The 70,901-nt window shown below is 49.8% G+C and overlaps 3 protein-coding genes and 1 pseudogene across 3 annotated transcripts; 2 read left to right on the forward strand and 2 right to left on the reverse strand.

Annotated features, from left to right (window-relative positions):
• The first annotated feature begins 933 nt into the window (after positions 1-933).
• Positions 934-48,013, forward strand: LOC149335535 (calcium-activated chloride channel regulator 3A-1-like). Its single transcript, XM_089553959.1, has 10 exons — positions 934-1,109; positions 9,798-10,095; positions 12,002-12,108; positions 13,644-13,817; positions 14,764-14,891; positions 33,162-33,276; positions 38,422-38,640; positions 42,254-42,530; positions 43,172-43,345; positions 47,982-48,013. The coding sequence occupies exons 1-10, from the start codon at positions 963-965 to the stop codon at positions 48,011-48,013; spliced, it is 1,671 nt and encodes a 556-aa protein (XP_089410085.1). The 5' UTR covers positions 934-962.
• LOC149335536 (uncharacterized) lies at positions 6,302-9,080 on the reverse strand (annotated as a pseudogene).
• Positions 30,394-31,561, reverse strand: LOC149335537 (uncharacterized). The gene is made up of 2 exons (XM_089553599.1): positions 31,193-31,561; positions 30,394-31,029 (listed from the first exon to the last, which is right to left on the reverse strand). Exons 1-2 carry the CDS (start codon positions 31,391-31,393, stop codon positions 30,394-30,396), a joined length of 837 nt encoding a protein of 278 aa, XP_089409725.1. The 5' UTR covers positions 31,394-31,561.
• A 1,685-nt stretch (positions 48,014-49,698) lies between the features above and the next one.
• On the forward strand, positions 49,699-55,970 carry LOC149335538 (uncharacterized). Its single transcript, XM_089553960.1, has 2 exons — positions 49,699-50,039; positions 55,384-55,970. The coding sequence occupies exons 1-2, from the start codon at positions 49,787-49,789 to the stop codon at positions 55,968-55,970; spliced, it is 840 nt and encodes a 279-aa protein (XP_089410086.1). The 5' UTR covers positions 49,699-49,786.
• Positions 55,971-70,901: the final 14,931 nt, after the last annotated feature.

Genomic DNA, 70,901 nt, shown 5'->3' on the forward strand with positions numbered 1-70,901 from the left:
ACTATAACGCATAGCTCATCCGTATCGCTCCTTGAATGCCGAAGCTGTGTATTTCACTCTGCAATAGTGTATGACTAGTCGGACACCAGCCGTTTCTGTACGGACCCAAGCCCGGCTCGGGTCCGCAGTTAAGCCCAAGCCCGGCCCGGGCCCGCAACTTCAGGCCCGAGCCCGGCCCATGCCCGGCAAAACAAATCATATCCCGGCCCGGGCTTTCGGGCCAGACCGAGCCCGTGCAGTGCACTAACTTGACTTGCATTCCTTTTTTTTTAACAACTTCTGAGCGTCTTTCAGTCCCCGTTTGTGCCTTTGACCAATCCACCGCCATGAGTATGCTCAATTATCCTCTTGAGGACCACAACAACAGAATCCGTGCTTTCACACCGATTTGAATCTAGGAAATATTTTCTGTTAGACAGTCTTTTATCTAAACGGCGGGAGCCTATAATTTAAAGTCTGTTCATCCGACGGCTTCTGTTGCGAAAGCAATTTGCCTTCTCTTCTGCAGAGTAAGGCGCCGGTAAGGGAATTTTGTGGCCCAATCAGTCATACTTAGTTCGTACAGAAAGAGCAGTTCTACGAAGGTAATCCTCAGTGATCGCTAAATGCGTGAATTGTGAGAGTGGAAAGAATACACCCCGCTCGGGGCCTTCAGACTTTCGTCAGTGAAAAGTTTCATTCTTAGCTTCGTTGCAAGTGTTGTCTTCGAAGCGATGAGCAGCACCAGACGAAAGGCACCTCCTGTTCTTCCCTAGAGTGCACCACTGCTGGTACCGAGCGCAGAAAGGCCATCATTTTGCCCACTTGTCTAGAATAAAAGCTAAATTTCAGGACACTCTCTGTCTCTCCATTCTCAAATCATTGCTACAGAGTTTGAACACAACAGCTGTGGTTGTTACGCCTTTAAATATATCTTTTTAATACTTCCCAGGTGCACTGAGGGCGACGTGAAAGTGGGCGGGATGTTCGGTTTTACGCACGTTCTGCTGCTTCTGCTAACCACAGCGGCGTCAGTCTACATCGACAACGCAGATGGAGGCTACAAGGAGCTTTGGGTATCAATCAGCGACAATGTTCCTCCGGACGAGTCCATCATTGACAACATCAAGGTAAGCAGCTTTTCCTCCCCCTTTCCCCCCGCGGCACTTCGGAACGTTTTTTCACGGCGCATTGTTTTTAGCATGGGTTTAAAGACCGATTAGAATAAGTGTCACGTTAACCAAGGCTCTCCAGTGCCGGAAACGCATGAAATTTGGACACGTGAGCAGTATACGAAATGTGCCCAGGCCGTTCTCATCCACACAGCGGTGACGCTTGCCTGTAAAGAGTCTTAAAGTTTGCCAGCCGCTGCCAGGCTCTGAAGTGGCCTCAAAAGATTGTCCTTGCCTGAAAAAGGAACGGGAGATGAACGAATGAGACGAGACGGTTCCACACACACAGGTGCCGCTGCTAAGGTCCGACGACGTTGTCACCCTCGTCCGAGGTCTTCTAGGAGAGCTGTGGCTGTTGGGAAGGATGGTCCCTGAGTTCTGCAACTTGTCCTCGACCTCAGCATACCACCATAAAGAACGGGACCCATATGACGGGCAATGCAAAGACGGTGGTCGTAGACGGGCCTTCGCCATCTCTGCTCAAGCTACACAGACCACCAGTGACCAAGCAGGTATTCCGCCCCCCAAAATCCGGAGCCAATCGCTAAGAAGCACAAGGACCAACTCCTCTACAAGGGTGGAACCGGCAAGTCACATGGCTATCGCTCCCGAAGTGGTGCCCACCCTCTGTGATGGAGAAATGGGCCTCTTCGATTTACCGCGCTCGGGCTGCCCACTGGCTGCAACAAAGTTGACCTCTGACAGGAAAACGCATCATGGTCACAAGGGCTGGCGGCCACCGGAAACAGACAGCCGGCAATCACGGCGCCAAACAAGAAGCGGATCACGGAGGCCAGATGCTCCCTGTGCCTCTGCGTTCGGCTCTCTCTCATTGCTGCGTACGCGTACGGCAGAAATAGGCTGCTTGGGATTGAAAACAACGAACTGAAGTTATTCAGGGCAGCGCTGACTGCAGAACAAATAGCTGGTCATGCTAGCACCAGTATACATCGGCGACGACGATGCGAGCGTGTGCTTTCGGTGCGCAGTGTGCTGTGTAAAATTCGAGAAATCCTCAAAAGCATGTGATGAGCAATCGCAATCTTACGTGTTTCAGTCGACCCCTCATCGGAGGGAAAAACTGCCCGTGCGTTGCTTATCAAACGACCCGACGTATCGTATCTCTAATGCCACAGCTTTACCCCAGAGAACTGGCACTGGAATAAAAGGCGCTACAATCAAGTCCCGTGTGTCGGCTCTCACGTCCGGAGTGTGCTTGCATCATCAGTGCTGGGAGATTCCTTTTATCTCCTTACTGAACCAAATGCGAAGAGGTGCATGCCTAAAGTACAGCTGCGGGTAAAAAAAATTAGCACAGATCACTGGCGATCAGATTTCGTATATCTCACCAAGCGGCGCTGCGGTACGCAGACCTGCCTAACGGGCCGTTTCCATATTTGCAGCCTAGGGGGGGGGGGGGGGGGGGGGGGACGGCAGGAAGAAAGCTTTATCAAGCGTGCACCGCCCGAGCGTTGAAGTGCCGGCCCTACGTGACTGTGCTTGCGGCATTTATTTTAGCTCGGTTATCATGAGCAAAGATGGCTTCTTTTTATTACTGTTTTTTTATGTGCGCGATGGTTTGTCAAAAGGAACTAGCGTTAACAATAGACGATAACGCTGGTTTTAGCCAGTAATTTTGCTGTCCGTGGCAGTCCGCTGAACCCCCTAATACTGTAGAATGGGAATGGCCCGGCACTCTCGTTATCAGCCTCTTCGCCACCCGCGGCGCCACGCATTGTCATTCCGGCGCTCTGGCGTTCCGTCATGTGTGCTAATCTTTTTTACCCGCGGCTGTACCTCTCAGATATTTTAAGCATGTGTAGATCAAGCGAAGATAAAGCTGTACAACTGTTGGCGACGACAGAATGGACGCTCGCCTCGATCGGCTGCCGTAAGTAACCGTGTGGACACATATATGCCCGCAGAGATGCCCCGGGCAATGTGCTTGTGAGTGCTTTTAATAAAAGACATGTTTCAGTCAAGCGTTTCTTAAAGCATACCCACCTCTGCACTGCAGTGAAAACCATACCGCCCTCAAATATAACACCTCGCAAAACACGTTCAGAACATGCCTGTATGCGCGTGTCTGAGCGCGTACTCGGTCCTGGAATCCGCGGCTTCTTTCGTGAAGGGCCTCAAACAGCATCGCAATATCAGCCGGGTGCACGAAATTAAAAGGCGAAATATTATGTGAATCAAAAGCATGCGATCGTAATATGAAGCGAGCATTTGTGCTTGCGAGGTGGTCGATCGATGTACGATCGCGCATCCGCACGCAAAACATATCAATAAACAGCGATAAATACCGCAAAATGCGTCATTCCAGGCGACACAGACGGTATGCATCATGACCTAGTCCAAACTATTAAAAATTAGGATTCCGCAAAACATTTCATGAAGAACCGCGGTCCTTCTAGCTCATATAAAAATGGCCGTGCTAGCTTCCCGCTGCCATACCACCCGTCTGTAGCCTGCTAGTTGACCGAGCTCTGCCAGCTCAAAATCGTCCTGGCGAGTCTGGCTGCCGGCTGGCAGCCCGCGGGCAGCCAGAGGAGGATAACCGAAGAAGCCCAGTCACAGCTCACCCAGTGTGCTAAGCCTCCTATTGGTCGGACACTAGCCGAGGTAGCCGTGCAAGTTCTACACGTGCAAGTAATTGCAAAGCTGACGACTCTCGTGAATGCCATCGTGTACTGCTTTCCAGCTTTGGCACACCAGCTGCACAAAATGCCTTCAAGTGTTTGATATGTTAGTCCAGTCCATGGCACCTCCAGCCTCATCGTTCCGAGGAGTGCGGATACATCTCTCTGTCATCTACATTATCAACCGCAACGGCAAGCAGCCTTCCTGCACGGAGGAACATCTGCGCTGCGTCTTAAGCGAAGAAGGACGGTCGATGTACCCTGCTCAGGTCACAGCGCTCGCCAGCTATTATGGTTGGTGCGCCGGCTACAGCTGGCTTCTGATTTTAAGCGCGCTTGTCACTGCTTCATGTGCTTGCTGCGGACTCTTTTCTCTACTTCCTGTTATCCTTTTACGCCGCCTTCATCCCTTTCCTTCTATGTAGGGTAGCCAACAGTAACAGCGCTCTGGTTAATATCCCTGCCCTCCCTCTATCACTTTTGTCTATCTCTCTCTGTTTTAGAGATGCGTCCTATAGCGAATCCCGTGTATAATTTCAAGCGCGCTTTTTTGTAGACTAAGCGCTGCATTATCCAAATGGTTTCTTTGGGCACGTTTCAGTTGATCTTGGTTTGCTGTTTTTAAGCGAGAAGCTTCACTACGCTAGTCAACACCGCGCTTCGCGTGAGCCGGCGTATGCCGTAGCACTAGTGACGTCACGCAGGGCGCAGGCTACTGCGCATGTGCGCCGCCGCTTCTCCTCCTCGCCACCGTATGACCTCTCGCCACAGCCGCGCGCACTTGAAATGAGGGGTATATAAGGCCCGCTTGCCCATAGAACAAGCGCACGCTGCCGCGCGCTGTGAGTCATCGTTTGACGTTCGTCGCAAGCGCGTGTTTATCGCGGAACCCGGCAAATAACCGCTTGCCAGAGAATAGGCGTGCGCATTCAACATGGAAGAAGAGCATGACACTACCGACACAGAACAGAAGTGATCATAAAGCATAGCTATAAGCTAAACTGTTGTATCGCCGGCTGGCACACGCAGAGCAGCAGCCAGCCAAGCAAGCACGACGCCAGTAGCCGAACGAAGACCTTTTTAATAGATTAGTTGCGTCATTATATACACAGCTAGGGTAGCCCGTGGCGCCCTCCAGGATAGGTTAACATAACTATAACATCCCCCCTTCTAAAAAATGAGCCGAGGTGGCGGCTCATATGACTACTTCACATTGTCAACAATCACATTTCATAGTGCGCCAACCACGAGGGTTGCCTTCGCTCTCGCGTTGATCGTCGCAAAGTTACGGGTGGTTCCGTACTCGCTGGTGATGCTTGAGCTGCGCAGCTTTCTGTTGACGGTGCTGTTGTCGAATGAGGCCCAAGGAAGTTCCGGGTAGCGCCGAACTGAAAACTTTCGACGGCAGCGGGCAGATGCTCCCTAGCGTACGGCACTAAACGCTCTCGGTTCCACCTGCGACCATCTTCCAGTTCGTAGCTGTCTTAGTGCCCCTGCTTAACAACCGTCAAGGGCTGGGAATACCTAAGAGCACCTTTGGGAATGTGCCCTGGCAACTTGACCCGTACTCGTTGGCCTGACTGAAGCGCCGCGTGCTTGCCAGCTCGTCGCCTATCCGAGTATTGTTTGCTTGCCTGCTGATGTTCGGCCACTCTGTGACGCAACTCTTGAAACTCAATGTCTGGCCTCTGGAAGAAATGGGCACCTGGAGCTCCGACAACATCCAGCTTAGTTCTTGGGTGACGCCCATGCAAAAGCAGGGCAGGTTTTTCTCCTGTCGTCGCGTGTGGTGTGCACCGGTATACTCCAAGGTACTATGTGATGGCATCCTTTAAGGGCCGCTTTTCCTGCAAACACACCTGGACGTAATCCTTAAGCACGCGGTTAAACCGTTCGATCTGTCCATTCGCTTGTGGATGATAGACAGCGGAAAAAGCATGCTTTATACCTCTCTCTTGCAGGAATTCTTTAAACTAGGTTGATGTGAACTGAGGCCCATGATCGGACACAAGTTCTTCGGGGTAGTCTTCCCTGCTGAAAACACTGCGTAGAAATGATGCAACGTTTGAAGACATGACGTTAGCCGTGAAACACACTCCGGGCCATTTCCTAAAGTAGTCGATTAGTGTGATGGCAAACCGGTTATCTGTGGGTGCATACGCAAATGGGCCAACTATGTCAATGCCCAATTTCTGCCATGGACATGAAGGGAACTCTACCGGCTGTAATGGGGGCACTACTAGTCGCGCCGATTTGTCCACGGATTGGCAGACAGCGCAAGACTGAATCAGATGTTCCACCTGTCTGTCCCTTCCTGGCCACCAGTACTTCTCACGTAGCCGTTGTTTAGTCCGTGAAATACCTGGCTGCGACTCATAAGCTGCTGACAGGAGGCGCCCAGTTAGCGATGCAGGCACAACAAACAGCTCGCAACGAAGAAGAATCCCTCCAGCGACAGACAATTCGTCTCGGATACGCTGAAAGAGGTGTGCCCCTGATGGTAGATCCTTACTTGGCGGCCATGACGAGGTAGTCCACTGCATGACGTCCTGCAGCATTCGATCCTGCGAAGTTTCAGCCACGAAATCTTCATGGCTTATGCATGACGAAACAACGCACACTGCGTCATCAGGCCCTTCCGGTTCCATGTGCGCCCCTAGTGCAGATTGGGGCATTCGTGACAGCGCATCCGCCGCAACGTTTTCACTGCCCTTCTGAAATTCTATTGTGCAGTTGTAATCGAGTGGCCGAGCATGCCATCTTGCAATTCTGAAGGGTCTGCGACCCCATCCTTTTGTTGTCAGCAGAGTTACCAGGGCCTGGTGATCCGTGCGCAGAATAAACGAACGGCCCCACAGGTACACACGCCAATGTTCGCAGGCCCATACACACGCTAAAGCATCAAGCTCGCCAGTGGAATACTTCTTTTCCGTATCTGTCAATCTCCTGAAAGCGAAAGCAACAGAAACCACTTCGTGACCACGCCGCTGCTGCAGTACTGCTTCGAGGCCAATTCCGGGCGCATCAGTTGTAACGATGGTCTCAAGGGCAGGATCAAAGAGCTGCAAGCATCTGTCAGACAAAAAACGACGCATTTCATCAAAACAAGTTTGGCACTTCGAATCCCATTGGAACTCAATCTTTTCGCAGAAACTCACGAAGAGGTTCGACCATCTCGGCGTATCGCGGAATGAACTTCGCGTAATAGCCCGTCATTCCAAGAAAGGAACGTAACGTCGCCTTCTCCGTCGGCGCAGGCGCGTTCTGAATGGCTTCAATGTTGCTCTGCGATGGTCGCACGCCCTTATCACTCACGAGGTGACCAAGGAATGGAAGTTCGCTCACACTGAAAATGCACTTTTGATTTAACTTCAGCCCGTTGTCACTGATGCGATGCAAAACTTGCCTAAGGTTCACTTTATGTTCTTCGAGTGAGCTGCCAAAAACGATAATGTCATCAATGCAGCAGAAGGTATTCCTGCAAGATTGTGAAATCGCAGTCATCATTTTTTGAAATGCTGCCGGTGCTGAAGCAAGGCCGAAACATACACGTCGGAATCTGTACAATCCATGGTCCGTGATAAAGGCTGCTAAATCTCGGCTTTCTGGGCTCAGTGGAACTTGGTGGTACGCTGCAGCCAAATCCAATCTCGAAAAGTATTTTGCACCATGCAGCTTATTCAGGAGCTCTTCTGTGTGTGGTAACGGGAACTTGTCGACGACAATTGCCTTGTTGGGCTCACGTAAATCCACGCATAAGCGTATTGACCCGTCCTTTTTCCGCACAATGACAGGCTGACAGGCGGCGATACCCATTCAGAGTTGTCAATTTTTTCAATGATACCCTCACGTTCAAGACGATTTAGTTCCTCTGACACCTAGTCTCTTACTCCTAACGGCAATCGCCGCAATTTCGCAACGACTGGAGTTGTGCCTTCACGAACTCGCACCTTGTGAATGAAGTTCTTAGCCAGCCCTAGCTTCCTATCGAACAAGTGTGCAAAGTCCGCCTGCAATTCACTGGGAATGCCCTGAGGCGCATACGAAGGTTTCATGCAGTTTACGCACCTGCCATCGATTTGCAGATGCAGGGCGACGATGGCGTTCAACCCCAGGATGTCCGTTCCAACTGGCACGACACGGAAGAGCACGTTTGCTTGGCGACCGCGCAATACAACGGAAGCGACGAAACATCCCCTCACAACAATGCGATTGCGTGAAAAATCGAAGAGTGTGGCTGTAGATGGTTGCAACGACGTCGGAAGCTTCAGTCTCTCGTATGTAGTTGCGGACAAAATTCAGACCGCGGAGCCGGTGTCCACTAGCAATGAAATAGTGACAGCGTGCACTTGCACGTCTACCTGTATTCCTGTTGTACGCCTTCGCCCCAGGTGAAGAACTGTCATAACTCCAATGTCATCTTCGGCAGTAACCCCTCGAATGGGCATGAATTGCCTTGGCTCTTCCAGACTTCTGCACATACGTTCGAAATGACCCAGCCTACCACATTTGTTGCACGTCCTTGTTCTGGCTTTGCACGTTGAAGAACTTGCTATGTGCCGCGGGGAGCTGCACCGGAAACAACCCCCTAAAATTGGTGGTCGGCTGGCCTAGCGCTGCTCTAGAGACTGCAGAACGCTCTGGTCGCCCGGTTGGTGTTGCATGACGCTCTATTACGTGAACATCCGGACGTGGAGCGAGTTGCAGCGAATGCTGCTCTGTCGTTTCCCATTGCTCTGGCAATGTCGAGCGCACGCTGCAACGTCAGAGCAGAACCTTCTAGCAGCAGTCGCTCCCGTAGCTGGCGGTGGCCCGTCTTTTCAACAAGCTGGTCCGGAATGAGTTCTTCCACTTGCGTACCAAAGTCACATGTAACAGAAAGCTCTCGAAAAGCTGTGACGAATGCATCCACGGATTCACCTGGCAGCTCAGCACGCTGGCGGAACCTTTGTCGCCCAACAATGGCATTAGTCGTGGCAACAAAATATTCTTCGAGCTTTACCGTGGCGATGTCAAATTCATCCTGTTTGGTCGTTGTCTTATCGGCCGCATCTCTGTCTTGCTGTTTTCCTGCTGAAGCTGACGACTGTTCTTCTGGCAATGCGTAGAAAATGCGCTGACCTTCCACGCCCAAGCAGTGCACCTAGAGTGCTTTCCTACAATCAGTAGGGTGGGCGTTGTTCCCCGAGGCGAGGAAATAATTTTCAAACATCCTTCGCCACTGCTTCCATGGAATGGCTGGCCTTCCCGGCGCTGGCAGGAATTCCGGTGGCTGAAGCAGGTTCATCTTGTAGCTTATTCGCGTCCACTTCTATTTACCTCGTCGTCATCTGTTGTATCACCGGCTGGCACACGCAGAGCAGCAGCCAGCCAAGCAAGCACGACACCAATAGCCGATCGAAGACCTTTTTAATAGATAAGTTGCATCATTATATACACAACTAGGGTTGCCCGTGGCGCTCTCCAGGATAGGTTAACATAACTATAACATAAACCATAAGCATCACCGCAGCTTTTCGCTTCGAGATATCCAGGCTTAACCTGAGCTAAACACCCAGCCAATTTTTTGTAGCCTGCCGCGATGCGTTTATTCTCTTTTTGAAAAATAATAATAATACGATAGAATTAGGGGTCCCGTTCACGAGAACAGCAAGCGTCCGTCCGTCTATATCACGGTAGCAGATGGGCGAGCCTGTCAACTTGTGCTCAGTCCATCTGTTTTCCTCCTTCCGATGACAATCTCCCAGCGTGTTGTCGCCTCGCTCAAGAATACTGTTCGAAGTAATGTGCATACCAAGCCAGGCAACTGAGGAGCAACAAAAGCGCCAGATGGATAAAAAACGAGCAAAATAAAGATAAGGAATATGTAGAGGTAAGGTACATGCCACGCGACTATAAAGGGAAATACTCTAGGTGCGTGACTGATTAGCAACCACGTGAAGTTTAAGATTTAATATATTGCGACACGATGAGTACATATTGTGAGCATGTTGAAAATGCACAGCGGCTGTTCCTCTCCTCAACCGAGTTCCTCCACAAGGCCACCAGTGGGCGTCTGTACTTCAAACACGTCACCATCGAGATTCCCAAGACGTGGCAGAAGAGAAATGGCACCCGGACACTTTCGTCGAGTGCCTTCTACAGGAGCGACGTGCGCGTCGACATGCCCACGGAGGAGAACGACGACAAGCCATTCACACATCAGGGGAAGCCGTGCGGCCATCCGGGAGACTTCATCCAGCTCACTCCCGGATTCCTGGCCACAATCAACAACTCCACGGCCAAGAGATGGCTTAACCCAGGTACTTGATTTAGTTTTCGACACAATATTTGCGCTTTTAGGTCTCGTACGACGATGGCCGTTCTTGCCAATGAAGATGAGCGGAGGCGCGTATGTTCGCGTAGCAACATACAGTTCTTGTGAAGAGGAGAAGCGTAACGAAGGAAGGGTAAAAACGATGCTGCCATGGTGGTAGAGAGAAGGGGGGCAGAGACAAAGGAGGAAAAACAAAAAGTAAGAGCACTTTAAGCTGCTGTGGATGTTTCGAGGAGACATTAAGTTTAGGTGGGTAGGATGGCTACACCAGGGCGCTTAAGAATAGTGGAACACCTCCGTAAATGGGAAAGCAGAGTGCCAGTTTGCGCGTGCAGAACACTTGCCCCCAGAGCACTAACTAATCGAGAGTCCTCCTATTTCCTCTGGTGACAGGTGGCGGGTCACCGGTGCGTTCCTCGTACCACGCACGTGTATGTGGGCAGTCAGGACAGGGTGGGAAGCCACAGTCGGGATGCAGCCGTTATGCCGCCGAAATGAGTGTTACACTGTTACGAGGAATTCGCTCGCAAACGCGCCGGAATCATCTGCCTGTGCTGTGCTGAGCATAGAGTGTAGCACAAAACCAGAGAATCGATGCGCGCAGCAAAGTGACCAAATGTTTAAGGTGCATGGTTTACGGGGGTTTAACGTCCTAAAGCGACTCCGGCTATAAGGGACGCCATAGGGAAAGGCTCCGAAAATTTGGACCACCAGGAGTTTGTTATCCTGCGCTCACATCGCACAGCGCACGGGCGTCTAGAATATTGCCTCCATCGAAAATCGACCACCGCGCCGGGGATCGGTCCCATCTCTTTCGGGTCAGCGGCCTAGCGCCATAACCAGTGAGCCAACGCGGCGTCTCAAAGTGACGAAAGGAAGAGTGAAGCAGCCGAGAGGATGAGATTGCGCCGCGTCACTCAATCTGAGGCACATCGGAAAGTAGCTGTACAGCACAAGGGTCCTGCAGTGCGCGGAGTGACCCAAGGTAATATATTTAGAATAATTCTAGACCATGTGTGCAGTCAGTGTGGGCAGAACAGCCTTGCAACCATAAGATTTCTTCGTTGTTCCGTCGCATAATCCGGCAGGAAGCGAGAAATTTTTTCATGAAGCGAAAATTGGCGCTGGAGTGAAAGTTAGTTTAAAAAATTGGCACACGCGTAGCTTGGTTCAGCCTGGTAGGTTGCGAAAGCAAACGAAGCCTTGGTCGAAACACGTTATATATATGTAATCTTCTCTCAGAGAGAGGAACGGAAGGAGAGAGAGAGAGAGCAGCAGCGCCGTGGTTACCCTGGGTCCGCGCCGACGAGCCGAGCTGGTCTCCAGTTTTCCCCACTCGATGTGACGTCACTACGGGGGTCGTCTAAAGGTCAAACGTGGTTACCGCCGGGGCCACGCTGACGGCTCAAACCCTAGCGTAGTATTGCTTTCGCAATAAAAATTAGTGTTTATATGGCGACCTGCGTAACCAGAGCTGATAACTGGCCGTGGTAATGGACGGCGCCACGGATGCCTGCGTAGGCAGCATGCCCATTCCGTATTGGCGGCAATTCTCGCGGGCATGCGCAGTGATGTCGGCTCGCTCACGGCGCTTGCCGCGTTCATCGAGTGGCATCAGGCCTGCGCGTGCGCCTCTCTGGCTGCGCGGCAGAACTTCCTTCGCGCCGCCGCTGGCTTTTACCACCACGAGAACACGACGAAGCTACGTTGACACGTGAGCAGCTCCCGTGGCAGAGCAGCACGTAGTCAATAGACAGAGAGGTTGAACTGGAAGTTTGTCCAGTGTTGTTAGCTTAGGTTCGGGTCTGTTTTCTCCTCCGTTCTGGTGCCAAGTTCCAAACTGCATTTTATGCTTAAAAGTATGATTAAGGAAGACACTAACTCATTCGCAGCGTACGTGTTCGTGCACGAGTGGGCCCACTTTAGGTACGGCGTGTTCGACGAGTACGGCAGCCGCAACGACAGCAGGCACCCCCTCACTTACTGCCACAACGGAACGGTGAGCCACACGGGAAATATTGGATGGGGTAAACAACGAGGGGAGGGGTTTGCGGTTTTTTGGCAGACAGTTGTAAAAAAAAAAGCTGATTACAAACAGATATTTAGCGTAGCTAGAAAGACAACTATACATAGAATGAGGCTCTGTCGTGAACCAAGGGTTGCAATTGAATTACCAACGCTCCGTGACCATTTCGGTCATTTAATTCCTGAAATGGGGCTAAAATTCAGAGCACCTAGCGGACAGGAGATCTCGAATTTTCTCCGCGGCTTCGCGTAGGATGTTCACAGAGGGCACAGATCCCGAGCATATGTCAGTGTTCTCTTTTGTGGAGGAGCGAGCAAATACCTAAAGGTTGTATCTTGTTTTCTGTGTTTTATTGGCGCCAGAGACTCCTTGAATAATACAAACCCAACGAGACATGCTTTCTTTAAAAATGTTCGCGTTTGAAACAACTATAGTGAATTTCAGGCTCCACCTAAACGTTTTCTAGTGAAGGCTTAAACCTTGATAACATCAGCTGCATGTAACCGGTCGCAATGCGACCTAGGTTGCACGCTCTATGCGATAGTTGATGTGGGCCTGCCGATCTCCTCGGCAGTCACAATCGTCGTTCCATGTATTGGATTGCGACCCAGAGACAAATTTAAACGGCATACCTAAAGCGCAAATATGGACGCAGACATGCCCGGTAACAAGGACAATAGAGCTGGGTAGTGTTTCTATGGCATATACAAAAACACCAGTCCTTGATAAACGGACGAAGAGCCCAGCGGGACCTCCAAGAGCTCCGGCACGTCATCGTTCGAGGCTGGCGCGCAAGGACCGAGTATTTGTGCGTCAACAGCGCCCCTGAATGACTTAGTTTGAACGCTTCCAATATCTTTTACCAGCAACGGGAACGAAAAGTGCATTTGGCCAGTTTCCTGCTAGTTTTTATCAACAGGCGAAACCTGGAGAAAAGCCTTGCGAATATGAAGCAGCGCATAGTGCCTTGAAAGAGAACGTTCAAATTTTTCCTCTGCCACTACTCTATTCTTTAGATATGAAAAATAGCATTTCTAATCCCTCCTAATTTTCTCACCAGCAGATGCACTTGGTGTATTCAGGCTGGTGCAGATGATAATGGTGATTGTAGAGAAAATGGGTAACGCGAAGTTTGGTCCCTGGGAACGACCAGAATACAGTTCACGAATGTTTTGTCGCCATCACGAACGAGATCTGTCGTTTCTGGAAGTCAATCAACCTATTAAAATTTATATGGCTCAATTAACAAAGAAGACCTATCACCTGTTAGGATTGATTAGGATTTAAGAGAGATAAACACATGAAAAAGTCAAATCAGCTTTGTTCTTTCTTTGAGCAGGGACCTCTTTTAGCCAAATAAGTAGCTGCTGAGCCGTTCATTACTTAGCCACGGCTAAAAAATAGAAGAGGAAGAAAGGCAGAGCAATTTTTTATTTGTGTTGCATTGTTGACCTATCAGATGCGCTCACCACTTCGTAAGTGTGCGGGCGAATTAATTGTTTTCTCAGGCACGGCTGAACGCCTGCTCGGACAGAATCGTCTTTATCCCGACAACGGCAGAAGGAGAAAGGTGCTCCATCGACAAAAAGTGCCGCTTTCTCGACGACTGCGTGGTGACCATCCGCCAGCCGAAACCTGACCCTGTGGAGTCTTCCATCATGTTCTTGCCCTACGTCGCCAATGTAAGAAATTGTCGCTTACTTTGCCGGCGAAGTGCGGCATCACCCGCTTTGTTTGAAGGGGCCGTTTACGAAAGCTGGTTAGTGTCTGAAGCAGAACAAGGAAGGGGGCGGCGGCTAAGAGGCCTACCATGTGATCACGATATCAACATATAAGGATAGCACCAGGCGATAGGTCTGGCCTCTTTCTTGCATCTTGTCGTGATTGAACTGCAGTTTGTGCCAGGGAAGCTACATTTAAGGTAGTTCGCAGAAATGTCGCCCGAATTCAGATATTGATTAAGCCCGTGGGGTCAAAATCCTTCATCAGTCATAAAGTTCGCCTATTCTCTAGACTGAAGGGGCTTCACCACTCTGCTGCATTCCCTCTGGCACAAATGAAGAGATTTCACCATAAAAAATAAAAGCGCTGTAGATGAGTACAAAAAAATATCGATGTCACCAGACGGCAACTGACGCCAGCAGAACGAAAATGGCGCAACTTTCGATAAATGAGCCTAGATCTGCTAATGATATCTCATTGCCAACGCATAATGGATTAGGTGTCCTTGCAAATTTTTGTATCCACTGCGTCCCAGTGATAGAAAGGACTGTTTCTATTTTTGAGGGAGTCAAACTTTCCTGACAGATTGTGACTTTCCTGCACAATCCTGCCTGACGCCATGGCTGCTCACCCCACATTCCTTTTTCTTCTTGCGCTTTTACATGCCGTTCTCTCTCTATAGGACAGTGCAGGTTAGCCAATGAGAGCACCCTCCTTCACAACCTGCCTACTTTCTTGCATCGCTTTCACTGTATCTCAGTGATTATCGCGCCCTGCTGTGAGACATGAGCTTCGCTTCCACTGCCTGAGATCTCGGGCTCATAATGGCTTTACCTCCTCGTCGTCTTCTTCTTTGAAACATCACCTGTACCCTGATGTGCATAGACCAAATTTCCTCCGTTACAGGTCAGCCATTTCTGTGACAGCATCGACGGGCCCCGCCCCCACTTCCCGTTCGCCCCAAACAAGCAGAACTACCTCTGCAATCAACGGTCCACTTGGGATGTCATCAGCAAACACGAGGACTTCAAGAAGTGAGTGTGGTGGCCCTATCCGCTGCCGGTCAGAAGTAATATCACTGGGGCTTGTAACAGTAGTAATTATATTCACGACTATATTCAAGATTCCCTCAGTGATTCTGAAAAAGCCATTATGGGTCTGCATAAGCCTTGTTCACTTCTGTGCAGCTATAGCAGAAGCTAACGACGCTAGTTTCAGAGTATAGAAACGTGGTCACATTTGCACCAACCTCAGTATTAATGGCCACGCAGCGTTTCCTTCGAGTCCTGTTATTACCCATAAAAAAAGATAACTTATTTATCATGGATATATATTTTTTATCAACAAGAAAACTGATCCACGTATAAAAACGTTTTCAAACACATGATGCAGAGCCATAAAAATTCAACCACGTTTCAATTATATTAAAAAATCAGTTATGCTTAAATCACAACATCAACTAAACAAGAAAAAAAAAACGAGTTTCCACATAAAATCTTCCGCCATAATATCGCATGCCTTCCTTAGAGACCGAGTGTACTGACGTTGCGGGTTATTAGTTTTATTATCTAAAAATGTTGTTCAGTTTCTGACTGTCTTCGACGCAATGACTGGATTATTTTTTCTCTGTGGCACTTAGTAGTTTCTGTTGAGAAATGCGCACATGCTGTGGTCTAAAAAAAAGAAACAACTGGAGCGACAGACAAAGCAGCCTGAAAACCTTGTACGTAAAGTACGGTTATTTCTAAAGCACTGCGTGCGTCCTGCATGGTGATTCGGGAAAGAAAGAAGTGAGGGAAGACATATACGGACGCGTGACCGAAACAGCGCAAGTTCACATCGTGTTGAGAATCAGCAAGTATGCTTATGCACGAAATGAAGCTGTAGAATAAAAGCCTCCAGGGAAGAAAAGATTGTTATATTGCACTCCTATTGTGGAACTAACTAGAACGAACAATTAAAAGGTATGAGCGCTTGCTTAAAGAACACTGGAAGCGACTTACGCTAATAATTTTGTGCCTATACTAGGGGTTCTCGTCTGGAGATGCCAGCAACGTCCCAGCAAAAATTTAACACTCTCATCTGGGACCTTAAAAGGGCAGGAAATTCTACTAAGGGTCCTTATCTAGATTTATTTATGTCTAGTAAAACTAACTTATAATGCCTCTTTTCTGCCACTGTGGTATTTGTCTGGTTGCGAAAATCGATATCATATTGGTGAGAAATGTCCTCAAAATTTCCCGGCTATGACGTCTGCGCCGCCAAGAACTCAAGGAGCACCGTTTTGAGGTGATTTTGAAGTGAATAAGTGAATCACGGTATAGCTTAGCCCAGTGGTATCCGCACCCATATTACGCTTGTGGACGAACCGCCGTTCACTTGGAATATGGCCGGTGGTAGTAGAGCAGAAGTGCCTACTAGAGTATTAGAGTACTATAGCACTAGAGTAGTGGAGTAGTAGAGTAATAGAGTACATGAGTAGTAGAGTAGTATAGTAGTAGGGTAGTAAGTAATAAAGGGTAGTAAGTAAAGTAGATTTGGGAAATATCTGTTTAGCCTGCTTGGTTCATGGCTTTGCTTTGCGAGGTCATCGGCTCGTCTGACGGCGATATTAGATTCAGGTTAAGCTCTGATGATTCAGGTTAAGCTGATCTCATCTGCTCGCACCGCAGATGGAAGTTGGCGAAGAGTGACGTGAATGCACAGCGCGAGTGAGTGTTGCAGTTTAACACGAAGCGCGATCTTCGGCGGGTATAGCACAGTGCTCTCGTGCAGTTGCTGGCGAAACTGTTCAGTTCGCGCCTACGCGGGTTTGAAACCCGGTCACGCCATAAATTTTTTTTTATTTCTGCATCGGCTGTTCTTACGCTAGGTTTGGCCAAGGTCGCCTTCGGGGTCAAGGTTCACACAAACTCGGTGTTCTCTTTTATTTCGCTAGAGAAGCTCGAAACTGTCCTTGACTTCTGGTGGGCACGCTGAATGAAGGAACATGGCGAAGCAACACAAAAATGTTGCAGAAACCAGTACGCCGGTTTTCTATGAAGCGTAAGAGCTTTCTTAATGACCCCATGACACAGGTCACTATGAAGGCGGTATAATTCGTGTGTCTATTGGCGCCGTTCGTGAACACACATGAGGATCGACATAAACGACAGTATTCTGCACGCGCTGCATTTAACCGCGGACTCGTTTTTCATAAAGTGCCGCACAAAGCAAGCGTCTACCACGCAGTAGTGATTGTTCTGGCACACGCCGGCGCCTAACCTCATGCCTCTTTTCGAGCCCTTCCCCGTGTTATCGCTGGTTTCCCTGGCGCGCCATTATTGCGGGTCTTCCCGCTTCTGCTCTAAGCGCCCTACTTACTCAGCCTTCGCTGCGCATGAGTGCTAGCAACTCTATGAACCTGCTGGGGGCGCTGTTATTCGCATCGACCTGCTTCGCTAAGTATCGGCGGCACTTGGTGCCTCTGCGTCGATTTTTAAGGCGAAAGACTTTAATAGCTCAGTTTCCCGTCTGTTCGACGTTACATCCTGCGCCTGGGGTGACTAAGCGATGAGCATGGCTGCCAAAAGGCGACGTCATCAAACGGTGCGAGAGTTACTGCGTAATTTCCTTTCCTCAAATACAATTTTCCTTTCTTTGCTACAGCCCCTCTTTCTCTTTCTCCTTTCAATCGTACTCCCTCCCTCACTCTACGGTGTGGTTTAGGTGTCCACTGAGACGACAGAGAATTACTGCACCATTTCCTTTCCTCAAAACCGTTGCGTTCAAAGGGCAAGTCATCGTGCCGAACGGGTGTTGGTGTTCTGTGGAATCTCTGGCAGCGCTGCAGCACGCTATCTCCGTTCCACTCCTTAATGCGAAGCTTGAGCGTCATTAATTAGCACTTAATTAGTATTTTGTTATTATTCAGTAATTTGTCATTAGTTAGTAATTAGTCATTAATTATGTGTGATGTCATTTAGAGGTGACGTCACCAGTGCCACAGAGACAGTAAAAGTGATGCGGAAAACAAACGCTTTCGCCTCTACACACTGTATACTGTCAACGTGCTTCCTGAATTTTGTTGTGAAAGCAACACTCCGATAGCGAAAGCGAGACGTCAGGTGGCCGCGGTAGTTACATTGATCTTGTTTCAATTGGTCTGAATGGTCGTGACGTCACCGTGCGCGAATTTCAAAACGGGGCCAGTTGTACTTCGGCTAGTAACCCTGCAACCAATAAAGGGATCGTATAACGATGCATCACGTAAGTAGAACTGAGTTTAGTTAATTGCTTAATTAACCAGTTAGCCTAATTAACCTTTCTAGTTAGTGCGCGTAAATAAATAAAACCGAGAAGTAAATTGGTCGACCGTGGGAACCGAACCAGAGTCTCTGGAGTGCGAGACGAGCACGCTAACCACTGCGCCGTGCCAGCTTTTTTTTTTCTTTATTGCGCGGCCATAAGTAAACAGATCACGCTATTGCGTTCGAAGTGCAATCACGCTTTCTCCATTGGTAATGAATAAGCGTTGTTTGTCTACAAGAAAGTCCACCAACCACATGTACCAGCAAGCGCGTACCACAGGTGGAAATTTCAATTAGGTGACGTGTGAAAAATATTCGAAGACAGTTGCGTGCTCCGTTTACTTTTGTCCGCGCCTGTACATACACGCGGCACTGTCGTGGTCAGCCAACATTAATCTGGCTTCGTCAGATTAAAATTCATGCAAATTGCACACCGGCTCTAGTCTCAAGAGCCACTCCGGAGGCTCCGCAGTGGCTCTCTGGATGGTTAGAAACCAGTCCATCCTTTCCCGAAAGTAAGTTCGGGCAGGTCTTGTTTCTTCGTCACAATGGTAGCCTGCCATTGAGGAGCGCCTTATAGAGTGGAGGCCTATCAGCATGATTAAGTCAAACGGTACCCCATCCTCATTTTCTAAAGATAAGTACGGGATGCCATACGGTTAAAGTGGGAATTCTTTCTTTCGGGTTCGCTGCAATACAGCCCAAAAATATCCCAACAGTGTAAAAGCACGTGGTCAATTGTTTCCGGCTTTCTGCCAATTAAACAGTGAGATCCCCAGGGCAAAAAAAAATTCCTTTCCTTCTAAATATTTTTAACCAGATGAAGAAGGGGAAAATCCTGTGTAGCTTTTGAATGTTAACCTTGAACAGTGCAATACCTGCATTACGTACTAGAGCCTGCTGATAAAGGACAAGTTGCAAACAGTGGCCCTGGCAAAAATGGACAAGGTTGTTCCTTTCCACTTATCCGCTCTCTCCCGTACCTCTTTGACCAGACCTTTCCAATACTGTTCATTGTCTCGGTAAGCAAAGATCGGAACGCCCAAGTACATATCTGGTGTCGTCGTCCAAGGCACAATGGCCAACCGTTCTGGCCTAGATGGCCACCTTCCATGCCAAAGCCCCAGGCACTTCGACCAATTAACCCCGCTGCCGGTAGCTTGGCGGAATTCGCGTACACATTTAACAGCCTCTCTTATGCCTCCCTCGTCAACCGCAAACACAGCAATGTCATCTGCGTACGCCAAGAGCTTTACTTCGGCTGCTTGCATACTAAATCCATTGATACTCCCGTTTTTCAGCATTTTAAAAAAAGGCTCTCGACATAAATACAAAATAACATCGGTATGAGGGGACAACCCTGGCGCACCGAACGCTTCGCGCGAATGGCAGCCCCCAAACTCTAGTTAACAATCAATCTCGTCGTGCAGTTCTGTTATGCCATGACCACACCCTCACGGATAACAGAACCTACCTTATCGTGGCCTAATACAGCAAACAAAAGTTCGTGGGCGACGCAGTCAAATGCCTTTTCTAGATCAATTTGCAGAATAGCCACCCGACCATCAGTGCCATCACAGCATTCTAAGACACTACGCGCAACGTGAATATTGGTAAAAGTGGACCGGCGTTTAATCCCGAAGGTCTGATGGGGACCAACTAAGGAATGAATGACAGTCTGAAACCTTCGCGCCAAAACCTTCATGAAAATTTTGTACTTGACGTTAGTGAGTGCTATTGGTCGGTATGCTGTAACCTGTCGTGATCTATCAATGTCTTCCGTTTTGGGAACCAGAACAGTATGGGACGACCCGTATGACGGAGGCCGTGCTTTTACTTTAAAGGCTTCATTAAAGACTCCGTTCAAGACAGGGAAAATAACATGTTTGAATTCTTTATAGAAAGCGGCACTGAACCCGTCCGCTCCAGGCGACTTACCAGGGTTTAAACTCTCTATTGCTTGCTCCACTTCCCTCTGCGTTATCTCCCGCTCTAATCTGTCTTTTGTTTCGTCGTCAAGGCGCAGTACGTTGGCTAGAAACACCTCCTTAAATGTGCTAACATCAACCGGATGCGATGCGAAGAGCTCCTCATAATGCTCGAAAAAGGGTGCTTTGATGTCATCGATGTCCGTTTGAAACACCTCTTCATTCTATTTCGTTAATGCGGTTTCTTTCGGCGTTTCCTAAACCAAGAGCTCGTTTCTTGGCGCTTCCTATGCAGCTGTGTCTTCTGCCCTTGCCCTCACCAGCGCTCCCCGATAACGTTTTTCTTCGATTAGTTCTAGCTTTTCTTTGGTTTTTCTTATGTCTTGTATCCATTTACCAGACGCTCGGCACTCCTGATTAAGCATCTTCTGAAGCAGTGCATTTAGCTCCGTTTCCTGTTGTTTCGCCTCATAATGCATACAGGTATCTCTTTTAATTGCTTTTAATTTTGGTTTATATTTATTGGTTTATTGGGGTTTAACGTCCGAAAGCAACTCAGGCTATGAGGGACGCCGTATTGAAGGGCTCCGGAAATTTCGACCACCTGGGGTTCTTTAACGTGCACTGACATCGCACAGTACATGGGCCTCTAGAATTTCGCCTCCATTGAAATTCGGCCGCAACGGCCGTGATCGAACCCGCGCCTTTCGGGCCAGTAGCCGAGCGCCCTAGCTACTGAGCCAACGTGGCGGGGCCTCTTAATTTTAAAGTTGCTTTAGTGAGCTCCCGCTCCTGCCATATCCTCATGTTTCTACTCGGTTCTATTTTTGATATTTCTTTTACAGTTCGGTTATAAAATTCCTCTAGAAGTTACGTGTCATTTAATTTCCACATTTCTCACGAAAAACTATTCCCCTTCTTAACGATCCCTATGCTGCATTGAACCAAACAATGGTCAGAAAATGATACCGGCGTAGCTCTATAACTATTGCAGTTAGGTACGGTAGCCACAGATGCATAAATGCGATCTAGCCGAGCGTGACTTGAGCCCTGGAATTGTGTGCACCTTAAAGCACGCGCTCCTTCGAGACACTCTGCCACATCCTCTAGGTTGCAGTTCTTGATCATTCGCAACAAAACTTCAGGGCTTTTATCTCGAAAACCGCGTACGCTTGTCTTATCGCGCCCGCTAAGGACACAGTTGTAATCGCCCATAACAATGAGCTGTCTGTCCGTGCGAAGCCGGATATTTTTTACATTTTCAAAAAACGCGGCTCGGCAATCAACCGCGGATCGCGCGTACAAGCAAACAATGCTCCAGTCAATGTTGCTCAGTGAAAAAGCGAGTGACAGGTATCGACCCGACATGCACGAATGATGACCGTACACCTCTAACCCCGGCAAATTCTTAACAAAAAGAACACAACCAGCCGATGTGCCCACAGCAAGGCTAACGACGGCAATATGCCTAGACGTGAAGCGTCGCACCATGCTCCCGGTCTCTTCTTCGCCGTCAACTTTAGCCTCCTGAACAGCCAGTACATCAATATCTTGCTCCGTCATAAGTCGGTACAGCTGGCTTTGTTTTCTTTTACCTGCCAGACCTCTAACGGTTAGGGTGGCGACTTTCAACGGCGATGCAGAAACCATTTTTACATAGGACGAAGAAACCGAAAGCACGGTGCTTACCTCCTGCGTCTAGCATGTCGCTAGACGTTCCGTCGCCGCCGGTGTCATCCGGCGCGAGCACTTGCTATTGGTTAGGAGGCGCCTTGTCGCCGCCACGCTTGTCGGACAGAACCTTTGGACGCGGGCGCAGATTGGTCCGTCGTGCTCGAGACGCTTTTGCCGGTGGTTCCTGGACCCTAGTTTCTGCTGGCTTGTCCCCGTTTGACTTGGTCTCGGCCTGCGGACGCTTCACTGGGGTAGTGGCACCGGTAGTCATGCGGGCGTCGGCCTTATGGTCCTGGTCCTCGCTGGCCGCCTTTGATTCCACGTCCACGGGCTCTGGCGGGCTCGTCCCACCTTTTGGCGCCGTCAAAGATGGGTCACTAGTTGGCGACCCGCTCTCCTCTGCGACCGTCGTGCCAGCGTTGCTCCTCGCAACAACTGGCTCAATCACCACCCCCTCGATTTTGCCCGCATCGTCAGCACCGCTCGCTGCTTCCACCGCTTCGACGACGTCCATGAGTTCTGCTGAGTCGCTCCCCGCTAGGCATCCGGTAGCCGACGCGTAGGTGCGAACGCAGTCAGCCTGGGAGTGTCCATAGCGTCGGCACTTCGAGCACCTGAGCACCTTGCAATCGCGGCGATCGTGCCCCGTGCCTCCGCAACGCAGACACTGCACGGCCGCCTGGGTACCACCACGAGAGCCAACTCACCAGCGACTCGAACCTGGTGGGGCAGGTCGTCGACCTTCATGCCTGGCTTCATCTTTAGGTGCACGGTCTCGTGGTGGACTCCTTCTCCTGCTTACCAGCGACGCGCCTACGCTCCTGGGTGGCCTCGGTAACGTTGCCGAACGCCGCGACTGCCGTGCGCATGTCCTCGTTGGCGTCGCCGTGTGGCATCCAGTGCAGGCGCAACTTTACCTGGTGGTCTTCCGGGTCGAAGATGATACAACGGCGTCCCTTCGCTTCGAGCTCCTTCAATGCGGCCAGTCTCTTTCCGGCATCCGCGCTACTGAACGTAAATTCTCACACGTGGTTTATCTGGTATGCCCCCAACGCCACAACATCGGGGTGCGTACCAACGTTGGCGAGGGCGTCTCGGAAGTCATCGACCCTGTAGGGCCCCACACGCACGTAACCGTGCAGAAACTACATGTTTAAAACGACAAGACCAGTGGGAAGGTTGGCAGAACAATCTTCATCGCTGGTAAACCTGTTCCCGCGGCCAGCAACGGCCGCTATCGCCGCTCCGTGGGAGCCCATGATCCTGCAACCATCCGCTATCGTGTCAGGAAGTGGAATACTCCGCCATGCCAGCTCGATGATTCGGAACGAACAAAGGCGCGTCTAGTGAATACCGTGTCTTCGTTCACACCCATCTTCCTCCCTGCCCGTTGCGACAAGGTCCAGTTGTCCACCGAGATATGCGAGATAGATTCATTTCCTTTCCTCAAAAACCGATTTACCGACGGGCAAGGCGTAGAGCCGAACGGGCGATGATGGTGGTGGCGAAAACTTTTATTTGGTAAAATAGAGTTTGGGAGCCACACAGTGGCCCCGCTACATGATCGGCGTCCCTAGTCCGTGACACCGCATCATGAGGCCCCGTCTCGCGCCCGTTTAACCAGGGCCCTTTGGTACTCAAGCGAGGAGCAGTTCAGGAGGGCAGTCTCCCATGCCTCCCGGGAAGGGGTAGGAGAAGGGGGAGGTGGGGGTTTTGAGCACATGCCCACACCATGTGGAAGATATCACAGCTCTCCCCACAGTGCGGCCATCGCCCATCCGTGTTAGGATCGTAATGTTTGATGAATGCAGGACAGAGTAGAGCACCTGTTTGTAGGCACCTTAAAGTCCGCTCCTCCGTCTTACTCAGCCCCTTTGCAGGGGCCCGGAAACGGCGGTCGTTGTCGCTATAACGCGTTATTGTTTCCCTGAACAGCAGAAGCGGCTGGTTATTCTTCGAGCCAGAAGGGCTGGGATGCGGAGCCGGTGCGTTAGATCTCGGGCAGCCGCGTCAGAGGTCTCATTATCTCGGAAGCCCTGGTGGCAAGAAGCCCAAGTAATTATTTTCGGTGTTGGATCAGTGGCGATCCGTCTTAGAATAAAAAAGGCTAAAGGGGGGGGGGGGGGGGTCTCCCCTGCCAAGTAATGATTACATGATTTTCAGGAGTCGGTGATGCGCATTCTCGAATTGGCGTTAGCGGCAGCAAGCGCTATCGCTACTTCCTCGGATAGCATTTAATTCGGGGCTCGAAAGGAGAGTCCATCAAAGTGCATTTCCTGGTGAACGACAGTGGCCGTGTAAAATCCCGTGGGCGATGGCCCTGCTACCTCTACCTAGTAAACAGCGGGTGCTGGTGGTGAAAACATTTATTAAGAAGGAACAGGAGGTATGTTTGGACCAGCCTGTAAGGGACCGATCCTTACAAGCACTAGGTGGAGGTCCTTAGTATGGGACCCCAGTGGCGGTGGCCGCCTCCCGGGCGCATCCGACTAAGGCTTGTTGGGCCTCTAATCGTGGCAGCCGAGCAGGGTCGCCTCCCAGTGCTCCCGGGTTTGTTGGGGATGGGGAAATATCCGGGTGGGAGGAGCAGGCCCACACCATGTGATAGGTGTCAGAAGATACCGCACTACAGTGCGGGCAGCTGCCGTTACAGGAGCGGTCAAAATGTTTTAGTGCTCCCGGGCACAGCAAAATACTTTTGAGAAGGCGGAGAAGGAGCCGCTCATCCGCCTTTACATGGGCTAGGGTAAAGACGAAGACTGCCTTGAAAGTAAGTTGTAACATCTTTGAAGGTATAGATCGGATTAGGATCGGGTTCCCGATCGTGTGAGGAGGAGAACACAGCCCGGTGAGAGAGCGCGCGGGCGGCGGCGTCTGCTGCCTCCTTTCCTGCCAACCCCTGATGAGCAGGGGCCCATATAAGGTAACGGTGTTCGGGGTGAGTATCCCGTATCCTCAGCGAGGGGACACCCTCGGAGAGGAGAGAGAAACATAACATAATTTGGATACCAGCCCACGCGGGGGTCTGGGGCAACGAAAGGGCGGACGAACTAGCTCGAGGGCTTACTATCCGAGCTGGGGGGTCACAAGCCCCGGATGAGCTCTGGACTAGCCTAGGGGCTGGGTACTCAGAAACACTAAGTTTATACAGGGGGCTAAGATACAAATACCCCCCACCACACAAAGAGCTAAGCAAGGAAGAAGCCGCAAAATGGCGGAAGCTACAGACAGGCTCCTTCCCCAACTTATATTTACTAAGCAAGATGTTCCCGACACAATACCGCGCCACATGCCCTTGGTGCGAAGCGAGGCCAACACTATACTACATAACATGGGAATGCGATAGAAACATATCGTTTCACAAACACGATACACCAAGTGCGGAGCAATGGGAGAGCCGGCTCACCAGCTGCGAGCTAGAGGCCCAAAGGGAACTCATAGCACACGCAAGCGAGGTGGCCAGACTCAGTGGAGCCCTGGACTAGGGGACCACCCAAGGCTAAGGAGGCAACCTCAAGACTTGAAGACTTGAAGACGACCTCCACCGCAAGCTAAATCTTAGAAATCAATAAAGTTTCTACACCACTCACTCACTCCCGTATGCAATTTTGGTAGATTCCATACGCTAGGAAGGGAGCGCAGCCTTGTTCCACGTTCTGACAGGCTCCTCTCGAGTCGGTGATTATGTATTTTCAATCGGAATGTGAGGCCGCGAGAGCAATCGCGACCTCTTCTGCTTGCGTTGCACTGCGGGCTCTGAAGGTGAGGCCGTTAACTTTGTTCCTTTTGTGAACTACCGCGACCGTGTACCATCCCCCGTGGTGAGGGCCGGACGCATCCACGTAGTATACACTTGTTTTGTTGCCTTAATATCGGGCTAGGGCTTGTGCTCGTGCCAGGCGCCGACCAATTTGGTCTGCATGAGATATGTTGGCTGCAAGAGGCCGCACGTGGAGGGCACGTCTCCTCAGTTCTGGGTTTCGAAACCTGTCTTCCATGGGAGGGGTGTGTTGGTTATGGAGTCGAGCAAAAAAGCGGCGATCCGACTCCAATAGCGACAAGCGCGTACACTGGCTGTAAGGTGCGCCTCCCGGAAGTCCCGGAATGTATTCACCACCCCAAGGCCCACAAGCCGGCTGTTTGAGGTAGTGATGGGGAGGTCAAAGGCGCGCTTAAAAATTTTGCGAAGGATCACCTCGAGCGGATCCTCCTCTTGTTTTCGTAAGTGGAGATAAGGAGACGAATAGAGAATTCGACTGGTTACGAAGGCGTTTGACAGACGCAAGGCATCCTGATTTCATAACCCCCGCGTTTGTTTGAAACCCGCCGGACCACGCGGCCCACCTGGACCCCACCTTACGGAGTTTGGCCAGTGTAGTGTCTGGCCGTCTGTGTTTGTGGATGTAGAGTGAGTACCCGTATGTAGTCAGTTTGGCGTATGGGACCACTCTCAAGACAGAGAAATTTTAGTTGTGCACTTTTGTGAAGGGCGGAGGTGCACAAAAACCAATTTTTCAGGGGAACATTGAAGACCGCAGCGGCGGGCGTAGCGGTACACTATCGCTGCCGCTGTTTGAAGGCTGGTTTTAATGTCCCCGGAGCTGCGCTGCGCGGCCCATAGGGGGATGTCATCGGCGTACAGGGCGTGCCATACGCCGGCGACTCCACCTAGCTGGGCCAGCAGGTGCATCATAGCCAGATTGATGGGCAGCGGGGAAACTATCGCGCGTTGGGGGGCTCCCCCGTACCGAGTAAATGGACCATGCTCTCTATCTTGGATGCGAATGTAGGATTGACATCAAAAATTTGCTGATGTATCGTAATGTGCTGAGGCCACAGTCAGTGTGGCTTAGGTTACTGAGTATGACCTTGTATGTTACATTGTCAAATGCCCCTTTAAGATCCAAGGCGAGTACTACCCGGCCATTACGGGGCATTCGAGGGGGTCAAGGACTTCCCGATTCAGTTGCACGAGGACATCGTGTGCGGATCTGTTTGGGCGGAATCCGAACATGGTGCTCGCAGAGACAGGTTTGTGTTCAAGATATCCAGATAACCGATCCCGCACCATCGTCTCCATTGCTTTGCTCACACAAGAGATAAGAGAGATGGGGTGAGAGTTATCTGTGTCAACTGGTTCGCTTGCTTTAGGAATAAAAGTGTCCAGAGCCGTTTTCCAGTCGATTGGCAGGGAGGAGTCCCCGCGCCTAATTGCAGTGATGTAGTGGAGTAGGGACTGGTATGCTAAGTCGGGTACGTTCGTCAAAAGCTTGACGGTGACCTTATCTCTTCCTGGCGCAGTTCTCCGTTTCATTTTGGCGAGAACCCCCCACAGATCATGGAGTTGGAAAGGTTCATCCAGCTCCGTGTTCTCTTTGCCTGCATAAGAGTACGCCGATCCTAGGCGGTCTTCGGCTGTACACAAATAACGGTCCCGAAGTTTCTGTGCCAGTTGAGTTGTGTTGCCAGGGAAACCGTACATCGCACGCTGCAAATGTTTTCGTTCGTGTTTGGGTTGGGTCGATTAGGGCTCGAAAGAGACGCCGCGTGTTGCGGCTGGACATTTGTCGCGCGGTCGTGTTGCATCTATCCATTGAGTTATAGTCGGCAAGTTGGGCCGCGTATTCTGCCGCTTTCTGGGTAATCTCGGTAATTCGAGCTTTAAGCTTTCTATTGTGTTTCTGGCGTCGCCAACGGCGGGCGAGGCTGCGACGGGCTTCCCAGAGGTACAGAAGGTGGTTATCCACGGCCGTGAGCGCCTCTCAGAGCTGGATCCTAGTTTCATGCGAGAAAAGGTGTGTCAGCAGCTGTTGGGACCATGCTGGGTAGCCTTGATCGGAAATGGGTGTATTATCCAGTGAGTGTAAATTTTGCCTGAATTTCGTCCAATCTGGGATATGGACTTGTGTTCTGAGATGCTTGAGGGGGCGTGCGCGTAGTGTAGTGTTAAGGATGCAGTGGTTGCTACTGAGCGTCTCCTCAGTGTTGAGCCAGTCTGCATGTAGTATGTTGCGAGTAAAGGTTATGTCCGGGCATGTATCTTGTGTCACGGAGTTTCTTAGCCGTGTTGCGTGCATGGGGTCCGTGTGGAGGGTGAGGCCCAACGTGGACGCAAGTTCCGCTAGCTTACGTCCGCGCGACCCCTCCTTGCTATACCTCCACAGCTAACTGGGACCGTTAAAATCACCCACAATCAGCAGCGGATCACGACCCGCTGCTCTTAGAGCGCGGCTTAATAGCTCCGCGAAAGTCACTCGCTTGAGTTTTTGAGAGCAGCACACGTTGAGTATATGCAACGACGGGTACATGCGGTGGAGTGGTAGAATAGTCACCATTACATAGGAATACTCGAGCTGGAGGTTGAGATCCGCTAAGTTGGCTGTGTAGGCTTTGTGAACAAGAAGACAAGACTAGGGGCCCTGTTGGAACGTCGTGTTATTTCAAAGTGTGACGCCCAGGCCTGGATCCTGGAGTGCAACCGCAACTTGTAGGGACTCGAAGGTTTCAAGGTAGAAGCGGAAATTGGCCCGCTTAGCGCTGTCTTTAAAGCCTCTACAGTTCTAATGTATTATTGAAGGTACATGGCCCAATTGTAGATAGCGGTACTCCTTTCATTAAGGTGTCTCGCCATGACAAAAAACTTTAGGGGCTAGGAGGAGGGATCGGCTGCCCCAGAGCCAGCTACGCGCGCCATCAAGGGGGTGATGACGGAAGGAGCGGGGCAGCTGTCCTCATTGTCCGAATCGATTACCAGACGGTTGATTTTGAAGGACCCGTCGGGATACGTCCCTAATGGACCCCGTCCGACGGAAGAGGCGGGGGTTGTCCGAGATGTATTTTGAGACCACCGCGGGTACGGCAGATTTGACCTTAGTCAAGGTCTGGTCCATGGCGGTCTCGATCATAGATCGCAATTTAGAGGTTGTGTTCCTCGGGAGCCGTGTTGTCTCTCGAGAGCTCAAGCCCGCGCTTGTCGTCTGTTTTTGTGCATGTCGGTGTCCGTGTTACGGGAGAGCGTTCAGACCTAGAGGATATGGCTCCAGTGTCCTGGGATACGCTCCGCCTCCTCTGGACTGGAATGGTGTTGGATGTGTAAGCGGTTTAGCAGGCGGCGTCCGGGGGCCGTGTCCCTGTGCCGTGTGTATTGGTCTAAGAGGTGGGCCTCCCGCAGCTCCTGGCAGGAGTTTAGCACCCCCAATGTATTGAGTTTGGCCTCAGATGTAGCCACCGAGAGATCCAGGGCTCACTTCGTTGCCTTGCGGATGATCGCGTCTATTCGCGCGTCGTATTTCTTAGCAGTGCGAAGGTACGGCACGGCGTAGATGATCCGGCTAGTCATGAAGGTATAGACGAGCCGAAGCGCGTCCTTGCCCCGCAGACCGCCCCGCTTCCAGAAAACGCTGCGGATCATGCGCCCTACCTGTTCGCCTACTCTCTTGAGTTTCGCACTAGTGGAGTCAGGTCCAAGTCTGCGGGGAATGAACAGGCCAAGAATCCGGAGCTCCTCCATCTCTCTAACAAAACCTCATCAGGGAGAGATGTGTATTGCTGTCCTATCCTCTGGGTTCGCTCTGACATGCAGACGTTGTGAATTTGCTGGAGCACATAGGAGCCCGGAGTCAATAGCTTACGCATTGACTATGGAAGCGGCCTGCTGAAGGCGGTCCTCTATGTCCCCAAGGCTCCCCTCGGTGGTCGAGATTGTAATTAGAGGCGAACCTTAACATCTTAACCATACATCAGTGACACAAGCAGCAACACCACTCTTAAGGCTTTCGCCTCAACGCACTTTAGGTCAGCAAAGTCTCCCCTGAATTTTTTTGTAGAAGAGCTCCTCTTCTGCGGTTCATGGTGGCCAGCGAGAGCACATCTCTTGTGACTCGACGTTTTATTCAACTTTTGTATAGCAGGGCTGCCCAATGGACTCTCGCTCGTCGAGCGAGCCCTTGCAAGCTGAGCATCTGACCGGTCACATGTGCGCATGTGCGGTGCGCGCGACGTTCAGAGCGTCGTAACAAGTCCGGATACAACGCGAAATTAGAGAGAGGTAGCAAAAAAAAATTACCGACGATTACGTTACTTCCTAATGCGAAATTTGAGCGCAGCAAATAAGCTGTTTCACCTTTTCGATAGATTGAGGCAAAGAAATCGAGCAACACATGTATGCGCTATCACAGAATTTTTTTTTAGCAGACGGAGGACTTCCATCGGTCGTCTCGCTCATGGCTCAGAAAGAACTGGCAGATAATTTCGCAGTGGCGAACGGCAGCGGCAATTTCGGCTCGGGCGGTGCACATATACAGATCCGCCGCCACCGATCTGGCTCTCTGATTGCCACCGCACAGGGCGAACGGCAGCGGCAATTTCGGCTCGGGCGGTGCACATATACAGATCCGCCGCCACCGATCTGGCTCTCCGATTGCCACCGCACAGGGGTTGCATTGGAGGAGGAGCGAAGAAAGGAATTAAGTTCTAGCCGGCGCTTTGACAACCGGAGACTCGCAGGAAGAGGGGGGAGGGGGGCGGCGTGTACACCCAGCGGCAAACGATGGGGGCAGAAGCGCGCGCAGCAAGCGGACAGCACGATAAAGGGAGGAGGGAAGAGATAGCAGCGACTGACTGATGCCGCTGACGCCGATAGTGAGTCAACCCCAGCTGCGGATGAAAGGGGGGCGGAGCTGGTTACGAGGCTGACGACAACGCCGACGCGAAACCCAGGAACGGACGCCAAAGAGCTGCGCTCTAAAATGAGGAATGTCACCTTTCCGCACAGATTGCATGCATGAAGAACACAGTCTGAATTGACACAAGTCCGAGTTGGGAAACGCACACCGGAGATTCTCACGGCACGTATCCGGAAGCGGTTTCACGTCATTTTTTAACCAGAGCCGATCACACACTGAACACACAGTTCCAAACGGATTGTCTGTAAACTGTCGCCGGAAAGCATTTGTTGCACCCTGACTGTTGGCGAGCCTTTGTTTGCGTTTGGCCTCGGCCTCGGCCGCGCGAACGGTAGAGTCTTCTCTGCGACGGCGATGAGCTTCTGCTTCAGCCTCGCTTACTGCTGGTTGCTCTCGACGGCGGCGATGAGCCTCCGCTTCGGCGGTGCGAACGGCAGGGTCTTCTCGGCGGCGGCGATGAGCTTCTGCTTCAGCATCGCTTACTGCTGGTTGCTCTCGACGGCGGCGATGAGCCTCCGCTTCGGCGGCGCGAACTGCAGGGTCTTCTCGGCGGCGGCGCTTAGCCTCTGCTTCGGCGACGCGTACAGCCGGCCAAATCTTTAGCTGGCGTGCGTTACGGCCGCTTTTTTTGCGCTCCTGCTCTTTACGACGAAGCAAACTTTAGGAAAGCTCCTTATTAAGCACGAGCTTAGTGAGCCTATACTTAGAGTTGATATTTTCGCAAGTTTGCTCCGTCACAAAGGGCAGGAGCACGGAAAACGCGGCCATCGCGCACGCCAGCTAAAGATTTGGCCGGCTGTACTCCTGCATCATCTCGACGGCGGCGACGGTAAGCTTCTGCTTCGGCGGCACGCACCTCTGGATTCTGACGGCGACGGCGCTGGGCCTCTGCTCTGGCAGCTCGTTTAGCAGCAGCAGCAGCAGCAGCAGATGGAGGACTTCCATCGGTCGTCTCGCTCATGGCTCAGAAAGAACTGGCAGATAATTTCGCAGTGGCGAACGGCAGCGGCAATTTCGGCTCGGTTGTGAATGATGAATCAAGTGCTGCCAGCGAATGACGCGTCCATTGGCTGTCTGCGTGTGTTACTGATGTGTGGTTAACATGTTAAGCTTCGCCTGTAAGAGTGGAACGCGACAGCGTCTTGCAACGCTGCCAGGGAGTCCACCGAACGCCATCGCCAATTCGGCTGTACGCCTTGCTGGACGGTAAATTTATTTTTTGAGGAAAGGAAATGTATCTCTCTCGCATATCTGGGTGGACACCTGCACCTCGCCGTAAGGGAAAGGGGGAAGATGGGAGTGAACGAAGACGCCGTATTAGCTAGACGCGCCTTTGTTCATTCCAAACCATTCAGCTGGCATTACGGAGTGGCTAGCGTGCTCGTATCGCACTCCGGAGACCCTGGTTCGATTCCCCAACTCGACCAATTTCGTTCTCGGTTTTATTGATTTATGCGGTCTAACTAGAACGGTTAATTAGGCTATTTCATATTTATATTATTGTATTTCTATCCATCGTGTTCTGTCATTAACCTGTCAATTGTTGGAACTGTCTAGGATGTTCGACACAACGTATACGAAACGAGCAACGTCTTACTGAGTGTGGAAGTGCGTGGTGGTGGAGGGAACGCGGCTTCGTACTTATCTGTTTTTTTCCAGCAGCGTCTCCTTCCGCGGACGCTGTTGTCGCTGCGGCGCGCGTCTTTTCTTCTGACCTCTTCATTCTCCTCTATATTAATTAGGCTAATTGATTAATTAAGCAATTAAGTAAACTCAATCCAACTTAGTTGCAGCATCACTATACGATCCCTTTGATTGGTTGCATGGTTACTAGCCAAAGTACAATTGGCCCCATTTGAAATTCGCGCACTGTGACGTCACGAGCATTTCGACCAATTGAAAAGCGTGACATTGGGGGCGGAGCTGGTTACGAGGCCGACCCCGACGACGACGCGAAACCCAGGAACGGACGCCAAAGAGCTGCGCTCTAAAATAAAAACGCTTCACATTCAAAGACCCAACTTTATCATCAAGCAGTCAACCATTGTGTCCCAACTATGCAATCGATGGGCGCGTGGGAACGTTTAGGTATTTTATAAAGTCGGCGCCGATGTGAAAAGTTTCGTTATTTAGCACGGCCAGTTTTCCAACATATTGCTTGTACCTTTAAACTTGTCAATTATATCAGCGTAAATTAAAAAAAAGGCTGCAATGAAAAGCGGCAACCGGGATCACAGTTCCTTGGAGTTCCAAGGCGCCTGCCCGATTGTTGCGGCTCTAACAATTGTTTGCGATCGTCACAAATTTTTGAACGCGCTACTGAGCACGTGCATAGAGAGGGAACCTGCGAAAATAGACGCAAGACAAGAACAAAGAAGGCACACACCGTAACGCTGGTTCCAGCGTTGCGGTGTGTTCCAGCGTTGCGGTGTGTGCCTTCTTTGTTCTTGTCTTCCGTCTATTTTCTCTGGTTCAATTTCTATGCAATATGAACCAACTAGCCCAGCAGTTTGCACTCCTGAACTACTATTTTTCTACACCGGGTTCTTTTATGTGTCTTCGTAAAATCCAGCGTTGCGGTGTGTGCCTTCTTTGTTCTTGTCTTGCGTCTATTTTCGCTGGTTCCCTTTCTATGCAATATGAACCAACTAGCCCAGCAGTTTGCACTACTGAACTACTGAGCACGCTGAGGAACGAAAGAATAAATGGGAATTTTTTTCTTCTTCCAGCCTCCCAAGGCCGGACATGTCCAAGCGAATCGAGGTGACCTTCGATGAAGCACAGATGGACAACAACCTCACCGTGCCCGTTGCGCTGGCGCTGGACGTTTCAAAAATCATGAAGGTGACCACTGACTTTGGCCGTCATTTCCTTGTGTGTGCAGAGATACATGGCGCCCTGTAAGGATAATACGCGCGCAAAGCCTATTTGTGCGCGTGTAAAAAACTCTCTAATAGCTGTCCGTTCACTCGCTTTCAGTCCAGCTGCTGGGACAGGATGGCGGTTATATGGAGGAGCTCTTGTACGCGTCACTTAACGTCAGCTCGACTTGTGACGTCATAGTCACCGTTCTGCTGCTGACACCGGCAACTGAATTCCGCATGCTGGCCGACGTTTGGCAATGTCTTGAGCATATTCTGGCAGTGAGCAACGAAGAGCAGAGGGCGCCACCGCTGCCCCGTACTGTCAGTCTCCAGTGCTCATGCGCGTTCGCCCTGCGCTATCGATGCATGTGCACTGGCACTGACGTCGTGCGGTAGCAGTGCCAGGGCTGTCTATACTATAATTAGGGTCTTCTAGTTGCGGTAGCAAAGGAGCTGTATGCCTCCAAGGGCCGTAGAGCTGTAGACAGAACGGTAGTTGACTGACGCGCTCAAGTTTCTTAGGACTTTTGCCGCAGGAGCTAGACTAGACGAGGGGTGCATGACAGCAACTGGAATGTTTCCTCTTTTAAGCGAAAGCTTTAAATACCTCATCGTTCTTGACAGAAGGCTGACAGCAGAAGCTTGTCAGCACAGGTGTCACGCTTTTGACGGGTGTCCACCGAGATATATGAGACAGTTACTGCGTAATTTCCTTTCCTCAAATACAATTTTCGTTTTCTTCATTTTTCATTCTTCTTTCTATTTCTTCTTTCACTCCCTCTTCCTCCATTCATGTACGGTTGGGTTCAGGTGTCCACCGAGATGAAAGAGAATTACTGCGCCATTTCCTTTCTTCAATAACCGTGGCGTTCAGAGGGCAAAACATCGCGCCGAACGGGTGGTGATGACGTTATGTTGGCTCCCTGGCAGCGCAACAGCATGCTGCCGCGTTCCGTAACGAAAGGCAAAGCTTAAGCGTCATTAATTAGCAGTTAATTACTCCTTAGGGAGTAATCAGCATTAACCATTATTTAGTAATTTGTGATGACTCAGGAATTAGTCAGTAATTATGCGTGACGTCATCCAGTGGTGACGTCGCCAGTGCCACAGAGGCAGTCAAAGTGGTGCGGAAAACGCTTTCGCCCCAACGGTCCCACCGAACAGTCCCTCACAAGCCCCGCTCCACATCCTCAACGTCTACAGCCCCCCTAGCGACAAAAGCACACGAGTGGCAACCCTCGTTCCTAAGGCCTGCGCGACTGCACAAACAGGGATGCTACTCATCTTAGGGGACTTCAACGCGCCGCATACCGAGTGGGGCTACCCCCGCAAAGCATGCGGTCGTAAGGGAGCCAAAGTGTGGGAGACAGCCCAAACACTGGGCCTGACACTACTCCTAGACCCCGACAGGCCTACTCGCATTGGAAACAGTGTCACACAGGACAGCTGCCCCGATCTCACTTTCGCCCGCAACATCCCAGACGCACGGTGGGAAAACCTCGTCATGAACATAGGTAGCGACCACTATGTTCTCAGCACAACCTTCACGGCTACACACAGCAAAGCCCCCAACCGAACAATCAGGCACACTAACTGGGACGCCTTCCGATACGCACGCGCCAAACGCACTTCGGCCCCCATAGACGACCTGGACGCATGGACAAACTCGCTTCTCGAAGACACCGCCAATGCCACCTCCACGACTACCCAGGACGAGGATGGCCCCTCTCCCGACGCCAAACTCATACACATGTGGGAGGCCCAGCGCAGTCTTAGGGCTCGCTGACTCCGCCAAAAACACAATCGACCCCTCAAGCTCCGTCTCGTTCGCCTCGAGCGAGAGATCGAAGCTTACTACGTCAAACTGAGTCAGGAGCAATGGCATCAAACCTGCGACCGTCTTAACGGCCAGTTAGGATGCAAAAACTCGTGGTTCTTGCTCAGACATCTACTGGAGCCAACTCACACCAAATCCGCATCTCACAAGAACCTCACCCGTGTCATACACGCTTTTCAGGGAACAAATGAGGAACTACTTGCTACCCTGAAAGAGAAATACATCAATACTTCCATTGAAATTCCCATCTCTTCAGGATACACGGGTGCTCAGAACACCAACATGGACGCCGACATCACGGCAGGAGAAGTCCGCGCCGCCCTCAACCAGATTAAAACCACCGCGGCCGCTGGCGACGACCGCATAACCAACAAGATGCTTCGTAACCTCGAAGATCAGTCCTTCGAGGCACTCAGAGACCTCTTCAACCAACACTGGCATGAGGGTCGCCTTCCAGACACTTGGAAGCATGCCAAAGTGATTTTCATACCTAAGCCAGGCAAACGACTCGAGCTGGGCAACCTTCGGCCCATATCGCTCACGTCCTGCCTGGGAAAGGTCATGGAACACGTCATACTCAATAGACTCCACACTCATGTAGACCAAGAGGACCTTTTTCCCCCCACTGTGATCGGCTTCAGAACCGGCCTCTCCACTCAAGGCATTATGTGGCAAATCCAACTCGACATCCTCGATCCGAGACCCATCCGAGCTACACGAACCATCCTAAGCCTAGATATCAGCAAGGCTTTCGACAACGTGTCACATGCTTCCATCCTGGCAAACCTCTCACAAATGAATGTAGGCACTCGCACTTACAACTACATCGCCGACTTTCTTTATAACCGTACAGCAGAACTTCACATTGCAGACCTCCACAGCGAGAAGATCAGACTAGGCACCCGAGGAACACCACAAGGAGCAGTCCTATCTCCGTTCCTTTTCAACACTACAATGAGAGGCCTCCCTCCGCTCCTGGAAGAGATACCTCACATTAAACACTCAATATATGCCGATGACATTACCCTATGGACCAACTCAGGCTGTGACGGGGAAATCCAAAACTCCCTCCAAACAGCAATCGATAAGGTACACTCCTTTGTACAGGCGAACGGGCTCACATGCTCCTCCACGAAGTCCGAATTACTAGTCATCAGGGACAGACGAGCTCGCCTGCCCGTCCCCGACCCGCAAGAACCTATTGTGCTTCAAGTCGACACACATCCCATACCTCCGGTCCGCACCATCCGCGTTCTGGGTATGTTAATACAGAACAACACGCAAAACTCGGAGGCCATTCAGCGCCTCCTCTCCACAGCCAATCAGATCAACGGCCTTATCCGCCGCATCAGCACCCGCCGCAGAGGTATGAAGGAGGATGACCTCTGTCGGCTCACGCAAGCTTTCCTCATTAGCAGGATAGTCTACTCCTACCCCTACTATCACCTCCGCCTGAAGGACGAAAAAGCTGTGAGCAGCATTATACGTTCAGCGTACAAAGCGGCACTGGGGCTACCTCAGTACGCCAGCACACAGCACCTCCTCCAACTCGGCATCTACAACACGCTCACAGAACTCATAGAGGCACACAAGACCGCCCAAATCCACCGCCTCTCCCGCACTAAACACGGGCGGCTCATACTTGACCGTCTCAACATCAACCCCATAGGCGACGTCCACCCCACGACGCCCATTCCGATAGGGGTCTATAGCCGCCTAGTTGTAAAACCAATCCCCAAAAACATGCTACCTGGCCGCCATGATACGCGCCGTCAGCTGAAAGCCCAAGCACTAGATGCCACATACCTTGCCGACGAACACGCAATATACGTAGATGCTGCACGGCAAAGTGCAAACACATACGTGGCTTGTGCAACCACGCCAGTCTACTCTCGTCACCGCAGCCACAGTAGTAGCTCACTCTCCGACAGCGGCAGAAGAAACCGCCATCGCACTGGCCATCGCTGACCCACGTACGCGCACAGTCCTCAGCGACTCCAAAAGAGCAATACAAAATTACTAGGCAGGTTTTATCTGCCACCCCGCTGCGCGCATCCTTGCGGCTGCACTCCCGACCATAAGATCAACCTGGTCTGGGTACCCGCCCACGCGGGAAACTCAGGAAACGAAGGGGTCGACCGACTAGCCCGAGGACTAACCAACCGGGCGGCCGGCCCCACGGACCCAGACGCTCTTGCCGAGGCTCCCCAGACCTTTGCCGAAATTACCAACCTCTACAGAGAGATGAGACGCCAGTTCCCGCCTCCACACCCAGACTTGAATGGAGCGCAAGCCACCTTGCTCCGCAGGTTGCAGACACTCTCTATCCTTAGCCATTCTAGACTTTCACTCATCACAGACGGGGAATACGACCCCGTCTGCCAAAATTGTTACCAGGGAGAAATCGCCACCCAGGCTCACATCCTCAGGGGTTGCGCGGGAAATCCGCCCCCTCGAACATTACTGCCAGCTCCCTCCGAAGACGGATGGAACCAACTCCTCAAAAGGCCAGACAAGAGCATCCAACTGGCGCTCATTTCGTGGGCCCAGGAAGTCGCCCCCACCTGTGGGCCACACCAAGCCCACCTGCCCTAAATCCCGCCAATCTATGGCAATAAAGTTTTTTTCTCTCTCTCTCTCTCGCCCCTACGCACTTTAGACGGTCAAAGTGCCTCTCGAATTTTTTTCGCTCGGAAGCTTATCATCTTATTCAGGTTGGATCGTAAAGTATCACCATCGTACTTTTCCTATCTAATTCAGCTTCATTAGTTTTGCCTTTTCATGTTAATGAACCGAAAGGTACGGTACACTGCTTCATGTAAAGACGAATTCTTTTTTTTTGTTTTCCCACATCAAAATTACCTTTCACACAAATTCTATATTTGTAAACGCTCGCAAAATCAAAACTTTCTTGCTAAAGCACTCTACAGCCTTCACTCTTTAGGAGATGCCTGTTCCATGTTATTTAACATATGTCTGTTGCAGATAAAAACGTCTAAGACCTTAAACAAATTGGCCGGTTACAAACTAAGAGAGATCCAGGCTGCTGATAAAGATGAAGCCGAGCGTTTGAAAGTTCTTTGTTCTATCGACGGGAGCCGGTAACTTTTTTTACGTCGGCTTATAATAGATTGTTTTCTCGTGTCCACCCGTACAGAATACGCACCAACCATCGCTGCACCTTATTTTGCTTCCTCCTTTTTTCTTCCTTTATGCGTGAGGTCTACTTCCACTTCCGAGACTTCCTTCATTCGGTTAATTCTTCCTGATGGTCTCGTCTTTCAACAGCTGCTGGATGCCGACGAAGAGTTCACGAGTTTGCTTGAGAGGAAGTTCCAAGTGGACGCCGCTGTCGGAGACTCGACGGTGGTGTACGTGAAGCGAAAAAGCCCTGGCAACATGCGAATCCACGCCAGCCTCACTGACCCCAGCGGGAAGCCGTGCCAAGGTTGTTATGAAACGGCGAACAGAGACGAAGTAGCCATCGCCATACCGAGTCCGGCAATGGTAAGTGGCCGCTTGAATCTGTGAGCTCTTGACCAGTTTGACATTTCGTAGAAGACTCCCTAAATTTCAGCAAGATGCCCATCAGTGCTGCTTATACGTGCCACATCCGTGCCACATCGGTATACGGTGGCCACATCGCGAGCTGAGCCGTTGCCTAGCAAGCACCGCAGCTGGCAGTACCGCTCGCCAGATGGCGCCCGCCGCGCCATCTGGCGTGACGTCAGAGGAGGAGCCGGTGAAACGCGTTGCAAGAGCAGAGGAGGAGTCAGAGATGCATCGTATATATAGAAGGGGCGGCTTGGTAGGATTCGTCGGTAGATATAGAGACTCGGAGAGACTGAGAGAAGCAAGCTTCCTCGTCGGTACGAAAACAAGAGCAAGCAGCGAGCCGAGGGGACGGAGGATGAACGAGCCGCACGCCTCGAGAAGCGTCGTAAGTACGACACGGCCAGGCGAGTGGATTCAGATAAAGAACACCGGAGTCTGCGTCTACCTTAAGGAAGGAATCGCCGCCAATCCTTTGCCTATCGTAGCAGTTCCCAACGGTGAATCGCGTGCCGTCCGGTTGGTAGAAAGCGGTCTCTCCGTTCAAGTGTTGTACGTGTCACCAAGCAACTCTATACGGGAAACCATTGAAGTAGTGGCAACCTGCATCCCCAAGCGTCGAATTGCCGAGAAACTGCGTGTCGTGGCAGGAGACTTTAATAGGGCGCCGGACTCGATTAACGTTCCATTTAAAGATAAGCCCAACCTGGATCTGGCCAGTGACCCCAACATGCAGACTACACTTTGGGGAACCGCGATCGACCTGGTTTACCAGAGCCAAACCTTGGCCTCAAAGTACTCTGTCGGAGCCATTGAGACGGCTGCTTGCTACTTCACCGACCATCGGGCCGTCTTTGTGGCAACTGAAAAACGACAAGCTGAAGACTGAAAATAAATCCTTCACACTTTACAAATGTCTAGTGTTTAATGTAACCATGACTTAACGATAGGTAACAACAAAACCTAAACATTGAGACGTATCAAGCTCAATGATCAAGATGTAACCTTTTTGATAACCAAGCTAAACGATAAGATGAATCTTACCTCTCGCTACGCATATCCAGGCATAACTGAGTTAAGCTACGGCCATTTTTTTCTTTTGTAGTTTTACTTTATTTTTGAGAGAAAATAAATATTTTTAGATAGCAGATAAATCAGAAGAACCTACAAGAAAGACAACCACATGTTGCCGATGGGATTCGCTTCCGATTTCCTCCGCATGTCGCGTACGGTGCTCTACCGACTAATCCAAATACTATGGTGTAATACTGTGGTGTGTATAATGAACGTAAATAATGACTTTTTTTGCTGGGATGGCTTAGCTAATGTAAATTAGGAGATGTAATAAGCAAGATGAGAAGGCCGGACTTCGGTGGGCGGATGAGGAAGAATTTCAGCAAGATGGAGGGAAAATGGTAGCTGAGAATGTTTGCTCTTGCGGCATTTGGCGATATATGACTGAAGGTTGATTTGAAAAGGTAAATTTAAAAAAACAACAATAAGACAACCCCCCCTCCTCCCCCCAGCTGTCTAACGATGGGTGCTATGAATGCTGTTTTGGCCGGTTTTGTGAGTTTTGTGAATGGTTTTAAGCTATGCTTAGTGAATGGTTTTAAGCTATGCTTACCATATAGTATGCTTATCCCAACGTGTTAAAGAGTTTGGACGTGGTTTCTGTTGGTAACAGTGGTAATTGTCTAGTGTTGTTTGTGTTTTGAGGTGGTTGTGGTTTGTGGGCCTTAACTTCCCAAATCGACTCAGGGTATGTGAGACGCCGCAGTAAAGGGCCCTGGAATTTTCGACCAAATGCGGTTCCTTAACGTGCACTTACATCGCAAAGTGCACGGGCCTCTAGAATTTCACCTCCATCGAAATTCAACCGCCGCGGCTGGGATCGAATCCGCGTCTTTCGGGTCAGGAGCCGAGCACCATGAGCACTTAGCCACCGCGGCCGCATGAGTGTGTGTGTTTTATCGCTGCTCGGCCTTTTGGCTAAGATCAAAGTGTGTGTGTCTTGAAAAGGAGCGTATTTTTTGTTTATTGTGAATTACAGCGTTTGGTATTTGTGCTCATGGTCACTCATTAGACGGTTTCAGATATATGGCATTTAATTTAGGAATGGAAGTGAAGTAGCATGAAAGTGCAATTACCTTTGGTATTCGAATGAACTAGATAGGTAAGGATAGTACCTAAATCAGTACGCTCGGGAATTTTTACAGTTATAATAGTCTAAGTTGACTACTGATTAAGGGGGCTTTATTAATGTTTAGGCTGTTTAACACGCACGCACACAGACACACACAAACACGGTTATTGATTGTTAAGTATATACAGGGTGTTTCACTTAAGACGACGCAAATTTTTAAAAAATGGGTTTTAAGTTAGAGAAGCGTTCTTTTCTGCACGGCTTTGCCAGTCATGTAGTACATCAGAATACATCTAAAACGTGCTAGTGAGAGGGGTAGGTAACTGATATTCAATTATCAACCTTTTAACTAGTACTGGTACACTCCTTAATTTCTTAAAGCGGTGTATTCCACCGTAAGTAATATCCATATAACTTTATAGGAATTAGAAAACGCACCTACCCTTGGCTCTGCGGCACATCAAATTTTGGCTTTTTCCACCAGTTACGTCAACCTGCAGAGGTCGCTTTGCCTGCGAGCTTCTCAAAACCGCATCTTTTTGACCCGATGCAGCATAAATTTGTTGGGCCACAGCGCCAATGGTAACCGGTTTTTCGAAAAGCTACAAAATCTTATGGATATTACTTTGGGTGGGCTGCGCGCCTCTCACAATTATAAGCCTAACAGTAATAGTTAGAGATGACTACTAGATAACGAGCCTTCTAGTTTGCGCGTCATAGCTGCATACTAATCTTCTATACGACTGGCAATGCTACGGCGAAGAAATCGCTCTTTAAGTTTAAAACGCCTAATTTAAAAATTGTGTTAAGTCTGAAGTGACTCATATCGTACATCCTGCACACGTCCTCATGTTTGAGCCACCAGCTGTATGCACCTGGGTGCTCTCCCTCCCTCTTTCCTAATTTCAGGTTTCTGCCTCCTGCCGCCACTCAGGCACTTCCTTTCGGCCCATCTTTTAGCTCTTGCTGCGACCTCTTTTCGTATTTTTACCTTGTTCCCTTCCTCTCGATATCCTCCACACCTCCTAGCTTCCACCTGTGAATTCCTGCCCCTGTCCAAGCCTGCTTCACCTACTCTGCGTGCACTGCCCACGCAAGTGCAGGCCGCATACACGGGACTCGCGCGGGAATTTCCGCCGTAGCAGTTTCCGATGACGGTGTCCGCCATTTTTTCTCCCATTTCTACGCCTAGATTTCTTTGAATGGCGTTCACACTTGACGATAATGTGGAGTTCTTTTGTCAACTCTGTCGAGATGTGCACTTCATATGCAACGCCTGCACATAAACTTCGCGTTGAAAAGGTCCCCGGATGAAATGTCCGACGTGAAAGCGCCCTCTAAAAAAAATCTCACCAGCATTACAAACAATTACAAAGAAACCAATATCACAAAGGCTTACTTATTTTTTTTTTCGCCTACAAGGTTGGAACCTGGACACTGCACGTGAAGAGTCCCACCCCGGCCCCAGTGAAGGTCAACGTCGGGGTCGAGACGCAACCAAGGAACAACGACGACGAGCAGTTACGAGTCCACTGCGAGATGGGCGTACAAGAGGTGGACAAGTTCAACGATGCGATCGTCTATGTGAAGGTCACCAAGGGCAGGAAGCCGGTTATCGACGCCGTGGTCGTCGCCACAGTAAAGCGCCCGAACAACGATCCGCATGCGATTAAGATCCGCCTTCATGACGACGGAATAAGTAAGAGCTATTGCTAGGTATGGTAAGAAACATTCGACCCTCTTCCGCGGTGTACTACTAACAATGGCTAATAAGCTGGACATCCCTCATAAAATAAGGGCTGTGCTCGGACCTTGTCCTGCGTGTTTTTGTCTCCTTGTTTGTGTGGAGTCACTCAAGAAAGTCGAAGGGATTACTAAACACCTGAACCTGCTCTATAACAAAACTTGAAGGGGATATCATGCTACGGAAAGATCAAAAAGCGCGATAAAGATAGAATGCGAGACTATCGAAATTCTTTTTTTATATATATCAATGGTCTTCATTAAATATCTAATACCTGATTCTCGAAAGCCGGAGGCACGTGATGCGAATTATTTCTCGTAACCAGTCGCTGAATATCGTGACCCATCAGAAATTCGCTGTGACGTCTGTCACGTTGGTGTTTCCTGTGTTCCCGTCTTCCTGCCTTTCTTCTTCTCTTTCCTTCCTTCTTCCTCTTTCTCTTTCTCATCTTCTGGCTCTTTCTCTCTCTCTTTATTTCTTCCGGACTGTCGCTTTCTTTTCACCCTTCTTGCTTGCACTCTCTCGCTTTCATTACATGCTTCTTCCTTGCACTCTCTCTTTTTCGGTCATCATGTGCCTTTCCTAAATTTTCACAGCCCCCGACAACCACCAATATGATGGCACCTACAGCGGCTACTTCTGCCAGTTCACAGGCAAAGGACGATACACCGTCACGGCGGAAGTCTCAAACCAGAATACGACTCGTGTGCCGTACCCGTCGAGGGACTCGGGCGACGTGATCATAATATCAGTCATTGATTCTGATTCGGGTGAGTTTCCTTGCAGTCGGCACATTTGCCCGCTCAGACGCTCGCATAGCCTCCACTCGTACTAACGAGTCAACTCCTGTCCTAGGTGTAATCACGCGGGCTGCCCTAAAGGAACAGGAGATGCACCGTTATTCGAGCACAATGAAACATGGAGCGAATGCGGACAATACTATCTCTCGAATGCAGAGGTGCGGTGGAAATTAAGACCCAAAAGGTGCCGTAATGTAACGTCGCTTTTCTTTCGTATATATCGAATCTTTATTCCCAAGCCTCGACAAAAGGGCGGTGATTTTAATAGCACTAGAGTGTCGCTGCTTGAGCTAATCACGAATGGCGAAAACGATCTGAATAGAATAGATATGGAATAAGTTGGTCTCGTTATCAAGGCCATGTCTTCATCACTAAGCCTTGTTGAGGGCGATGTACGAGGTTTCGGCTAGGCAGAACCACGGTCCAGACGACGCCTGTTCCCACCACCAGGACAGGAGTGCAGCTGAGCGAAGAAGTTCGAAGGGGTGAAAGAAGACTGAATTTATTTACATTTTTACAAGGGTCCGGATCAGAAATTTGGTCCTGGACCGCATTCGACACCGAGTTTTACAGCGTGCTTCTTAAATAACTTCCCTACGTTGATCACGCCGTCGTCAGGGTGGGAGTGGCCAGAAACTTTCACTCGTGCGGACAAACACGCACCCCCAACACTTGTGGACACCCTCCTGCAGGTGTTGAGCCTGGGAGAGGAGAATCCTTTCGAAGTAAAGACGACTGCGGAATGCGACGTTGTCGGACCCGCGGAGGGGTTTCCCGCGCTGCCGCGAACTGTCCGTTGGGAGAAATCCGTCGCGAAAGGGGGCAACGCGAGGTCAGGAAAAGGCTTCCGGAAGTCGTCCTTAGTCCTTCGGGACGTCCACGTTTGTTGCGAAAGTCCCCCGCGAGCCCGCCGCGGTGCTCGGCACGCAGAAGAGCCACCGAAACGAGGTGCCTTGACTTCCGCCATGTTTATTGCGAATTGTGAGAGGTAACGTCCACAGGCGTGACGTCTCCCCGCACCTGAGCCCACCCCGGTGAATTAGGCGTTTTTGTGTTCAGTTGTTTTTTTTGGGGGGTACTGTGCGGAGACGCAACAAAGTGCGTTGCCCTCGTCTCAAGGTCAATCCGGCACGCCCTTAGGCAAATGTCGTCGAGGGGACATGGGTTTCTCGAAACCATAAAAGAGAAACGTCGGTACTGGCTGCTTCCTGCTGACGCCGTTCTTAACAGCCTGGAGAATAACGAGGGTCTCCAGCGGCGACCGGTGTCGAAGCTTCCGATTCCTTTACCTTCTAAATGAATGCAATAAAAAGGAAGCAGTTCAATGACAGCACTCGGTTCCCCGTAACACTTACGATAGTGCAGCCTGTCTGTCGCATATATGCCGCCAGTCGCATTTAACACCCGTAATAGGTGTGTGCGCTCGAGTGCCCGGCTGTAGGGGGCGTGTGTGTCGCTAAGACGCACTCGTAGTTATGTAAAAGCTAGGCGGAGTAAAAACGGCTGCTCCTCCCATTTCACCAACTGCCAGGTGGGCGTATAACTAATGCCAGTGTTGATAATTTCGTTATTTTTTGCTTTTAAACGGACAACTTTACTAGCAGGTAATTTGAGTTCGATTTCTTCATATATTTAGACTCAACGTGGAGGCTACGAGGTTTGTGCGTTGGGCTACTTATCCCAAGATGGCCAAATCGGGACTCGGCCGCGGGGCAGCATTTGGATGGAGGCAGAATTCCAAAAAACCTGAATACTCTGCGGTGCTAGGGCACCTCAGAAACCCCCAAGTGGTATAAAATACTGGGCTGCGATCCTCTACATCTTTATCTATATAAACCGTGTGTTCCACTGGGGCGTAAAACTCCGCACTCCTTCAACGATTATTTCGTTAAATTCCTGCCTACTTGCCTACGCGTCTGAAGCATCCATCGCATGGGAATATGCCCCGGCTTGTACAAGAGAGTTTCAGCTCATTTGTTCTCATATGAAAAACGACTTGGCTAGAATAAAAATAAAATTTTAGTTGGAATAAAAAGGGGCAGATATCTCACACTGCGCTAATGCACGCCGGTTTGGTCTCCTGAAATGGGTTCTCAATCCTGGAACGCACCTCTGAAAGCCGATAACACCAACTGTTGAGCGGACTGTACGCAACGCCAATCAGGCGGAGTGGTGCGCGGTATTGGCGACAGTCGGGAACGGAAATACCTGTTGGAATCGAATGCAGAGAGAATGTAGTGTCCCCGAGGGCTCGAAGGTCGGTGTAACTACCTCCCAGTGGTCTGTTCCAAACAAAAATGCAGATAAAAAATAGTTGGCAAGACACTACATGGACTCGTATTCGAATGCGGGTAGGGGTTGTGTGCCATCACCGTTATGAAATACCAACGAGGTAAATACCCTATCTGGCACAGCTTCCATAGCGTTCATGAACGCGCCATTAACTTGCGTTTCCAGAAACACACCCTACATGAAGTTGGAGATTACCATCTACCGCAAATCACCTTATTATGTATCATGGTAAGCATGTATCCTCACAAACGATACAAACGATACATGCTTAGCATTAAAGGTCCACAAAGTCACTTTAATACCGAATGATTTGAGCAGTGTCACCTTCCCTTCCGCGATCAGGCACCTTGCGACTAAAGCACCAAATAAACCTGATATCTTTAAAGCGGTAGCTTCACTTCTAGAGGTCTCGGGATGAGACAGCCGTGCCTTGCTTGTGACCTTCAAGTCTCCGCCAAGGTGAATCCTTCAGTTTATAAGGTTGTAGATACCAATGGCCAAGCAACTGGACATGCCAAGGTCAAGTGAAGGTCAAGGCGAGGCTGTCATGGTGATTTCAAGGTCAAATCAAGGTCGAGCCGGGCACGTCAGGGTCAACCAAAATTAGATCCCATGATCGACCGTGGGCTCGCAGAACAGCTTAAACGCGACGTTTACTTGATAGGGCATGACGTTACGCCATCTTCAACTGAATACATCACGGTAGGAGCAGCGGCGTGCCTACGAATTAGTCCGTGTACACGTGCTAGGCCGTCACGTCATGGCCACCTAAAACGAATACATAACGGAAGTAGCACCGGCGCGCCAGGCACGAAGTGCACACATGGTGAGCACGTGCTAGGCCGTAAGATCACGCGTTCAGGAGAGCATGAAAAATTAACTTTGCTTAGGTTTGGTTAAGGATTGCGAAGCGCTGGTTTAGCGAGGAAAATACCGAAGAAACGCTCAACGAACAGCATAACAAGACTTTACAAGGCTAATCCAACGTGACGCTACCGTTTCTCACTCTGCTTAAACGGAGCTAGAGCACCGCTAATTTTTTTTTTTGCAAGCTCAATCTTTAGTTTTCAAAAGTAAAGATTTTCTTCTTCTGGCAAGGTTTTCACACAAGTACAGACGTTCGCCCTTTTCTGCCCAATAACTCATTGGTTTGGCTTTGGTTTTTGTGGTTTGTAATGTCCCAAAGTGACTCAGGCTGTGAGGTACGCCGTAGTGAAGGGCTCCGGAAATATCTACCAACTGGGGTTCATTAGTGTGCACTGGCATCGCACAGTACGCGGGCCTCTAGAATTTCGCCTCCATCGAAATTCAATCGCCAAGGCCGGGATCGAACCCGAATCATTCGGGTGAGCAGCCGAGAACCATAACCACTGAGCCACCGCGGCGAAGCTATTGGTTTCTTTCAGCTTGTCGCTGAAAGCGCTGGTGTTGCCGGCCGCAGGCCTCAATGTCGCTCTCACTAATACATCCGACATTAATTTTTTTAGCCACTTCGTTCACTTTGCCTAGGAAATTCTCAAGCTAACTTTCAGAAACACCATGAGTTTTTATTATCTCTTTCCCTGCTTCCAGCTCCTCTAAATCAAGGTTTGGCTGAGCGGGTTGTTCTTCGCAGCGCGTATTTTCTACCCGTGCCGTTATTTTCCGCAGGTGCATGATTTCTTTGTCTTGATTATCCACACATTTCATGATTTCAGGAAAGTTGTCAGCCTTTGTCTGAACGAACCGCTCAACTTATCGACTGTTTCCTTCAGTGGCATTAAACTGTTTTCTTAATTGAGCTCAAAAAAAAGCAGAGGCGACATCAGAACCAGGAGGCTCGGCCGTGGGGGCCACATTTCTGCTGCGAAATGATTCTGTTTTGCGCGTTGGAGAGTGGAATGCCGTGCGAGAACGAGAACTCAATGGTTTGCCCTACTCACGAATTCCTGAACAGCCTTCTTCATCATATGGGTAGCCAGATTGTTTACATATGATTAAGCCATGAGGAGTGTCAATGATTGTGTAGCAGGCAACGAAAACTTATTCATTCGTACACATGTCATACAGTTCATGTGCATTTCGTACACAAACCACTTTACGACAGGTTTGGCAGCAGCAGTGGCGATACACGGGAACTAAAACAACAAAAAAGAATGCACCAACCCGGAAAAAGAGCGAAAGAACATGCAGGCCGTGTAACGGTGCGTCCATCACTCGCCACTTCCACCGAAAAATATGATTTTTTTTAATCGAGCAACTTCTATGCGGGCCTGTAAGCTCGAGCAAAAACGTAGTGCAATATGGCATTTCTGTGCTAGTGGTGCTCTTGCAGGAGACTTTGAGAGTGGCATTAGATATGTTTAGCGTAGCCTTTAGCGAAGCCGCATACCTCGACCACGCACCGGCATTGCGCATGCGCAGATGGTCGGAAGAGTTAAGGCGCGAATGGTGCTGGCCTGCACCTGTAGCTTGTCGCAGCCATCTGCGTGAGCACGTTGCCACCGGTGGTAGCGGTGCGGGGGAGAAGTGATACTACACGCAAAGCTGACGTTTTTTTGCGATAATATGTCGTATAAAGTACTCAGGTCGGGCGGCCTGACATTCACTCCTTATATTGTCACGGAACCAAGGCAGGAGACACCGTTCGGCAGCAGCGTTTCCAGAACCAGCTCTCAGGGCGCGTGAGCCAACTCTCATCTCTGTCTTCTGATGCCACCTGGGGCCACCTGGTGGCAGAGATACTTACTAATACCTAGAGGGAAAGCTGGCGCCCCTCTATGGGAGTCTGCATGGAGCTCCCTCAAGTCCACTCCAGCAACCATAGGCTCTCAAAGCATCATGGGCCGGTGAGCTGCCGACTGCTGAACCACAAATTCCGGCCAAAAAGTGATGCAAAATTAAACGCTGTTCGATAATCAAAAGTGCCCTAACATTCAATATCATTTCTTTAAATTGCAACAAATGAGCAGTAAAGCATGTAAATACAAAGTCTGCCAGAATAAGAAATGGCTAGCTCTCCCAATGGCTAAATATTGAGCACTACAAAAACGAATATTTCGTCCCTAACAAGCGTACTTAAAAAAACAAGTGTGCTTAAAAAGTGTTTTTGCTTAAAAACATTAAGATGCTTCTAAATAGCATTTCAAATCACAGAAACCTCTTATTGACGTCCTGTGCGGTTGCGTTTTCGCAACTCTGGCGTTTGCAGACTACTCTCGCGCGAAAGTCGTCTGCGCGCGGGGCGCGCCATTTGACGGCTCTTCTCGCTCTTCTCTCACACGGAGAATTGCGTTTTATTAAAGCAACTTAGTAGTGCCACTCCGTGTTCCCGAAAAAATCTTTCTCGCACCAAGTAGCTCACCGGCCCATGATGCTTTGATCGCCCATGGCGGCTGAAGTGCTGTGGCGCCAGCTTTCCCTCTAGGTGACAGCCAGACACTCTATGAGACCAGCCATGCCGAGCGAAGGAAACTGCCGCCGCTCGCTCACAGACAGCGCCAAAGTTCTGCGCATCCGTCGTCCATGGCCACTACACGTGTGGAGATAGGGTGGTGGAGGGAGATGTTGGGAGGGTGTCTGCGGCGGTGCGTAGAGGAGTGGCTTTACCGGTGTGCGCACCCACGCTCTGCCACGTGCCCGTTCCACAGCACTCCTCTCTGTTGACCGGCGGTGCAGGGAAATGTGCTGCACGCAAACGACTGTCCGCGTCAGTCACCACAACACAGCTTTGTAGTCCTAGTTTATGGTTCATGGGGGTTTAACGTCCGAAAGCGACTCAGGCTATGAGAGCGTCGTAGTGAAGGGCTCCAGAAATTTAGACCAGCTGGGGTACTTTAACATGTACTGACATGTAAACTTTCTCCTTATGAATCTGTCATTGTTGGAGCAGGTTGAACAGATCCTCATCCTCATATCTGACCGCAAAGTATCCTTAATATATCAGAAACCAAAACACCTACAGAGCTGAAACTCAAATTTAGCAGTTAGGGCTATCGTGAGCGTCCGTATATTTTTTTTTCCGAGCTTTCAAACTACCCTGGTGGCCTGAATTCGTGTCCCCGTTCTCCTTGTGCACCTTGGCCGGCTGTGAACCACGCAGATGAATACAACGAAAGCGACTTCCGGGACGCGTGGCCGATGGAGTGGTTCCCGCTTGTCAACGACACCGATACCGACGACACCAACGGCCCGGACGGTGAGCCAGTGGAAGATTTCCAGAGGGTGGTGTCTGGAGTTTCCTTCGATGTCACGAAAGATATTGTGGAAGCGCAAGTGCCTCCTGGACGCATCGATGACCTAGCCGTGGAAAACGAGCGGCCGGGAAAGAGCAACACTCTCCTGGTGAGGGTGACTTGGACGTGGCCAGGAGCTCACCTGGTGTTTGGAAAGGGTAAGCACTTTAAGAAGAGACGTGTGCTGTGGAGCTCATAGGCACTTAATCCACTGAATAGGTGCAGTATTCTTGGATAGGAAACTGGGCAAGTTGGCATAGAATCATGGGACAGTGTCATCGAAGGCATGACAGCAGATCAGGGAGGGAGGGGAGCATTTTAAAGATTTTTCTCGATTGTTCTGACACTGTTCGCCCTATGTTGCCGTATACATTCATGAACACCCCACAAAAATCGGGTTTGTTCTCACACGTACTCCATGGTCTTGAAGTTTGATATCCACCACAAAGCACATTCTTTAAATACCATTGTAACCTTTGAGATAAATAAAACGCTCCAGTTTACTTCACTAAGGCGAAAATATACACCGCCTTGCACACAGTAATGTATCCGCAATATACACAGTACTATTATCCTATAGTGCTGTGGAGAAGTTTAGGAACATTTTGAAGAAGGTATTAGAATGGGCGGTTGTATTTCGGGCTCGTCAGAAAAGGGCCTCATATCCCCGTACTCACTTAAATCGGATATTACAGTGAATAGTAATAGTTCGTCCATGAGGACAAGGTCACATTATTTAGCCAGTAGGCACACCAAAGTTGCGCAATGTCTGCAGTGACGGGATACCAGAACTGGCTTGTGATGTAATTGCGCCTTGTGTATTCGGCAGTATAACGAAGGTACCAACCGGCCCCAACAGCTGCACAGTATTACTGTAGGTGTTTATTAATGCGAAAGAATTACTAGGCTATGTTCGCTGGGTCGTCTCACTAAAGAGAGAGAGAGAGAAAACTTTTATTTGAAATTGAGGAAGGTTGCTCGAGCAACTTGGGTGGCACCCCTAGTCCAAGGCGCCACTGGCTTTAGCTGACTGACGGACTTGCTGAACCAACTTGAGTTGCTGATCCAGGGTCTCGCTGGTCAGGGCCACCTCTCACTGCTCATATGTCGGGTTGGATACAGTTAAGTGTTTTGGTTTCATTGTGCATTCCCACGATATGATGTAGAGCGTAGGGCAAGCTCCACACCAAGGGCATGTATTCTGATATTGAGTGGGGCTAATCTTGTGTAGGATGAACAAGTTAGGGAAAGTGTTGGTCTGAATTTTCCTCCAGTCTATGGCTGCGGAGGAGTCTAGTTTTATGTGAGGGGGTGGGTATTTTCTGCGCTCCAGCCGAATATGTTCCAATCTGTCACCATAGGTGCAAGGCATGGGCGTGGTTTAGGGATGAGGGTCCGCCCGGTGGGTTAAATCTCGGGCTAGATCGTTGGCTACCTCATTTCCAGCTAGTCCTTCGTGACCAGGTGTCCATGTTAGTGTGTGTGTTTGGCTGAGATTGCCAAGTAGCTGTGTTGCTCTTGAGGGAAGCCTGCCATTAAGAAAGTCTCGGCAGGCTTGTTGGGAGTCTGTTATAACGTGGGAGGACTCTCCTCTTTGGTCTTTATGTTTGATGGCGATAGCTATTGCCAGAGCCTCTGCAGAGGAGGGGTTTTCTGCATAGATAGAAGCTTGGAGAGCCGGGTTTAGTTGGTGGTCAATCGCAGCGACTGAGAACTTTCCCGGCTTGGGGTAGGCCCCAATGTCTACGTAAACGGCTTTACGGTCGGTTTCTAGGCGTTTCTGAAGTGTCTTTGCTCTCGCTTGTCGTCTGCCTTGCTGATGGGCATGATGCATGTGACGTGTGATCGGGCTAACGGTGATCTTTTCTCGGGTTTGGAGTGAAAGAGAGGTTTTACTGCCTCTTGTCTCCAGCCCCGGCCATGTCCCTAATTTAGTCAGGATCGTCCTTCCCGCATTGGTTGTTAGAAGGCGTTCTTTTTGGCTTTCCAAGAGGGCTTCTTGGAGCTCGGTAAAATTGTTGTGCAGACCAAGCTCTAGGAGCCGTTCTGTAGAAGTGGCTATTGGAAGATTGAGGGCAGTTTTGTAAGCCCCTCTTATGATTGTATCGATAGCTCTGGTTTCCACAGTGCCCAGTTTTTGGTAAGGGAGGCCGTATGTTATCCTGCTCAGAACTAGGGCTTGGACGAGTCTAAGGGTGTCCTCTTCTGTCATACCCTTGCGGTGCCAGGTAATGCGGCGGATCATTCTTGAGATTTGATTAACTGTTGTTTTGATGGTTCTGATCATATGGTCGCATCTGAGGTTACTTTGAAGCCAGAGCCCCAGTATCCGGATCTTGTCCCCTTCATTAATCTTGCGTCCTCCCAGGAAAAGCTCAACTTCTCCTGGGGATGTGTAAGGGAGTTTGTGTAGTCTAATGACATCAGACTTCTCCGGGACACACTCCAGACCACTTTCCGCAGCAAATTCTTCAACCCTGTGTATGGCTTCCTGTAGGGCTTATTCTTTTTGGGCTAAAGAGGAGCCGTGTGTGGCCCATAGAGTTATATCATCGGCATAGACCGTGTAGCCTATGTCGGGCTGCGTTTGAAGCTTTCTTGCTAGCTTTAGCATGGCAATATTGAAGAGGAGGGGGGATATTATAGCCCCTTGAGGAGTACCCTTGTTAGGCATGGGGAAGGGATGAGAACGGACTTCACCGATGCCTATGGTGGCGGTTCTCTTGGAGAGGAAAGCCTTGATGTAGTTAAAGATCCTCTCTCCACAGTTTACACCACTAAGCTCCTCTAGGATAGCCTGATGGGAGACGTTGTCAAAGGCTCCTTTTAAATCAAGGGCTGAAAGAAGGTTTTCTCCGTGGGTGGGTATTGTATTAATCACTTCTTCGCTAATCCTTAGGAAGGCATCTTGTGTACAAAGACCTTTTCGGAATCCCACCATAGTGTAGGGGTAAAAGTTGTTATCTTCTATATAGTTCTGGAGTCTGGTTTGTATGATTCTTTCATACAGTTTTCCCAGACAGGAGGTTAAGGAGATTGGGCGGAGGGACTCTACTGCCGGGTGTTTCCCGGCCTTTGGAATCATAATGATGTCCGCATGGCGCCACTCAGCTGGAACCTGGCCTTTCTCCCATAATTCCTTGTTAATGTATTCTGTTAGGTCTTTCAGATGGTCGTTGCTGAGGTTTCGAATTATAGCGTTGGTAACCTTGTCTCCGCCCGGTGCTGTGTTCCGCTGAGCTATTCTTGCTGCAGCATAAACTTCAGATACCGGTATGGAGGTGTCTAAGCTTGGATTTTGTTGTCCTTCATAGGTCAGGGTGCATGGAGGGGTGTGGTCTCCTATGTACTTGCGATGCATGGCTGTTATGAGGTCTTGGTCTGTGCCTTGAAACTTATGGGCAACTATTTGGAGAGTTCGGCTGGTAACTGATTTGGCCTTATTCGGGTCGAGCATGCATCTTAAGATGGTCCATGTCTGGGCTGTGCTTACAGTGCCTTTCAGGGAAGCACAAAACTCAGACCAGTTTTGTCTACATAGTTGTATAGCATATGCATGCGCTTGCTCTGTAATCTTAGCAATTCGTTGTTGTAGTTTTCTATTGAGACTTTTTTCCAGCGTTTAGTGAGGCCTTTTCGAGCCTCCCATAGATGCAATAGGTGGCAATCTACGTCCGGTGCTTCTACGGTCCGTTAGATGGTTCGAGTGTTGCTTGAGTGGGCATCTTTGATTAGTTGAGTCCACTCTTGAATATTTTTAATGCCTCCTTCTGGCGGCAGGCAGTCTCTGAATTTTGTCCAGTCCGTGATGTGTACATTTCCCTGAGCTCTTCTGATTCTGGCAGTTGGTATAGAGAGACTTATGATGTTGTGGTCGCTGCCCAAGGATTCCTCTAAATTAGTCCAGGTTGCGTGATTAATGTTCTTAATGAAGGTGAGGTCTGGGCAGGTATCTCGGCTAATACTGTTCCCTGTTCTGGTAGGAGAGGTAGTATCAGTGACGAGCCCTAAACCTAGCATTTCCACGGCTTCAAGTAGATTAGCACCTTTTTGAGAGTCGCTTATGTAGCCCCAGCGTTTCATCGAAACGTGCCGGCAGTAGTTGCGCCGAACTATGAAGAGATAAAGTCAAACGAGTGGTTGTAACCTAAATAGGATGATATGAGGATGCTGCGCAAAAAAAAAATAATTTTTCGAAATCGGTTGAGTAATTATTTGAAGCCAAAAAAGCCCTACAAGTGCGCAGAGCTTGAGCAGAGTGTGGCACCAATTTTTAAAACACCAGAAGTGTGGGAACAGGTGACCGGACCTGTGGGCGGATCCAATGCCTAGCACCAAAAGGTAGGAAAATCGCGGCCTTAATGAGTTAATTTATGAATTAAGGACCGAAATGAAACAAGTTACACTGAGGGGAATTAAGGCGAATTAAGAATGAACTAGGGTGAATTAAGGGGAATTAGGGGCGAAGAAGTTATGAATTCATAACAGTCTTGCAATTATGGCAATTAATGTGTGGTGGTGGTGAATTATCGGTGTGGTTACTATGGCAACCCATGGTGTCACGTCATGTCGTAATAGTAAGCTTCGCTGTGACGTCACCGGGGCTGCAGAGGAGAGCGCCCGCCGTAGTTTCTCCTTGTCACTGTGACGTCAGAGGCGTAGAGCGATGGCGGAACAAAAAATCAACTTGCCGCTCCTACGCCAGTCGTTCTGTCGCCGTTGGTGCGCGCGCGTGTCGTGTTTGTGTGCGGCGTGACGCGATGATCAATTACGCGTGGAGTGCCGAGCAGACGTCAGTGCTTTTGCATTACTCCAATGGGGGTTACCGCACCGATCTCGAACGTTTTATTATTTGTGCTTAATTTCGCCGACCATTTTTGTACGAAGCCTATCTTCCGTAAAAAGCACAATGCATGTACAGGGATAACGGAAAGGTGCCCGGGAATTTTAATTTTTATTGTATATACCTGTTGCAAAGTCAGTAAATTGAATTGGAAGGAACCTTTAGACTATGAGAGAAATGGTGTGGGAAACAGCTAGCACAGCGGAGAGAATTATAAGACAGTGGAATTGAGGATCATTTCTTGCGTCTGAGATGGAGTTGTTTCAACATGCGACAGTTCTATGCGTGACTTGTCCACTTGACAAAGGTGACGAGGCTAAACTTTCGATATTCGGCACGTTATCAAGCGCAGTAGTTCATCTACATAAGTATGTAATGGACATTAGGCTAACTATTTGGGAAAAGTTAGTTCACATTTTAACCCGTCACGACTAATTGATGTCAGAGGGCAGCCAGACGCTCGTGGCATCCTGACGAAGAATGAGTCCTTTTAAAGTTAGGTCGTGAAATATAAACAGCCAGAACGGTCACATGACATCTGTGAAAACATGGCGAAGGAAACGAAAGCAAAGCGCTTATCTCAGTCTGGGGCACATATTATGATGACGTCACACTGAATATTGTCCTGCTTCGCCTTCAACGACATTACTTTTTCGCAGCTTCCACCGTGGATATTCGAGTCGGAAAACTATACGATGACCTAAAATATGACTTCGAAAACCAGGCCGAGATCACGGAAGCCGACGTCGTGGAAGGCAACCTGGATGCGCTGCCGTCTGGTGACCGGCATTTCGTCACTTTGTCACTTCCCAGCACCTTCTCCACGCCTGGGCAAGATGGCGCCTGGACGTGGGAGGGTCACCTGGCAGCCCGAGTGGTTAACAGTGATGGGCTGAAGTCCAAAATCTCGAACGCTGTTTTGGTGACTTACTACCCTCGGGCTGCTAACCCAACAGTGGCTACCACCGCGAAAGCCCCAGCGACAGAGGCCACGACAACACAAAGCGCGACGACAAGGGCCCCGGACAAAAAGGTCACGACAACACAAGCTATGGGTTCACCAAAAGAATCCAGTGAGGAGTCGCCTTTCATTGCGTCGCCCTTATTCTGGGTTCCACTTTCCTCCCTCGCAGCGCTGATCCTGATTGTCATCGTGGTGGCAGTATCGATGATGCTGGACCGCAATGAGGAGGAGGAGACAAACCGCATGGAAGGACAGGGGACAAGCTCTACTTCACAAAACTAAGCAAAAATAAAAAAAAAACGGTTCTTCCACCGTCCGAGGGCTCCTAAATGTCCAGCAGCCCTCTGGCCTCCGCCTCATGCCTCACCTAAGGGAGCAGTCTGCGCTTGTTCCTCGCCTCTGGAGAAAACAGAGCTACTACCAGGAAGAGCGAGATAGGTTGAGGGCGAGCCCCACGGCCGCTGGTTTCGGGCACGCCCACGGATAATGATTGAGGTCGGCCGCTGGGGCCTGAAAGGTGGAAGAGTTATTCACTTGTATCAAACCCTTCATAGCCGCTTTCACCCCCCTGCGAAAGGGCTAACAAAAAGTGAGGAGCGTTGGCTCCGCCGCGTATATACCAAAACGGTACTGTGCCCGTCGGTGCTGCAAATATTTTAATCCGGCTTTTAATGGGGAGTGCCCAGCTTGTGGAAGCGCGTGCTCGGACGTGCATCACTTGGTGCGGACGTTCCACTTTAACCCTGCTTACCCGCCTTACCCGTCACCTGCCTGAAAGAGCTGGTAGGCTTCACTGCTCGGGTGCTCTACATTACAGAGCCAAAGAGTCCTCCTTGCTAGGGTCCCAGCTGCCGCGGAAGCCTTAGGGGTCCCTGTCTAGGGACTAGAGATTACTGTTATACATCACCACCAGCACTGAGGTTGGTATCAGACTGGGTGCATGCGGCTCACTGTTACCGGCGAAACAAGGGAGTTGGCCCGGCGCTGCCTCCAGACTGCGCTCTCACGTGTGTAGAGGGAATGGTGTGGCTGTCGATTGGGGCGCCTACTCTCGCGCTAGCAGGTAGATTTAGAACAGGTAGCTCGAAGCTTTGGAGTTTGGTTTCGTTTTTCGAGGAAAGGAAATGACGCAGTAACTGTCTCGCTTATCTCTGTGTGCACCCGAACTGCACCGTAACGGGCGTAAGGGGCGCCGTATTTGAGGTCTCCGGAATAATTTCGGCCACGTGTGGATCTTTAATGTGGACTGACATCACACAGCGCGTAGGCGCTTTTTGCATTTCGTCTTCATCGAAACGCTGCCGCGTGGTCGGGTTCGAACCCGGGTAATCAGACCCCTTAGCCCAGGGCTCTATTCACTGGTTCACCGCGGCATGTCAACTAGTTTCCTGCAGAAAGGTGTCACAGAAAATGAGCATTCGTTTAACGCGCCGTTTCCTAATTTTTTGCGGAGTAATTTATAGCGCAGCTCCTTGGCGCCCGTTCCTGCGTTTCGCGGCGTCGCCGTTGTCCCGCGTTACCAGCGCCGTAGCCGAGGCAGCGCACTGCGCTAGTTGCGCGCGCTCCTGACGCTATCCCCGCAGGCCTAAACAGAAATGCATACTAGGCGTCGTTTGCCACTGCGTGTAACCCCCCCCCCCTTCGCCTTCCTCCTCCGTGGCGGCGACCGCGAGATAGCGCGCAGTGTTCTCCGCTTGCCGAAGCGGTGCGTGGATCCCAAGCCGAAAAACACAGCCATATTCGCTTCACTCGCTAGCATCGTCAGCGGCATCAGTCAGTCGCTGCTCTCTCTTCACCGCGCAACGTTCCTATGCGCCCACGCGCTGCTTCCCGCGACCTCCCCATACCTTAATTGCTCTCTTCGCTCCTCCTCCAATTCCACCACTGCGCGGCGGCAATCGGAGCGCCGGATCTCGATATCTGCCCCGCCCGAGCCGGAAAGCAGAGCCGCAACCATTCGCCACAGTGAACCGCCTGCCTATGTAAATAGTTTATTCTCTGTAAGTTTTTCCTGAACCAATGAGACCAATGACCGAGGCAACCGGTGGAAGGCCTTCGTGGCAACCTCGCAAAACACTTGCATAGACCACGTCTTTGAGAACCAGGCATTAGTGCAGCAAGTCGAGCATATATCTATCTCTTTTTGCGACCAGAAGGCTTCCTTCACGACAATCAAGAACTGTTAGTGAAGTATTTCTTGAAGAAGAAATATGCGTGAATATTAACAAGTTGTCTGTAATTGTATATACATGTCTTGCTTTGCCTCAATGTACCGAAAAGCTGCAACAGCTGATGAACAGCGCAAAAATTTCGCATTTGTGAGTAACAGAATCGTCGGAATTTTTTTATTTTCGCGGACGTCAAAAAAAGTGAACAAAATTACATTTGTGATCTTTACCTTTGCGTGTTACGCCCGTGATGGCGCTACACGTGGCATACAGTAAAGAAATGTCTAAAGTGGCCGCTGTTTTCACCGTTTGTTTCGGTTATTTTGTGGGAATCTTGTACTGCAGAAAAGTAACCGTATCTATGGAACAAGAACACCGGAATGAGATTTCTCGTGCGTACCCGTGAACGAGCACATGACAGAACATACCCTCGTGGCGAGTTCCGGACGTGTCAGTCATGGAGTGTTGCGGAGCGATTGAGTATTCTAACACCCGTTCGGGCTTCCATCGCAGTTTGCCACGGAAAGAGCGTCTGCATGCGCTTGGTGAATCGGTGATAGGTGTGTAGGGCTGCATGGTCGACAGGTAGGGCTATAGGACGACGCATTCTATTTACCTTGGTTCCCGAGTGCACTGGAACGAAACGGTAGCGTGTGCCGTCAGTCAGAAGAGGCCGAACCAATGGCGGCAATCCTACTATCGATAGAGAGGGGAAAAAAATATTAATTTATGTGACCCATATGTCCGGATCCGTGATCTTGTGGGAGCGGGAGTTAAGGTTCCTCCCCCAAGACGGTGAGCAGGTGCTGCTGGAGGTTGCGCCAAATAAGAGGATGTTTTGTCTAGGTAGGCTACCTAGGCCTCCCACGTGGGTATGTAACGAGGCTGTCCGCCACGTGTTGGCTCCTTGGCAGTTCCAGCACGTGTGGACAAGTGTGGTTATGGAGCCACACACTTGGTGGTCGGGTGTATCGGGGTCCCGTTGCATGTTCTGTAATGTGAAGTCACTGGTTAGTCAGGGCTTTTGGGCTGGTCTCGGTGGAACGCCGCAGTCCGTGCACGCAACATCCTGCTGATTCCCATATGGCGAGTGAGGTGTTGGGCGGGGCTCGTCTAATGCTCGGGTGCAGATCCGGATTCATGTTGCGTGGCAAGGGCAGGAGTCGCAGTTGTCCAATTGTAAGATTGCAAATGGGTCTCGTTGCAACGTCCGGAGTCTCCACGGGATGTGGTATTCGAGCTGTCGTAGGAGTCTGGGGCGGTCAGGTGGGGCGCACAGACGCTTGTGATGCTTCGACCGATGGGCCTCTACAAGTTCTTGTGGACTGTGAGTTGGATGACATTTCCAGTGGAGGCGAACCATGAGCAGCGTGTCCCGCTCCCTAAGTCCGCAACTGCGATATGCGACACGCTGATGAGGGTGGTAAAACGTTGGGGTCGACACCGCTGCGACGCTAAATTGTGCCGTGTGGTGTGTACTAAAAGTAATCATGTATTTGCAGATTAGCGTGCCATATCTGGTGGCGGCCACTCTGCGGAGGATGTGCTCGTTCCAGGCGTTGTCGAAGGCGTTGTGCACAATAATGGCAATGTGTCTCGGGTATTGCACATGAATTCGCGCGTTTGCGAACAGTTTCTTTCAACTGCAGCAAGATGTCCTGCTCGAAAGGTTCGGCCAAAGCCATATTGGGTCGGGGCAAAGAACCCCGCAGTTTCGATGTGCGGTTGCAGGCCGTGGAGCAAAACGTTTCCAAGAAATTTACCCACGCAGCTCCTATTCGAGGTGGGCGTGAGGTTAATGAGTTTCGGTGCTTTGCCCATCTTTGGGATTAAGTCGATTTGCGCGTGTTTCCAAGCAGCGGGAAGCGTAACTGCCCCCCAGACTTCATTGAAAAGGACTGTCAGCTCTGCGAGCGGTATATCATCCAGGTTTGAAAGCATATCATGCAGGTTTGAAAGCATCTTCAAACCAATCTGTTCGGCTCCCGGCGCCGTGTCTCCCCGTAGGTGAGAAAGGGCCTGTCGAAATAGCACGGGCGTTATGTCCGCGTCTTCCGCGTTTGAAGCCCGGGGCCTCGGGCACGGTTTGCTAGGATCTAGAAAAACGGGAGTTGGTACGTATCGCTGTTTAAGGTTGGACGAGATTTTTGTACCCACAAGCGTCCGGATGTGAATAAGAGGATGTGTGTTTCCTTGTAAGTGCGTTTTACGGGCGGCGGGGTCCAGCAGGGTCCTGAGAGGGTTCCAAATGCGCTTGGTCCCGAACGTTCCGCGCAAACAGTTCCACATGCTTGACGTGTTGGACTTGGTCAACTGCGCGGCTTCGTCAGTCGCTCTTAGAGACATTGCAGAGATGAGTAGGTGAAGTTTACGCTTCAAGCCCTGGCGTTTCCAGCGCCTTTTTACGGCACGCCTCACTTCCAACATGTGCAAAAGGTGCCGATCAACCAGCAGCGCATACGAGGTGTTTTTTGCACGTGTGTCTTCATCTTGTGTACTTCGTTACGGAGGTGTTCCGTTCTTGTATATGACTGCTACTCTAGCAACCTGCATTTTCGAATTGAAAGGAGCGGCTTCCATACTTCATAAGGCATATATGTGCTCTAAATGTTGGCAGTAACGTAGCTGACGTGCTTACCTGGACGTGTCTATATAATATCGGCATCATAAGAAGTACTGTTGTTCATGTTTCTAAACGTCGACAAAATTTCATGCCTGAAGACTTGTTATAGGAACAAGGACGACGGGCATCTATCAATTTCTGGGTGAGATGAATGGCCCGAGTAATTCGATGAGTAGGTATAAGCTCTTTAAATTCTTTTGCGAAACGATTTCCAGAATATTATATGCCACTGTTAGTTATCTCGCTGGGGCTTCTAACCTGCGAGGCGCCAGAGTCGAGGGAAGGAAGCACACGCCATAGTTTATCAGGGCGATTCGATGAAGTTTTAAAGTAAGCTTCATAATATCTCTCCTTCACCTCTCGCATGTCGGAATTCAGTTTATTCCTATAACCCTTGGAGCTCTGAAAAGCGAGAACATGCAAATAAATAGCTTATCTAATTTTAGCTTTTCTTTAATATGCAAGCAAAATTCAAGCGATATCTACGGCTTGCTTTCGGTGTCTGATACCTTCTTTAGTTTGGAGCAAAGCGCATGTTATATATATGAATGAACTTGCCAGGAAATAACTGATAAGCGCTCTGCACCAACTTTCCCTACACATTTCTGTCCAGTCAACATCTACAACATTTGAAAGAAATATTTTTAGAAAATTTTCTGTTAAATATTAGAATATAACATACTCATGAAGGTGACGCTCTGGAACATACTGCTTGCCAAATAAACACCAATATGATCACTGATGTCGCAGCAAGCAACTCCTTAGTGAACGAGTGAAGGGTCAATGTTAGTAAAGAAGAGATTAGTGCAGTTTTGAGAGGCAGTGGTTACATGCGTTGCATTGCAAATCATATTTGTAACACAAAAACATCACAGTATAAAATAAAAACTGCACTGCTTCTCCTTGCACATATCTATATTCAACTCCCCATCAGCAAATACATCATTGCAAAACTTTAAACAACTACATTGGTTCAAAAAATGAGCTCACATTACCGGACGGTGGCCTGTAAACAAGAGACATTAAAGCGTTTCCTGATGTAACATAAAGAAGTGGAACACCATCCAGCATATAACACAGTTCGGTAAAAATTTCGCACGAAAAACGTGCACCAGTATGCATGCATGCCACACCTCCACGAGAGGTTGTCCTATTTAAAGAAAATGTTGAAAACGAGGGCCATCCATAGTTATCGCTGTCAGTCTTCCGAAATCATAACTGCATCAAAGTTCTGACATTATTCGGTCCTGAGGGGTGCCATAAAGGCTCCGTTATACGGTCGAGAAGTAAAAACCTGCTGCTCGGTTACTTTTGATAAAGGGAGTACGTAAAGGAAGTAGCACCGGCGCGCCCGGCAGTAAGGTCAAACGTGTTGTTCGCGTGCCAGGCCATGACGTCAGAGTGTGCAGCAGCTGCGCGACTATGCACGAAGTCCACATGTGGTGTCTATGTGCCAGGCCGTGACGTCAGGCACTCAGAAGAGAGCAAAAAAAATTGACGGTGTGTTAGCTTTGGATAAACCAATAGAGAAGCAGTAGCTTCACGATGGTTTAGCCTGGAAAATACCAAAGCAACGGTCAACAAACAGCATACCAAGACTTTACCAGGCTAAACCATAACTTCTCACTGGGTTTAACCAACGATAAAGCACTGTTAATTTGAAGTTTGAAGTTTGAAGATTGAAGTTTATTTTACCACAAAGGAAAAATTGATACATGAGATGTGGAAGGAACTTTTATTCTACTAGCCCAATCTTTATTTTGCAGAAGTAAGGAGCTTTTTGTTCTGGCAAGGTTTTCACCCCATTACACACGTTTGCCCTTCTCTCCCGAAGATCTCTCGCTTTGAAGCTGTTGGTTTCTTTGAGCTTGTAAATAAGGCTTATATTATTTGCTTTTGCAGGAAGTCGGTAGCAGGCGACAGTGTCTCTCTAATACCTGTGACATTATTTTGTTTAGCCGCATCGTAAACTTGCGCTGCGGTAATCTCAAGCTGACTTGAAGAAACACCATGAATTTCTATCATCTGTTTCCGTCCTCAGAATTCCAGCTTGTCGAAATCAGGGTACGGCTGGGAGAGTTGTTCTTCGCAGCGCGTATTTTCTACCTGTGCCATTCTTTTCTGCAGGTGCACTATCTCTTTGTCTTCATTATCCAGACGTTTCATGATTTCATCAAAGTTGTTAGAGATTGTTGGGGTTGCGTAAAAAATATGGCACATATTCCCGAAGGGGGAGAGGGGGGTGTATTAAGGCGAAAGCCTTTAATGTCTCATCGTTGTAAGCAGCAGTTGTCGATAGAGAATGTCATGCTTTTCAGTTGGTAGAAACCGTCGTGACGTCACAGTGTGCCAATTTCAAACGGGGCCAATTGTACTTTGGCTAGTAACCATGCAACCAATTGAAGGGACCATATAGTGATGCTCCAAGCAAGTGGGACCGAGCTTAGTTAGTTGCTTAATTACCCAATTAGCCTAATTAACTTCTCTACTCAGGCCATATAAATAAATAAAAGCTAGTAAGAAATTGGTTGAGCTCGGGAATCGAACCCCGGTCTTTGGAGTGCGAGACGAGCATGCTATCCACTCCGCCATGCCAGCTCGATGGTTTGGAAAGAACAAAGGCACGTCTATAGCGAATACGGTGTCTTCGCTCGCTGCCATCCTCCTCCCTTCCCTTCCGGCGAGGTTTAGGTGTCCACCGAGATATGAGAGAGAAATAAATTTCCTTTCCTCAAAAACCAATTTACCGACGACCGAGGCGTAGAACCGAATGGGCGATGGCGTTCTATGGACTCCCTGGCAGCGTTGCAAGACGCTCTCGCGTTCCACTCTTAGAGGCGAAGCTTAACATCTTAACCACACATCAGTGACCACACTTTAGGTCAAAAAAGTGCACCCCCCCCCCCTGAATTTTGACGGGTGTCCACCGAGATATGTGAGACAGTTACTGCGTCTCAATACAATTTTCCTCAAATACAATTTTCATTTTCTTCATTACGGGCCATCTTCGTCTTTCTTCTTTCACTCCCACTTCCTCCGTTCCTCTACGGTGCGGTTCAGGTGTCCACCGAGATGACAGAGATTTACTGCGCCATTTCCTTTCCTCAAAAACCGTTGCGTTGAAACGGCAAGGCATCGCGCCGAACGGGTGGTGGCGTTAGGTGGACTCCCTGGCAGCGCTACAACACGCTGTCGCGTTCCACTCCTAAAGGCGAAGCTTAAGCTTAAGCTTAATTAGCAGTTAATTATTATTCAGGCATTAATCAGTAATTAACCAATAATTGGTGATTTGTCATCACTTAGTAATTAGTACTCAATTACATGTGACGCCACCAGTGCCACAGAAGCACTGAAAGTGGTGCGGAAAACGCTTTAACCTCTACGCACTTAGACAGTTAAAGTGCCCCCTGAATTTTTAGCCAGAGTTTGGTGCAGATCGAAACAGTAAAGAGCTCATCGTGGTTTATCTCAGTCGGATGATAAATATAAAGAGAAGAATCTGTTAAAAGAAAATCACGAATTTTGAAAGATCTTCAGGACATCGGAACGAAAATCGAGGAAACGAAGCGGTGCCGGTTGAATAACTAATGTTTAAAGCAATAATCAGAAATAAAATAATTTTAGAGAAAGGTAAAGGCATCCAGAAGTTAACACAAAAATATCCCTGTTGAAATAATGTAGTTGTGAGGAAGCTGATACAGCAGCATACGGGCATGCCCTTTGACGGTATCGGCGAAGGCGAGGAAGACGGGAAGAGTAAACGGCAGCCCTAATTGAGCGAGAGGATGTGGCAGAAACGTGGAGGCTAACAAAGAGGGTTCAGCTTAAGTTAAGGATAATCCAGCGAGCCATGGAAAGAAAAATCATAGGTGTAACGTGAAGACATCGGAAGCGCGCAGAGTGGGTGAGGATACAAACCCGAATTAACGACATACTAGTCGAAATCAAGAGGAAGAAGTGGGTTTGGGCAGAGCATGTAATGCGAAGGCAAGATAACCTCTGCTCCTTAAGGGTAACGAAGTGGTTTTCAAGAGAGGGCAAGCGTAGGAGGTGGCGGAAGGTTAGGTGGGCGGATTAGATTAAGAAATTTGCGGGAATACGGTGGCCGCAACTGCCGAAGGACAGGGTTAATTGGAGAGACATGGGAGAGGTCTTTGCCCTGCAGTGGGCGTAATCAGGTTGTCGATCATAATGATGATGAATTCAATGCCGCGCAAGCTGCCGTAAGTAGAGGATGAAATGGTCTACCATTTCAACGTCCCCGCATGACGTATATAGATTCAAGGGCGTGGACCCAGAACGCCATAAATATAGATTAAGGCGAGGAATCCTACAGCGGAACAGCGTCATAGAAACCTCACATTGCCCTGATGCGCAAGAACGCGTGTTCCATAGGAAATTTAAGCGTTCGAAACGCGCTGTATCAAGGATGGCCTCATGGCTCCGGTACTGGTGTATTTCGTAACATACATAACGGGTCGTGGTCAGCAGGGTGAGGTTCTGAACGACATGGGCACCAGGTTCATTGATGGCTGATTTCGCTAAGAAATCGGCAATAGAATTTGAAGTAATCCCACAGTGCCCTGGGATCCACTAAAAACGCACCTCTTGCACATCAAGTGGCACAAAGCACACTAGAGATTGGCACGACAGACCAGTTCCCGAACTTTCGAGCACGACCAAGACTGACAGGCAGTCCGATTGAGTGATTACTTGAGAAATATTTCGGCGAACATATTGAAGGGCCAAACCAACAGCGAGAAATTCAGCACCGATAATTGGTGTGTGATCAGGGACCGGGATAGAAAAACACCAATCTATTGTGTGGGAATAAACACCTCCTGCTGCTTTCTCGGCTTCTTGACAAGCATCTGTGAAAAGAACAGCATGGCTCGGATACTGGAGCAGATATTCCTCCAGGAGACCGTTCAGCACGGGGGCAGATAAGTGCTTTGCATATAGCGGTAGCGTATGGTCGAAGCAACAGCTACTGCAGCCTGCACTTTCCTAAAGCATTGCACGGACCTAAGCGAGACTTCAGTTCTAGACAACAGGTGCTCTGTAAACTCAAATTGAGGCAGTTTGTAGAGCGGCCAATCTTTATCTAGAAACAAAGCTGCGTTAATAAAAAAAAAGTTGGAGGAGCCACTCCAGGCAGATCCTCAAGTCCCCGTAAGAAGGTGCGCACAGTGAGAAGCCGGAAGCGAGAGTTCAAGTGCAGTAGGCGAGCTTCCTGAAAGAGGACACAATTTGCCACTGATTTGGAAAACCCAGGCAAAGCCTTAGGGTGCGCCTCTCCAAACGAACTAGTCGTTTAATATCGAAGAACCGTAGCTTGTTGGGTCAGTTGGTGCATGATGAGCGGAAAACCATCGAAAAGGACGCGTTCACAAGCACGAGAAGTACACAAGACAACGGTGCACAACCTATCTCGGACAACCGGCGAACAGAACACAACCGAACTCCGAAATTGGTCTTACGTAAGTCTTACAGAGAAATCAGTCTTTCTGTGCGCATACTGAATTAATTAATGCTGATTCGCGCCTAGGGACCGAGAGCTCGCTCACCTTTCAGTACTTCTGATATGAGGTCGCCAGTCTAGATGAGGGTTGTATATTACACATAGGTACTTTAGGGACTCAACTTGCGGGATTTGGGCACAACGATACAGTAGCCACGTATAGAGAGGGGACGCTGTGGAAAAAAAGAGAAAGGAAGATTTGTTCATGTTGAGAATTATATGCAACTTAGATATGTAACATATCCGAAATAGAGCGGACTCCTGCCAGTCTGCCTTCGCCGCCAGGTGGAGGGAAGATGCAGAAGAAGTGAGCTCAACCGTTGCCAGTCTCCCTGTGGTTGGAATGCGTGGTGACTGAAACTTCTCAGCGACATCGGCGCCTCGTGGGTTGCGGCTAACTACCAGGTGTGCTGCGCTATCTCTTAATATTGTGCTTTGTTTCTTGCGTTCTTGCTTTACGGGGTGGCTGAAAGCGGAACATGGGCGGATGTCCACAAGTTCGGTTGGCCAGGGGAGCTCCCCCTGGTCGACCTGTCTCTCCCCTGATCAGTTGCTACTTGACTGCTTCTTCCGTGGTGGAGTAAAAGGCATCACAGTTGCTTTCGTCCCCGAGGATGGGAGCTTCATCGCGCTAGATTACCACGTGGCGGAGCAGGCTGCTCTGAAATTCCCCACCCCGCAGTACATGAGGAACACAAGACGACCGGAATTTCGACAGCGGCGGAAATGTTTGCAGACCGCCTGACCAGGCATGTGTGTCAGGCTTACACACGTGCACCACCTTCCCGAATTACCCGGTGAGCGCGTTTATATCTGCTCGTCTGGCGCGTTCAAAAGGGTGAGTCCGCGTCGTACATCCACAGCTGAGGGCATCTCAGTTGATCAGTTGATCACAGGGCATCTCAGAGGGCATCTCGTTGATCAGTTCACATCTCGGCCCCTACAGTGTCGTACTTGCTATGTGTTTAGCCATAGCGCCAATACCTTTACATCAAGACCTGGATGCTGTGCGTGCTGAGAGGGCCACAAACCCGCAGGCTGTTCTTCCTATTAGGCGAAGTGGGCTGAAGATCTTCACGTGGAGTATTTAATTAACAAGCGCAGGTGTTCAAGACGAGAGGCATTTGCAGCTGTAAATAATAGGGAACTGGCTATACGAGTTTGGCAGCGCGGCATGAAACTGCTTTGCATTCCACCTTACAGCAAGCGATGGTTGCGCTGGTGGAAAACAGTGGCGAGTTCCATGAATCACCATCTCTCCGCGTTCATCTCGCAGGGGATGGCGAGTCAGAAGTCAAATTCGTTGCACGCATCCACTGCTCTTCTGTGTGACGCATTCACATCAGCTCTGGCTGCACCTCCCTAATCCGCTCTTTACACGGCTACCAATCCATTATGTCAAGCGCAAAGAGTGCCAGTGCCTGCTCCTCCAACCAGGTCTCAAAATCAAAGTGTGGCAGTAGTATCATGTGTTGAGTGCGTTAACTTGGATGCCGAGGTGCGAGCTCGGAAGCGCAGTGGGTACCGATTAGGTGTTGCTCGTCTCTCTCTGATGAAGACAAAAACAATCACCCCAACTCTGTAGCTAAAGGCAGTATTTCGGAAAAGGCGGTCTTCGCGGCGGCAAAATGGGGTCGCTGAGAGGGTTAGAGCGGAACTGCCCGTCAAGGCTTTCCGAACAAATAGATTTATTTTCCCATGAAGCACTAAGTGGGTTATGATGTGACTCTTGACTCTTGACTCTTTTTCTCTTGACTCTTGACTCTCTTGACTCTTTTTCCAACCTGCGCATATATCAGAGGCGCCAGGTTCCGTAGGTACCTGCTATTGAAAGAAATTTTCAGCCTCAGCGCTTGCCTCCTGTCTCGACTTCCCGCATCTTCTCTACCTGTGCTGCAATCTCTACTGCACCACAGACGCGGGCAGTCGGTATGCGGGAAGTACAAGGGCACTTACTGGAACACCCGTTACGACAGCTTACAGTAAATTTCTCCGCGGAGGATGTTCTGCCTCTTGGTGCTTCTATCCTTGCGACCAGCAACAGGATATTGCTCTCCGCCATACAAAAGTTCCCTTTAAGACACGATATGGGTGACGTGCTTGAAGCTTTCCCAAATCTCTCTTATGGCGACTTCTGTTCAAAAATTGATCTGTAACCAAAACCTTTTAAACACTGCAAGTATTGCCCAATTACCATTCTCAGTCACCAATCTCACAGTTTTCGATTTGTCCTTATTGTAAATAACCAATCCTGCATAAGAGCACTGCACGGGCCCCAACCTGAGGCCCATGCCCGGCCCGGGCCTGAGACGTGAAGCCCGAGCCCGGCCCAGGCCCGCTAATTTATCGCTCTAGCGAGCCCGGCCCGGCCCGTAAATCCCAGAGTGAAGCCCAGCCCGGATCCGGCTTGGCCTGGCCCGTTTCACAGTAACGCTTGAGGTATACTGCTCACTCTGAGCAAGCGGACTGCTGCTAGACCGATAATAAACTGGCCGACAGAGGTTCTGAAACCAGTTTGGCTTGCAGACAGTTGGTTTTTAAATCCAGAAGGAAGTCATTAAGAGTAGTGCTCGCCAGGCCCGGCTTTTGGACAGTGATCTCGTGTAGGTGCGCAAAGATAAACTCGGAAGTTCCGGGAGCCAAATAAAGAAGAGCTGCATACGCGCGTACCAGAAAACTTTGCATTCCCCCATGATTTTAATCAGTTATATTTTGCCGCTCCAAAGTATAAACATTAAAGCTGCCTAGCAAGCAGTGGGATGACATTTTTTTTTAGTGAACGCGATCTCACAGGTTTAACTAATAGCCGAACTGGTCGCCATTCAGCAGAAACGAGAAGCTAAAAGGCTTGAGTATTTCAAGGTGTGTGAGTATGAAGACTATATGCATCTTAAACTAATATGTTCTTCCCGAATGCATTTCTAATAGTGTATAGGTATGTTTTAAGATGGCGAAGAATCAATGGCAAATTAAGACCGGTTGAGTTTTACTATTACTGGTGGAGGAGAACATAACGCGCTAACCACGCAATAACTTACAGGGCAAAACACTCGTCTTGACAACCAGGCTGAAGAAGTGAGGAGGGATAGATGTGGTTATGCGATGAGATTTCAAACTCTCGCGAGCTTTTGCGGCTATTTCATTTACGAGACGTTCCGGTCAGCTCATCAAAAAGAAAACCAAACGTGCTTTCGTTTGTGAATTTTGTCACATGAGAAAAATTTAGCTATAAAATAAAAGCTATGTTTTTGAAGTTTAAGGGACCAAGGGGAGTCAGGCTGTGAGAGACACCGAAGCTGAGGGCGCCGGATCATTTCGACCACCTGGGTTTCTTCATCGAGCAATGATACTACAAAGTACATGGCGGTCATGCTTGCCACCTAAACAGAAATGTGGCCGCCGAGGCTAGGAGCAAACCCTGGTTCCCCGGCTCAGTAATCGAGCACCTTGACCACTAAGCCACCGCGGCGTGGAAATAAGGAAATAAATAAGTCAATGAAGAAAGCTTAGTTTTTTTTTCTCAGCGCGTACTATGACGCATAGCTCATCCGTATCGCTCCTTGAATGCCGAAGCTGTGTATTTCACTCTGCAATAGTGAATGACTAGTCGGACACCAGCCGTTTCTGTACGGACCCAAGCCCGGCTCGGGTCCGCAGCTTTAAGCCCAAGCCCGGCCCGGGCCCGCAACTTCAGGCCCGAGCCCGGCCCATGCCCGGCAAAACAAATCATATCCCGGCCCGGGCTTTCGGGCCAGACCGAGCCCGTGCAGTGCACTAACTTGCATACCTTTTTTTTTGACAACTTCTGAGCGTCCTTCAGTCCCCGTTTGTGCCTTTGGCCAATCCACCGCCATGTGTATGCTCCATTATCCTCTTGAGGACCACAACAGCAGAATCCGTGCTTTCACACCGATTTGAATCTAGGAAATATTTTCTGCTAGACAGTCTTTTATATAAACGGCGGGAGCCTATAATTTAAAGCCTGTTCATCCGACGGCTTCTGTTGCGAAAGCTATTTGCCTTCTCTTCTGCAAAGTAAGGCGCCGGTAAGGGAATTTTGTGGCCTAATCAGTCATACTTAGTTCGTACAGAAAGAGCCGTTCTACGAAGGTAATCCTCAGTGATCGATAATTGCGTGAACTGTCAGAGTGGGAAGAATACACACCGCTCGGGGCCTTCAGACTTTCGTCAGTGAAAAGTTTCATTCTTAGCTTCGTTGCAAGTGTTGTCTTGGAAGCGATGAGCAGCACCAGACGAAAGGCACCTCCTGTTCTTCCCTAGAGTGCACCACTGCTGGTACCGAGCGCAGAAAGGCCACCATTTTGCCCACTTGTCTACAATAAAAGCTAAATTTCAGGACACTCTCTGTCCCTCTCCATTCTCAAATCATTGCTACAGAGTTTGAACACAACAACTGTGGTTGTTACGCCTTTAGATATATCTTTTTAATACTTCCCAGGTGCACTGAGGGCGACGAGAAATTGGGCGGGATGTTCGGTTTTACGCACGTTCTGCTGCTTCTGCTAACCACAGCGGCGTCAGTCTACATCGACAACGCAGATGGAGGCTACAAGGAACTTTGGGTATCAATCAGCGACAATGTTCCTCCGGACGAGTCCATCATTGACAACATCAAGGTAAGCAGCTTTTCCTCCCCCTTTCCCCCGCGGCACTTCGGAACGTTTTTTTCACGGCGCATTGTTTTTAGCATGGGTTTAAAGACCGATTAGAATAAGTGTCACGTTAACCAAGGCTCTCCAGTGCCGGAAACGCATGAAATTTGGACACGTGAGCAGTATACGAAATGTGCCCAGGCCGTTCTCATCCACACAGCGGTGACGCTTGCCTGTAAAGAGTCTTAAAGTTTGCCAGCCGCTGCGAGGCTCTGAAGTGGCCTCAAA

The sequence above is a fragment of the Amblyomma mixtum genome, chromosome 7 (genome assembly GCF_055824585.1).
Source record: "Amblyomma mixtum isolate Tamu chromosome 7, ASM5582458v1, whole genome shotgun sequence".
Classification (NCBI taxonomy): Eukaryota; Metazoa; Arthropoda; class Arachnida; order Ixodida; family Ixodidae; genus Amblyomma; species Amblyomma mixtum.

Coding starts and splice junctions, on each gene's coding strand:
- LOC149335535 (XM_089553959.1), top strand. CDS start 963: ATGTTCGGTTTTACGCACGTTCTGCTGCTTCTGCTAACCACAGCGGCG. Junction 12,109..13,643: donor CTTACTGCCACAACGGAACG/GTGAGCCACACG, acceptor TTGTTTTCTCAG/GCACGGCTGAACGCCTGCTC. Junction 42,531..43,171: donor CCTTCATGACGACGGAATAA/GTAAGAGCTATT, acceptor AAATTTTCACAG/CCCCCGACAACCACCAATAT.
- LOC149335537 (XM_089553599.1), bottom strand. CDS start 31,393: ATGAGCGAGACGACCGATGGAAGTCCTCCATCTGCTGCTGCTGCTGCT. Junction 31,030..31,192: donor CTGGCGTGCGCGATGGCCGC/GTTTTCCGTGCT, acceptor CGCCAGCTAAAG/ATTTGGCCGGCTGTACGCGT.
- LOC149335538 (XM_089553960.1), top strand. CDS start 49,787: ATGGAGTGGTTCCCGCTTGTCAACGACACCGATACCGACGACACCAAC. Junction 50,040..55,383: donor TCACCTGGTGTTTGGAAAGG/GTAAGCACTTTA, acceptor ACTTTTTCGCAG/CTTCCACCGTGGATATTCGA.